The following is a 56955-nucleotide window of genomic DNA, read 5'->3' as shown; positions in this document are numbered from 1 at the left end:
CGCCCATCTAGGTCTTGTCATCTTAGTTCCAGTTTCCTGTCTAAAGATCTGACTCTTCCCCAGGTAGTTCTTCTGAGAAATGACCTTCATTTTCATGTGGCACTTGGCTACCCACAAAGTATGGCCTAATCTTTGCATGTCCTAACGGTGTAAACATGATTTAACACAATGCAAGAATCTTAATCTTCATAAAAGATACATACAGGTAACTAGTGGGTGGAATCCTTAAGAGCATTCTTTCCCATCTTGAATGCCTGTGAGTGAGATAAAGGGAAACTTAAGTAACTCATATACTTGGAAAATTGAATAATCTTGCCCAAAAGCTTGTCATCAAAATGTATCCTGTGAGGAAAGTTTTTCCCTGGATGAAAATTCTTGCTGGCCCTATAACATTCTGTGGTTTTTTGTTAATTAAAAATTATGATGTAATGTTTTATATATATAAATGGATGTGCATATATATTTTGAAGCATAGTACTATAAATGAACACCAATGAACCCTTCACTTGACTTGGGGACAGTGGGCTCCTCCCATATCCCATTCTTCTGCTTCCCCAAAATCATTATTATCCTGAATTGTGTTCATGATGTCCTTGCCTATTAAAAAAATTAGTTTTGCACATATAGATAGATCAACAAACAATTTACTCAGCTTTCCTGGAGAACTATTGAGCTTTATAAAAATAGGATAATACTGTATGTAGTCTTCTGGAACTTTCTTCTCCATTCAAAATTATGTTTTAAAAATTCATCCATATTGAATAGAAGGAAATACAAAACAAAAGAACAAGAATGGTCTTAGCAGCATTCTTCATAATAATTCTAAACTGGAAGCACTCAAATTGTCCTTCAACCTCAGGAAGGATAAATATATACACACAATGGAATCCTATCCAGCAATGAAAATGAATAAAATACTGCTGCCCTCAACAATATGGATGAATCTCATGAATATAATATTTACAAAAGAAGCTATACACAAGAGAGTTTGTATTGTATGATTCCATTAAGTTTTCAAAGCAAGCAAAATTAATGTATGGTGTTAGCAGCTGGGACAGTAGTTACCTTAGAGGAAGTGGGTAAGTGGCTGGGAGAGGGCATGAGGAGTACTTCCTGGATACACGTAATGTTCTATCTTTAGATCTGGGTGGTAGGCATATAAGGGTGGTCATTTTCGAAAAAAATTCGAAAAACCGTCTTAAGTGTCTACAGTAAGTCCCCTACATACAAACCTTCAAGTTGCAAACTTTCAAAGATGCGAACGTGCAGTCACGTGTCCAGTCACGTAAGTTAGTTCACGTCTCTGGCGTACATTGTCACGTGTGTGCATCCTCTACAAGTGGTTGTGCTTTTGTGTACTTTACTGTACGGTACTGCTGCTGTGCAACACAAGGAGCTTACTAATGAAGACCCGATGGAATTGGAGGCTCAGCGAAAGGATGAAGAGAGACAAGAGGAAGAAGAAGTAACTGAAGAACCGAAGAGATTCACGACGCAGGAAATGGCAAGGGGATTTTTTTTATTTGAGGAGGCAATGTTAGTTTTTGAGGCACAGGACCCAAACGTAGAATGGTACACGAAGGTTGCAACAGCCATTCAGAATGCATTCCAGTATTACTGTTATCTATGACGAGAAAAAAAGAGCTACTACCCAGACATCACTGGATCATTTTCCAAGAGGGTAGACAGAATTAAATCCAGCAAGGAACCAGAACCTGTGCCATTAACGTCAGGCCTGAGTGAAACTGCAGCTTGCCCTCCGTCTCCTATTGCTGACGATCCTTCAGCTCTACCATCTCCCACCTCCTCTCCCTCCTCCAGTCAGTAACTTCTTGCCTGTTCACTCGATGCCAGCCCCTGTATGCCAGCTGTTGTACTATACTACTGTACTTTTCAAGGTACTGTAAGATTTTAAATGTTTTCTTTATTTTTTGTGTTTGTTTTTTATGTATTATTTGTGTGAAAAGTATTATAAACCTATTACAGTACAGTACTATATAGCCGATTGTGTTAGTCGGGTACCTAGACTAACTTTGTTGGACTTACAAACAAACTGGACTTACAAACGTGCTCTTGGAACAGAACTTGTTCATATGTAGAGGACCTGCTGTACTTATGATATGTTCACATTTTAATTTTGAAAGCTTTATCCATATTGTTGCATATAAATGTAGTTCATTATTTTTTTTCTTTGCTGTATAATATCCAATTTTGTAAATATAATTCAATTTATCTATCTGTTCCCCTGTCCCTGAACATTTGGGATTGTGTTTGTTTTTTGCATTTACTTATTTTATTCAACAAACAATGCTGCTACAAACATATTTCTTGGTGCACATATGTAAGAGTCTCTTTAGGGGAAGTGTATATAAGGAATTTCTAAGTCTAAGGGTATGTTAATATTCAACTTCAGAAGATTACATCACATTATTTTCAAATTTACATTCCTACATTCCAACAGTGTATGGAGATCTTATTCTGCATCCTTACTAACCCTTAGAATTTTGCCAATACTATGGTATTTCGTTGTGGTCTTATTTAGATTTAATAATTAATGAGGTTGAGTATCTTTTCATAGGCTTATAAGCCATCCTTTTTCTTCCTTCTGCAAAATAACTGTTCATGACCTTAGTGCTTTTTTCTATGACTGACTGTCTTACTCTAATTGATTTGTGAGAGTTCTTTATATAATCTGGAAACTAATCACTTGTGGGTTACTTTTATGAAAATACCTTCTCCCAACTTGTGGCCTGTCTCTTCACTTTATTTTACTTTTGAAAAACAAAAGTTTTTTAAAAGCTTTTTATTATAGAAAAGTTCAAACACACCACAAAAGTGGAGAAGATAGTAAAATACATAAAAGCACAGATAATAATAGGAACCTTCACTCATTTTCAACAATTATCAAAACATGGCCAATTCTGTTACCTCTTTGTCACCACCCTCATCTCCCATGGGATCATTCTAAAGCAAATCCCAGATATGTCATTTCATCCATAAATACTTCTATACGTCTGTGAAATAAGGATCTTATAAGTATTATCTTTAGATGTTATTTTGCCATCTAGAAAATAATTCTTTAGTACAATTAAATATACAGAGTATGCAAATTTCTGACTGTTTCATAAATAGTTTTTATAGTTTATTTAAATCAAGATCCAAATAAAAGCCATACATTTCACCTTTTATGTGAAGAGAACTGGACTATTTAGTACTTGGATGTTTGATGTAAACTGTTTGTCATAGGAGGCTGATTTTACTCACCAACCTTTACTACAATCTCACAGTTGTGGTTGTAAGTAACCAAACAATATGTAAGTATTGAGCACTTCGTTACCAAGTTAGGATATCTAAAAGCATTCCTCTTTGCCAAAACTCATTTTTCAAATAAAATAAGTAAATTACTCTAATAGATCAAACATTAAACACAATACAAAACCTCATTCTTTCATAGTATAACTTCTCGAACCTGGTAAGATGTGAGGTTGAAAAGTGGCAAATCTTCTCTTACTTGATAAAAATCTCCTGACATTCCACCCATGAGCTTCCTCCTCCTCATCTCCCTGAACTTATACAGGAGTCTCCCAGGATTCAGTGTGAGGACTTCTTTCTTTCTACCCTTTCACTCTCTTCCAGATCTGTTCTGGTCTCATGATTTTAAATACCATCTTTTACATACAGATCTCTCCCCAGAACTCCTCCTCTTCACTTCTCAAAGTTAACGTGTCCCAAAACTGACCTCCTCTTATTTTCATCCACAAACTTTCTCCTCCCAGTCTTCCCCTTAAGTTAATGGCAACCCCATCCTCCCAAGTCAGTACAAAGACCCTGCAGCTATGCTTAACTCTCAGACTCCACATCAATCCATATCCACAGCCTATTAGATCTAACTTCAAAGGATCTTCACAGTGCAATCCCATCTCATCACCTCCACTGCCTCTGCCCTGATCCCAGCCGCATCTTCCCTCTCCTGGACCACTGCCATTGCCTCTTAGCTGCTCTCCTTTCTGTCCCTCTGTTCCCTTCAGGCCATTCTCAGCACAGCGCCTGGGTGCGCCCGTTACAAAACACACGGCTTATCAAGCCTAACACTGTCTGACCCGCTTTAACCTCCCGGCCTCGCGTCCCTACCTCTCCTTCCAGCTCCACTGCAGCCAGCTGGTCACCCTCCCGCCTGCCTCAGGCGTTCTGCTTGTAGTCGCGATTCCCTCCCTTACAACGTCCTCCCCCGACCTCCGTGTGGCCGCCCACTCCCATCTCCTTTCTGTCCTACATGTCACCTTCTCCATGAGGCCTCGCGACCTCCGAAAGGGCCTCTCCCGGCACTCCGTCTCCCTGTCCCAGCGCACCTATCACCATCTTCCAGACCGACATTTTGCACACTTATCGTATTAATCTATCCCCCAACCCTCAAGAAAAATGTAAGCTCCAGGAGGACAGGGAATGCTCTTAGTTCAATGCTCCATCAGTGACTCCTAGAAAAGCTCCGGGCACACAGCAGGCGCTTAATAAATACCTAGGAACTAGCCCTTGCGCCGGGCTTCCGCTCCACGCCACGCTGCAGGGCGCCCCACTCAGGAAGTTCCACCGCCAGACATTCAGCGGATCCAAGGGCCGCCCTGCGCATGAGGCCGGACAGCCCGTCAGTGCAGCGAGCGCGGGGCTCGGCACCTGTGGCTCCCCACCGGCCATACCGCGCGGATGCATCCTACCTCTCTCCGGAAGACAGCAAGGGCCTCGAGACGGGCCACTCCGGGGCCAACGCCGGCTCTTCTCTCGGGGAACCACGGGCTCCGGCAGAACAGCGCAGGCCGCCAAAAGCTTTGGCGGGAAAAACTGGGGCGCGCGGGGCATTCTGGGAGCGCTCGGGGGTACGCTTGGGGTCGTGGGGCGCGCGGGGCATTCTGGGGGTTCTCGGGGTAGGCTGGGAGCGCTGGCTGGGGGGTGGTGAGGAAACCGCTGAGATCGCGGGGCATGCTGGGAGCGGTACCTCAGAGCCGCCGGGAGGACGCTGAGAAGCGTGGGCCCGCAGCCCGGGAGACTGAGGTGAGGAGGCCGTGACCCGGGAGACCAACTTTTTGTCTGAGCCAGAGACTGAGAGGGCGAGCGGGGGAGGTTGCTGCAGGACAGGCCGCCTCACCGCGAGGCTCGTGCGTTCGCGTCAGTGGGCGACGGCTTTGAGGGCGTTGCTTTGACAGGACGCGCGTGCTGAAGAGCTAGATCTAGCTTGTGAAAAGGAAAAAGGAAAGGAACAAAGAGTCATTCTTTCACGAAGGCCCACAGGTTCCAATAGTAGGGCACCTTGTTTAATCGGTAACTTATAGAACCGCCATGCTGTGCGTTAAGAAGACGGGGCCCGGCGGTGCGGGGGGTGGGAAACTGGCCTGTTGACCTTGGAAGCCATCGGTGGGGCAGCAGGAATCCGACCTGCAGGCAGGCTGTTTCCCACCGAGGGCCCCAACAGAGGGAGAAACAGCGCAGCTCCAGTGGGGCTGAAAGTTGCTTAGACCTCACAGCCTGGGCGTTCACAGCGAGTTTGGTTCTCCTGGGGTTTTTGAGTCATCACATGGAGAATCTTGTAGGTACCTGTTCCTTACTGGTAACACTTCACCAGGGCAGAAATGTGGTCAAAATTTTATTTTGGAGTCAGCGAGTTTTCCATTTGTCAGCTTGGACGTGAAAGACGCTAGTCTCTGATCAGTATGTTAATTAACAGTTCATCCGTATATGTTATATATAGTATATCCGAGTTCCGAGCCTTAACATTACAGTTCGTATACAATCTAGGGAAAGAAAACAAACTTTTCATTTGTAAGTTTTGCCAATTATGAACTGAAAAAAAAATTGTTTTAATGTACTTCTAAATAGTAAAATTAAATAAATTCTCACCTATTCCTGAACAGGGCAGTGTTGTTTACATACAATTTTCCGGGCACTCTTGGAAGATTGACAGGAGAAGGGGAGGACCACTCACAGAAATTTCTTGGTGACTTTGCTGGAAGATATTTAAAGGAAAAGTGAGGCAGAAAGTAATTTTAGTGGGAAATGTGTTTTAGAAATGAAAGTAACAAATCCCTAACTTTCGCCCATGTCTTTGACCTATTTCCATTAAAATATGCACTGTTGTACCTCTGGGCCCAAGCCATAATCAGTTCTTTGTTTTATATTTTACTTTATTTATTATTGATGCCCTTTACTAAAACGCTTCAGAGGAAGTGAATTTTAGCAGAATTGTGAAGTAGATTGTGTTGGCCTTGGAACTTTGTACTTCATTTTTTAAAAATTTTATTTATTTATATTTTTGGCTGCACTGGGTCTTCGTTGCTGCGCTCGGGCTTTCTCTAGTTGAGGCGAGCGGGGGCTACTCTTCATTGCGGTGCGCGGGCTTCTCATTGCGGTGGCTTCTCTTGTTGCGGAGCATGGGCTCCAGATGCGCGGGCTTCAGTAGTTGTGGCACGCGGGCTTCAGTAGTTGTGGTGCGCGGGCTTCAGTAGTTGTGGCTCGTGGGCTCCAGAGCGCAGGCTTAGTAGTTGTGGCGCACGGGCTTAGTTGCTCCGCAGCATGTGGGATCTTCCCGGACCAGGGCTCAAACCCGTGTCCCCTGCATTGACAGGCGGATTCTTAACCACTGCGCCACCAGGGAAACCCTGTACTTCATTTTTTTAAAAAAATTTCACAACAGCAAGCATTTACATAGGAGAGAGAGTAGAAAAGCAGAGAGAAGGAAGGACTTTCTATTTTTAATATCAGAAATCATCTTGATTAGGTATTTAACACCTTATGTGACTTTGTGTTAATCATTTCCAAGAGTACTTCCACTTTTAAAGGAACCTAAGTGATCTTTAATGATGCAAATTTCAAGCACTGTGGTACTGGAGTGAGAAAGATGTGTGGGGAGCAGAAGGGCATGGCCACGATTCCTCCAGTGGCACCACAGAGGCATTTGGTCACTGAGATCAGACCTAAGGCTGGTCACACTCCAGGTTCCAGGACTGATATGTTACTACTTTTCTTCTTAAAGAGAGAAAATATGTAGGTGTTTAAAGGTTTGAAGTACTAGAATACCAGTTACCTTCCCTGGATGTATTTGTGTGCCCTAGAGAAATTGAGCTTAAATTATATGCTTTACTTTTACATTGCAGTTTTCTTTTCTGTTGTACATAAGATAGACTCCAAAGGTATGCCTTGTGAATTATCAACTGTAAAATGTGTCCCACGTAGAAGTTTGAAAGCCAGATAATTAGTGGAAAAGGAAACTAGATAAAAATTTAGAGATCTCAGTAACCATTTTCTTTCGTGTAAAATAATGAAAATATATTCAACTTTGAAGTGCTTTATAGAGATAACCTGAAACAGCAGAAGACTTGCTATACATTTTGATTTTTTTAAAATTATTCTTGTCATAGGAAAGATTTCATTTTCCTGAAAACAAAATGAAACTTAAGAATAGCCAGAAACTTTAGAAGGAATTTGTTAAATAAAAACAATATAGTAGAAAAGTATCTAGTACCCAGAACAGAGTAGGCATTTAATACACATTGCTGGGAGTTTTTTGTATTATTTGTACTCAAATTATTCTATTTGTTGTATAGAACTGCAGGTTTAAAATTCTAGCTTATATTTTTGGGGTGACAAAAGTGTTCTAAAATGTATCGTGATGGTTGCAACTCTGTGCATATAATAAAAACCATTTAATTGTACACTTTAAATAGGTGAATTGTATGTTATATGAATTACATCCTTATAAAACGTGTATCCCCCCCAAATTCTAGATTATCGTTAGAAAACCTCAAAGGTAAAATGTGAATGATATTTAACTGCTGATGTTTGCTAACTTGTTTTTATCATCTTATACTAACACAATATCAAATATTCTGTAATGGATTGGTATTGAAACCCTATTGGTAAAATAGTTTGCTACCCTTTTATTGTTGTTTATTTCTAAAGGCCTGATTACTGAGACATTCAGTCAACAAGAAAGTATGAATGACTTTAGGCAGCAGTCACTGTTCTTCATCACACTTCCAGATTTACACAAACTCTGTGCTGTCAGGATAATATTGAGTAATGGAGTGGCAGATACTGAGATGAGGAGTACCCAGGTGAAGATATGCAGGTAAAAAAACACATCTTATAACTAAGACTTTATAAACTTTTTGAGACCTTTAAGAGCTGTTTTAGTAGTATCTCCTTTAAAGCAAAATACTCATTTCCTTAATCTGTTTATATAATTTTGAAATAAAGGAATTCAGTTTTGTTCTAATCAGGTATATTGAATTACATTTAGGGGAGGACGTGAAATACTTGAGATAGACTGTCTCAGTGTTGAGTTTTTATACTTGTGGCTTCTTGTGTGATATTTTAATTTAAATATTTTATAGACATTGATGAATTAAATCAGGCTCCCAAAACATAGAGATAGTAATTAATAAATATATATGAAGTACCTGCTGTTTATGAAGCACTTTAGGAGATACTGTAAACATTTTAGTATAATATAATTTTTAAATTTTCAGGTTGATGTAAGAGTATTTCTGAAGAGTATTTCTCCAAGAACTATCTTGAAATATCTGACCCTAGATAGTCTTTGAAAAACAGCTTAGTTGAAGCCTAAAGTATAACACTGTGATTACTGAGGACCCACCATGTATTAGTCCCTTAAATTGTTTGAGACATTCAAAAAAGAACTCTTAGAATACGTAACAATATTATATCTGTAACTGAATTTCTTGGAGAGGAACAAACACGTATAAGATGGCTAGGGGCCGGAAATAAGACACTCTTGGGGTGTCCTCCATTTTGCTCTTATTTATAACACTTTTCTTCTGCCCACTGTATATTTTCCCACTCAAATGCAGCCAGGAGTCTGTACCCTTCCTGCTAACGTACAATTTGATACCCATTGAGTATTCACTTGTGACCCCTTTGGGAAACAAATAAGTAGAAAACCTTAAGAGAGATTTTTTGCTGTTCACCCTCATATGGGTCATGCCTATAGAGAGGGGTGTTTTGACTCATCGTTCCAATCACTGACAAAGAGGCTGGAACCGAGAGAGCAGAGACGTGGTTGTGTCAGACAAAGGCAGGCCTTGCAGAAGCACGTACCTGCTGCACCACAGTTCCAACAAAGATGAGGCCACCAGAAACAGATTGACCCATCTCACTTTTTGATGTAATCCCACACACACGCACTCCTGGTTTTTAAAATTTGTTTCCTTGATGATTAATGATTTTGAAAATGTTTACATTTCCACCTCTATTCCCTTTTATGTTTTTCCCATTTTTTCCAACAAAATTATTGATGGTAATTTGAATTGTAATGATTGTTGTTGTAAGTTCATTTGGCTTTTGAATACTGAACTAAAACCGCTACCCACTTCATTCTGGCTTGGAAAAAAATTCCTTTTTGAAGAAAAAGAATCTAGTCAATAGTTCTCACACTAAAGTAGTTGATAACTTCGCTGGTGGGTGAATCCTTAGACTCTTTCCTCCAGTGCTTCTGACCACTACTTTAAAAATTAAAAAAAAGGAAAATGGGAGAAACAGGAATTAAAAGAGCTGGATTCTTCACAGTGGTTAGACTTTTTCAAGCCTATACTTAAGATAGAATTGGAGTTTTAAAAGAGAAATTTTGGGGACTTCCCTGGTGGTCCAGTGGGTAAGACTTTGCGCTCCCAATGCAGGGAGCCTGGGTTCGATCCCGGGTGGGGGAACTAGATCCTGCATGCATGCCACAACTAAGAGTTTGCATGCTGCAACTAAGAGTCCGCATGCTGCAACGAAGATCCCACGTGCTGCAACTAAGACCTGGCACAGCCAAAATAAATAAATAAAATTAAAGAGAAATTTTGGTTCACAGATGAAAGGAGTTAGGAAACAGATGCATGGACAAGTTTTCATATTAATATATCTAAAACTTTATAATTCTCTTAATTCAAATCTTGCCTGATTGCTTACAATGTTCAAGGTAACATGCTAAGCGTGGGGAGAAATACAGAAATCTATAATACAGTCCTTGGCTAGAAGAAACTTAAACTTTTGACTGGAACTAAGCAATTTTTAAATGTTCTGGTAAAGTAAAAACAGAGAGTGGGCAGTCCACTTTAAAATTAATACATTTCATCTCCACAGGCAATTGCTGTTTTTGCACCAAGATATCCTGACATCACCTGTACCTGAAATATTTACCCAAATTTGGGTGGTGATGGCGGTTAGTATTTTAACATTTTATAAAGTATTATTACTAATTATTGGGAGCAATATTGATAAACATTAATTCAGGTATTAATTATAGCTCAAATTGAACATGGTTTATGAAGACAAATTACGTTGTGTTGTAGGTTGATCAAACCATTAACAGACTTTAACTTTGATATACCTGATGTTTAAGATCCATTTTTGTGGCTCTAAATTAATATTTAGTTTTCCCTGTCATTAATGTTAAGATAAAGATTATCAATGAGTAAAATACATTACAGCATAATTTTTAAGATAGCACAGACTTAATCCTTTTCTTATATTTTATTCTTTAGAATTACATTTAATATAAAAGAAGAAGTTTCTTGTTCCAGGAAATCTCCAATTGTTTTTAAAGAATTTAGGTCAATAGGTTTTTTTTTTCTTTTGAATTTTATTTTATTTATTTTTTTATACAGCAGGTTCTTATTAGTTATCCATTTTATACATATTAGTGTATATATGTCAATCCCAATCTCCCAATTCATCATACCACCACCTGCTCAATAGTTTTTTTTAATTTGGAAATTTCATTAAAATTTTTTCTTAGTAAATTAGAACAAGAAATATATTTTCCAGTGCTGTATATAACTGGGAATGATAAATGAAGTACCAAGAATCTTTATAAAAATTATATTATCCTGAGATTTTTGTCAAAAATCTTTCTGAAAATCCTCTTATTCTGAGATTTTAATTCCCCAGAATCCAGTGAAATCAATATTTAATAACAATGCTGATAGACCATTCAAAATCTTCTTCAGGTCTTTTATTTCTCTTCTAGGTTTTATGGTTGTATGTCCATCTTTTATCTTTTCATCCTTAATATAGCTTTTAAGAAAGACAAGCTGTTGGTGAACAAGTAGACAGTAAAGTCTCTTATTTGTGTTCTTTTCTACCTGAAAAACTTATGAAACAAGGAGGACATTGTTTTAGAGTTCTAGTAAATTCTAGTATCCTAATCTTAGCAAGAATAGTAAGAGGAAAATTGCCATATAAAAATATGTTTTACTTTCTTACAAAGATATTACACGCTGTAAAAATTTTTACAAAAATATTTAAAGTAGAAAATGGGATTATTATACCTATTATTTTGAAACTTATCTTTTATTTCCCCTTTAACAGCCTGGGTATTGTTCTGTCAGTACATATATTTTACTCATTTTTAAGGATGTGAAATATTTCATTGTATGGGTGTATAATAATTTAATTATTACCTTCTAATGCTCATCTGAGTTTCTAGTCTTGTGCTATTATAAACAATGCTTCAGAAAGTGGAAATTATATCATTTTTATTTATCTGGTAGTTTCTGTGGGTTAAATTCTTAGATGTTGGATTGCAGTACATTTTAAACTATAATCTACATGCTGCTAAATTGTGCTCTGAAAAGCTTGTACTAGATTACATTTAATAAATAGTGTATGAGAGAACCTATATTTTGACATCCTCACAAACACTAAGTATTAGCAGTCTTTGCGCATCTGCCAATGTTAGGTTAAAAATATCAATAATATCTTTTAATTTCTGTTTCATTGGTTAGTTGGAACACCTTGGCCTTTTGAACTTTCTCTTGATCTTCCACTTGTGTCCATTTTCCTTATTCATGTCTAAGAAATTATTGTTTATTAAGAAAGGTATTAAATATTTATTATACGAAATTTATTGGCCTTTTCATTTATATGGTTTCTGGATTCAGGTCACTCCCAGAAAGGCTTTCCTCACTTTGGAATGTACCCACAGATTCTATTTCAGGAAGAGAATGATTATTACCTGCTTCTTTCTCCTGGGCATAGAAACTGTTAGGATGATGGCCCTCTGCTTTGCTCTGCTGTATAATGTTTAAATTCTTTATGTAGTGCATTATTTAATAATATATTTATGTTAAGTCCTTCTTATCAATGTGGATTTTTTTAATAGATACCATTTTATAAAGCTGGAAAACTTAATGCCTATATTGAAAAATATGGAGCTAAGGTAAGTTTTAAAAAGGATAATAATTCCAGATGTTGTTTATATTGATTTTGTATTCAACTTCTTTTGTCAGTAAACAAAAATTGGAGTATCTTTCTTGTAAGTTATTGCTATGCATGTGAAAGAACCCAGCATTTTTTTCCCCAGAACTATTATTTTGTGCACATTTAGTAGAGAAAGAGGGGAAGAGTCTTAATCTTGTTGGGTACTTTCTTGCAGGCATTTTATGTGGCATAATTTCACTTATCATCTGTATCTTCCAAGAAATGAATATCCCCATTTTTACAGATGAAGAAAATGAAACCCAGAGAGGTGAAAATATTGTCCACAATCATATAGCTAATAAGTAGGGGAACAAAACAGTATAGATTGTATTTCCCGTGGTGATGAGTGTCTGGATCTTAGCAAGAAAAAAAAAAGAATACGTGGAGTTGAGCACGTGTCATGTCTCAGTTACTCAGGCCGTGGAGACTTTGCTGGAGCTCCCTTCATGTCTTTGCATTGATCTCTGAGGCACTGTATCCTTGGTTATTCTAGCAGCCCATCCAGGCATCACTGCTGGCCTCTGTTCCTAGACCTAGTGAGGTTCAGGTTAATGAGGTTTTTGGTCATCTCCAAGATGAGATGCTTTCTTTACGTTCTAGGAGGATAAGATCTCAACAATACCCGGAGATTCTTTGCAGTTCTCTGAGAAATGTTTGAATAACCTGAAAGCTGGTTTTAGCCATCATTTACAATCTGTGGGAAGGCAGTATTCTTTCCCACCTTTGTGGAGCCTTCGTGATTATGCTCAATTTTTCTTTATATAGATATTTTCTACATGATAATAATCACAGCAGATATTTATTGCACATCTATAATATACTGAGCACTTTACTTGTTTCTGGAGATAAAGCTGTGAACCAGATAAACTTCCTGCCTTCAGGATCTTAAAGTAGGAAATAATTCCCTCCTTTTTACTTATTGGGTGACAGTTATCTTTGGCTCGCTCACTTTTCTACATGCTAGCAAAGGCAATGGCAGTGTTTTCTTCTGGGCTACATGTGTAAGGACGTTTGTATAGCAAACAGCCCTGAGAAGTTTCCTCATATGCATGTGCTATTCCATATGCAACCGAATACTCAAGGAGGGACTCCGCTGATCTCAGAGTTTTCTCTCTATGCAGCTCTCTTCTCTCAATACTTAACCCCCAAACTCTAGCTCCTTTGGCCTCCCTGGACTCTCAATTCTGTCTGCTCAACCCACAGAGCCCACTGCCTCTTCCAGGATTCCTCCTCCCTGCAGTGCAGCCTGGAAACCCTCTTTAATCAATATGCTGGGGGTACTCATGAGTTTCCCATCTGATCATTAAAAATTCTGTACAAGTAGAGATACTCTGCTGGTTGCATGTGTGCCCATGTAAATATTTAATTGTTTTCTGATATTGAACTAGAGTGAACCATAATGAGAAATATTACAATATAGTTCTGGACTTGTTTCCTTTGTGTACAGCAAAATACGAAGTAAAGTTTAAGGTCCTAGCACCGGAGCTCCAAAAATTTAGGCTTATTGAGCCAGGATAAGCAGGTAGAATTTGCCCATTATAGTCATAGTTTCAAAGTGAATATATTTTAACACTTCTTTAACTTTAGAACCAGATAGGATTAGCTATAGTGATGACTATAACTTATATCCAGGATAGCCCAGTTTGTTAGGTGGTGATCTAAACACACAGACATTTTTCTCTGAGTTTATAGGGACATAACAATTGCTGTGAACTTGCCCATATTTTGTGCTTTAATATTTTAGGTGGAGGCTCCACAACGAGTAATTCCTGTAATTCTTCAAAACTGCCTTTCATATTCACTCACAGCTAGACTTGCTCCAGCCTGGAATAAAGCTGGACATCTCTTGGTGCAAGGTGACTTTATCTCTTTCAGTCATTGGGGCTTTCTGAACTAGCTTACTGCTGTTATGTACATGTGTTTTTAATTTTAAGATACGTTATTTTTAAGGAATGGTTCTTAAAGCATAGCCCCAACCAAGCATTCGCAAGCAAGCCCACATCAACATAAGTGTCATGTCCTTACTTTGGGATTATATCCAGAGGGCTCCTAGTGTTTCTTTGAAAAAAAATATTTTTATTATAGAATACTTGACATTTAAAGAGGAATAAATATAAGTTATGGAGCATTATAATAAAATGAACACAAATTACCAGTGTTGTTGGACCCAAAAGTCTGTTCGAATTTTGTGTTGAGATCTAACTGTTTTCTAAATATTTTATACCAGGAATAAATATTTGAGGGAAGAACTGGGTATTTCTGTCCTTTTAATTGAAGAGATACTTTTTGAGTGATTATATTTTTTCTCTGAATTGTCATTAGATATTCATATAAAACCTCATTTTATTTATTTTTAAAATTTTATTTATTTATTCATTTATTTATTTTGGCTGTGTTGGGTCTTCATTGCTCCGCGGGCTTTCTCTAGTTGCGGCGAGCGGGGGCTACTCTTCATTGCAGTGTGCTGGCTTCTCACTGAGGTGGCTTCTCTTGTTGCAGAGCACGGGCTCTAGGCACACGGGCTTCAGTAGTTGTGGCACGCAGGCTCAGTAGTTGTGGCTCACGGGCTCTAGAGCGCAGGCTCAGCAGTTGTGGCACATGGACTTAGTTGCTCCACGGCATGTGGGATCTTCCCAGACCAGGGATCGAACCCGTGTCTCCTGCATTGGCAGGCGGATTCTTAACCACTGCACCACCACGGAAGTCCCTAAAACTGTATTTTAAAGCATTTTCCATAGCTTTGATAATTTTACATAAAAAGGTTATATTAAGCATGATTTATAAGTTTTAATAATACGACATATCCTATGAATTTTTTAAGGAAGAGAATTTCTTTCTCAGATGGGAAAGCAAAGTGCTGTTGGTAAGTAAAAATACGTAAGTTGATAGTTAAAACATTAATATAATAACAGTTGTTTAAAGAATGGTACAGATGGTTAGGTTGTTAAAGTCTTGATGATTAGGTTATATCAGAATTTAATCATATATTGTTATAATCACAGTTTTACTGAGGAAATCACCTCTGGTTCAAAATATACATTCTACTTACATAAGAAAAAAAATTCACTTCTCTTAATTGGAATAAAAGCTATATTTTTAATATCTCTACTTAAAGAAAACTGTGACCCAAAAGGAGTTTAATTCTGCAGGCATTTATAAAGTATAGTTTCCAGAGCTATATCATAAGAATTCTTTAGTACTGTTGTAAGTAAAAACTTTATTTCTTTTGAGTACATGATTCTTTTTCTTCTTTAAAAAAAAGATTGTCTAAAGAGACACAGATGATCTAAAACACACAGTTTACAATATGGTTTAATCTAATTCTTTCATTGATGTGCATGGTTGTGCTGCAGGTAGACATGTTCCTAAATAGTAGTCCAGAGATAGCAGATAGGGGGAAATCCTGAGCCAAGTAGACATTATTGTCAATCATGGTAGCTTTTACCACCGTTTGGCCATAGCCTTAAATCTCGGACTAGCACCTACAATCCGCAGAGTATTTGCTCTGAGTTGACTTTCAAGCTGAAGCCTATTTGCCCTCCTTGCTCTGGTTTTATGTTTATGTTGGACAGTGGCAGTCACTGTGCTTTAGCTCTGGATGAACGGGTTCATTACCTAAATTTAGTTCCATCCCCAAACACTGTCAGGAGACTACAGCTGTCGGAGGTTAAAGATAACAGCTTAGGAGAGGAAAATTCCTCACTCGTGTTAGAATTTTTTCTTCTAGTTTTACTGAATGTAATATTCTATGGCAAAACTGACAAATTGTAGATGTATAACACTACCAGTATACCAGAAGCCCCCTCGTGCTTTATTCCAGGTACCACTATCTGACTTGTATAAGTAATTTTAATCACAAGAAAGCAAGATAGAAGCCTTGGGGCTCTGAAGGATCTGGAATATATCTGCCAGTATATTTGAGGACATTTGTTAGTAAGAGTAGTGAAGTCAAAAGCATGGCCTGATACCTCCTCTAATTTAAGAAGAGCCTTCATCTTTCACATATAATAGATGTCAGACTTCTAAAAAGTATTTGTTGAGTTTTCCTCTCAATTGTGGGATGTCTCATTTTTCTTATTGTAACCCTACCCTACACATACATACCCACATATGCTTCTGTCTTCTTTTAGATGTCTCATCTATAGACCATCAAATATTATATGGTGATTATTTGAATTTTACCATGTGTGAAAAAAATCCGCTCTTAACTGAGTTTCCAACTTGAATAAATTGAGTTAAATTAATTTCTTTTGTTACTAAAATACTTAATTTGATAGGATGGAGTAATAATTCCAGAAAGTTCACAGTTAATAATTTTATTTTCAGTATTAGACATCAATGTAACAGAAACTCAAGTTTGTCTAAGCATAGAAGCTTACACAATCAGACTGCCACCACCTCAGGTACCACATATTTTGATTTCTATAATTAACCTTACTATACTTACTATATAATTAATATATTTATTATTACTGATATGCTAGGAGGTTTTAATTTTTAACAAGAAGAGTGATAAGAAATTTTTTATTATCAAAATCCATATTATTAAATGCTTGCTATATTGATATTGTCCTAAATCTGTTTACCAAAGGAAACACGATTCTGTCAGTTTAACACAGATCGAATTACATTACTCCCTTGCTCAAAAATCTTTTTAGGTGGCATTCAAGACTCCACAACCCTGCCCTGCCTCGGCACCCACTTTGTGCCTCTTCTTTCATCTCCCAATATTAAAAATGCTATTTCAGCTCATACTAAATGTAATAACCCCCCATTGGCATTATTATAGCTTTTTTTTTTCTGTCTATTTTTTACACATAACAGTTTTTTCCTTCTTAGTGGAAGGATATGTCTTTTATTTTGCTAATTCTCGTAGCACCCAGCATAGAATCTTACGCATTAATGGTAACTCAGTAAATGTTATTTTCCTTCTTCTGTGACAGTGGTTCTGAACAGAGAAGGGTGGAGGGCAAAATTAGTGATTTTGTTCACCGTGAGATATTTGTAATGTCTGGAGAAAACTTGTTTATCACAAAGTGGGAGGGGTGTGTTGCTACTGGCATTTAGTGGATAGAGGCCAGGATGCTGCTAAATATTCTACAGTACACAGGACAGCAACCCCACTCCCATCCCCATAAAGAGTTTTCCAGCCCAAACTGTCAGTAGTGTCCAGATTGAGAAACCCCACTCATAGCACAGATGACTCTTCCTTTGCTTAGAGTGCCCCTCTGATTAGCTATACATTATGCTTATTCTTTAAGGGCCAGCTCAAATGCTACTTTATTCATTTCTCTATAATTTTTTGATTACCTGTTATGTTGAGGCAATAGACAAGTCAAAAATGAATAGGATCTGCTTTCTGGCCCTCAAGAGTTATGTAAGCCAGTAGGAAAGCTGACCTGAATATAAATAATTGGAATTGTTACTGAGTCAAAGCTCGTACTGCCCGCTGCACGACAGTCCAGTAAATTGAAAGATGAGGCGTTGGGGCAAGGAGTAGTCACTTGCCAGCAGACCGAGACTGTGGTGGGCTAGTGTCCCAGAGACCCATCTTACCCGAGTTAGAGTTCAGGCTTCTTTTATACTAAAAAGGGAGGGCTGTGGCTAGTTGTTGCAAACTTCTCGGTGCCCGAATCCTTCGTTCTTGCAGCTGTCCATGTAGGTCAGGTCACGATGTTCCTGTAAACCTCCAACAAGACAAATGTTATTCTCTGTTCCACAACTTTTTATCTTTATATGAATGAAAAGTGTTATACCTTTAAAGGTCAAACCTGGGAGGCAGAGCCTTGAGAATGGGCCATCGTGTATATTTCAGGTTTGTTCTTCTCTGTTACAGAATGGGCGGCACAACATGAATATCTGCTACTGATGAGGAACCTTCCCAAGGCTCCAAACCCACTGTGATCTCTCACCCTCTTTTAAACCTTCACACTACTCTTCACCATGCTCACATACTTATTTGTATTTTTATTTATTTATTTACTTTAATATTTATTTATTTATTTGGCTGTGCCAGGTCTTAGTTGCGGCACGTGAGATCTTTGTTGGGGCATGCGGAATGTTTAGTTGCGGCATGCAAACTCTTAGTTGCAGCATGTAGGATCTTGTTCCCTGACCAGGGATTGAACCTGGGCCCCCTGCATTGGGAGCACGGAGTCTTAGCCACTGGACCACCAGGGAGGTCCCCCTCTTTGTATTTTTAGAATTATACTCATTTTGTGTCTCCAACTTGCCTTATAATAAGCTTCTTAGGGACCAATATTGTGTCTTACTGCCCTTCGAATTTTCTACAGATGATACTTCTGTTTTATATATCTGAGATTTGAACCAATTAGAGAATGACAAAGAAGAGTATGACATATAGAGATCAGAACACCACCTTTATTGCTAGGATGAGAATATAATTTATCATCCAAAATGAACATTTTTGAGAGTGAAAGGGACACTAGCTAACCTAGATACTGGCCCAATGTGTATGAACTGGGATATGTTAAAAATTAAAATCAGATCAATCAAAATTGTATTTATTAAGAGTTTATTGTGCATAAAACTATAGTTTGTGAACTGGGAGTCTTCAAACCAACAGTTGAATGAAGCTCAGAGGTGTGTTGTTATAGGACAGCTTATATAGCAAAAATGTGGAAGCTGTTTAATCTTTATAATGATTGGTTATAGCAGTGGGGTTTCCAAATGACGGGATTGGTTAAAAATTATTGTAGCATACCACTTTGGAAAACAGTGTGGTTCATTTATGATTTTTGGAGACATTTACAAGAAATAATCTAAGTTAAATTTTGCTTGTGTTGCAGAATAAGCTAAATTAGGCTTTGCCTTTGTAGCTTAACTGGTATTGTCTGCCTAAGGAATTTTCAAGTTTGGTCTCCATTTTAATTATTTTAACAGATATACGGTCACACTGTTTATTACTGAAAAAGAAAAACAGCTACTGGAGAATGTGACCTTTCTGAACCCTAGAATTAGGTAGATTGACCCACCAACTTATGGCAGTAACAGAAACCCACAGATTCACTTGGGAGATCAGGCACCATTCCCAGTATGACTGAGAGAATACAGAACACCACTCTTGGCCAGCAGGCCAGCTCCCAAGAGCACGACGTAGGAGTTGTCCCAGTTTTACCAACCAGATAAGCCATCCCATCTGCCCTGGGAGGAGTGAATGAAGGAGGAGAGTGACATCATGAATATGTGTTAGTAGATCGTTCTCGACATGGAAGCAAACACCAGAAATGGGAGTGATACGCTCCTCTCTTCTGTTCAACATTTACACTCAACAGATGCTTGTTCAGTTTATTTAAATTGATTCCCTAAATTATAATTGCTCATCAGTTCCTCTAAATCTCACTTTACTTATACTTTTGATATGTCATTTTTCACCTCCAGACTGCTATAAAAATTAGTTTCATACGTGTCTATGTTCCTACTAAGTTGTAATTTCTTTGCGAGTCTGGGTCCTGCCTTATTTACCTTTGTTCCCAATATACTAAAAGATAATTGGATTGAATTTTCATTTTATCAAAATCTAGTATTGGTTATAGGTCCGGAGAGGGGAATAAAGGTGAGGAGGAGGATATTTACCATCTCTCTCCTTTCCAGTTCATCTTCTACACTTTCATTCTCCTTATTAAAAATCTACCATGGCTTCTATTATCAATAAGATGAAATCTCAACTCTTTAGTATAATATACCAGTTGACCCAAATTTACCTTATACATAACCTCATCTCCCCCATCATTGCTCTCCAAGTAGCCAAACTACTAATTGTTTCTCAAAGATAACATGGTCTTTCATACTCACACGTGTTTGTTCATACTGTTCTCCAAGCTTGTCGTGTCCATTCTCTGGCTCATCTTCCCACTTGTCTTTCAAGGCTTATTTCAGATATAACCCCTCTGTGAAGACTTACACAACTCCCAAGACTCATCTCTCTCTCTGCTCCCCTGGCCGTGTGTATCACATATTGTTGTCCACGTAACTATCTCATTAAACTTAGAAGTCTTAGAAGGAAGGGCCTGTGTCTTAATTGATTTTTCTATCATCAGAGCCTACCATAGTACCTGTCACTCCAGTAAATATTTGTGGAATGAGTGGAAGGTTGAGTGGAGTGGAAGACTAATTTATATGTTGAACTAAGTGACATTTGTTTCTATATCCTATTTAACTCCTGTGGGCTACAAATTGTAGTAGTTTTCTAAATTCTGATCTTTGATCCTATCTAGGCAAATTTTAAGACAGTTTATCATAATTCATTATGAGAAATGGGATTTTAGCCTTTATCTTTAGAGTTTAAATGGATTCAAGAAGTATTTGAAACAATAATTTACTCATTTATCGAACTTTAGACTATTTTAAACTTTAAAATAATGCATTCTTGACAGTTCAGTGTTTAAAAAGAAATGTATATGCATAAACTGCCGTTTTACTGGTTGATGCTTTGAGATTATAATTGAATCCACAGTTACATGAGGAATATATTCCAGAATAGCATTATGTAATCTTAAGCTGTTTGCCTTGATCATTTAATTATATGGAAAATTTGGGAAATGGGCACCTGGAAACAAATTTGTATTAATTCCATAGACAGCTATTTATTGGTTGTCATTATGTATATGTGCATGGTGCTGATGGAAGACATCTTTTCCTTCCAGAAGTTTTTATCTTGGTCAGAAGAAAAGGCATGCACACACAACTTACCAGGAGAAAGGAACATTTCCTCAGCACCGGTTAAATTCACACACCAAAAAAATTCAGTGTAGGCTTAGAACTACGTTAAAGTCCCCAGTTCTGCACCTATTAGCAGTGCCTCTTTGGGCATGTTACTTAATTGCCCTGGATCTCTTGTAAATTGAAGGTAATGATATTTACCTCATACAATGTTAGGAGGTTAATGGGATAAAGTACATTAAGTGTACATAGTAGAGGTTCAAAAAGGATGGCTATTGTTATTACTTTATAAGTAAATTGAGACACAGAGTTTAAGTAACTTGCTGTAGGTCATAAAGGTAAATAGATTCAGGATTTAGATTTTGTCCTTCCACTCTCTTCTTTCTACTGTACTACATCATACTTCCTTTACCTAGCCTTGGGTTCCTTGGCTCAAATTTTTATATCCCAAAGAGTCTTACAGAAGTACATACCTAATAAGTATTGAGTAAAAAACACAACAATTGAATAGCAGTTTTTTTGACAATAGAGTATCAAAATAATTGTTATAGGAACTATGTTTCTTTAGGAGTTCAGAGAAAAAGGAGATGTCTGAGGGAATTCATATTTGAAACCTTTGGAACTTTGACAAAATTTTCCTCTCTTCTTGAATCAGCTCCTTTTTTGATTTCTCTGAAACTGTTTTGGTTTTTTTTCCCCCAGAATCTCCTCCATTCATTCATGGCTCATCTTTCTCTTATCACAGTGTAAATGTTGCTTATCACACTGTAAATGGAACCGTTGGGTTCCATTTTCAGCCCTCTTTTCTTCTCCTTCACAGGCTCACCCATTCCAGTGGTGAACCTATACAATGATACCTCCCAGACATCCTTGTATAATTTCAGCTTGTCTGTCCTTTCTCTGATACTTTCACATGAATGTACTAATGGTACTCAGACCCAGTTGTGTCTGAAACTGAATTATTTACTTGTCACCCTCCCCAGCCCCAACTCTGCTCCTCCTTTGAATTTACTCTTTTGGTAACTGGCATCAACAGCCAGTAAGTTACCCAGCCAGAGGCTTCAGGGTCATCTTTAGTTCTTGCTTGCTATATCCAATCGCTCTTTAATAGTCTACCTTTGTCTCTGAAATCTCTTCCTCTCTGTCTTCATTTCCAGTGCTCTAATTTAGACTCCTTTCCTTTGCTTGAACTATTAAAATGGTCTCCATTTTGGCCTTCCTGTTCCCAGCATTTTTCCTTTTTGTTCTCTAATTTTTCCTCACAGTGTCAACAGAGTTCTCTTTCTAAAACAGAGGTCCCCAACGTAAATATTTCTAGTATCTCAATGTTGCCTAGGGAAGATAAAGTCCAAATTCTTTAGGTTGGCATTATAAGGAGGAAGTGATATTTATTGAGTACCTTCTTATGTGGGTTTGCTCACATAAGGACACAAATATTTGTTAAGTAAATAAAGCGTTAATAAATGATAGGTAAATCAGAGTCTGTTGGGGTGTATAGTGAAGAGGTGAGTGGTTTGCTGGTCTTCAGAAAACTCTTAAGTTGAGAAAGACCAATATAAACATAGTGCTCGTATCATGGAGATCCTGCAGCAATTGCCTTGAGTCCCTGAATAGTGTAGAAAATACTCAGAAGGATATAAACTCAAGCTGTGTAAGTAGATGTACGTGAGAACTCATAAACTGCAAACATTAGGAACTGATACCCACCTTCTCTGAATTCAATTTCAGGTTCTGTTTTCCCTTAAATAATTTATTGATCCACCTGCAGCCAGTCTTTTCTAACAGTCGTAGCCATTCCTGCACTGACCATCTTTTTCTTAACACACAGCTTAGGCAACTAATCTCTTAAGCACAGAATATCACAGCACAAGATTTATTTCCAGTGTACAGCACAATAAGTATCTTTTCATTCTTGGTGTCCTTTCAGCATGACCAGCGCTTATCATCTTCCTCTTCCTACATCCATGGTTTTTTGCTCTGTCCTGCTCCCCATTTCCATTAATCTAATAAATGCAATGGAAATTTAGAGAAGGATAAGTCACTGAATGTGGAGGAGAAGGGTCTAGATTTAGGCCCGTAAGGTTTGTATTGGTAGAACTCAGGTAAATCAGAGCGAGGGCAATGCTTTAAGCCAGTGCATTGTTAAAATGCTTATGACTTGTCCAGGCAATAAAAAATTGGCCAGGTTAGCTGGAGTTCATTGAAAAGCAGTAGGCAATAAAGTTAGAATGTTGTTTCCCAAAAGATGGATGATAAGGGCAAACGATTGTGAACCGTTCTCTTAATACAGTGTCCTCTCACCCATTAATACTTATTTTCCACCTCACTTGAGGTCTCTCTAATCTCTGGCTCACTGTAAGAAAATGCCCCACACTTCCCAGGGTGAGAAAACTGTAAGTGGCAAGTTGTTGGCTGCCTACAGGCTTAAATACCCTACAGACAGGGCACCTGAGGACCAGAGAAAAAAGCATTCCAAGACATGGAAAAGGGATACAAAAGGAGAGTGGGAGTATTGGCTCTGTCCTCTCCCCTCCAAAAGACCAGATAGAGGTATAACTCCCTAACACATCCTCCAGTTAAAAAAATTTTTTTTAATTTAGTTAAGATGCTATTCTGACAAAATGTAAATACCTTCCTTTGGACAGAGATTCAACTTCTTATAAATTAACATAATTAAAGAAACTGAAAACCAGTTCAAATAAGTACAAAATAGGAGTTTGGGTTTGGAAGATAAGAGGGAAAGCATGAAATATTTGATATACTGTATAGAGGAGAAACAGGGTGAGCTGAAACACTGATTACATTATGTAAAGTGGTTATGTATGATTCAGTGTAATAGCCTTTGAAACTATATAATGCATAACTGACTCTGTGTGTAATAAATCTGTGTTTAATGTTTCTTTTTGTTTGCCAAATTCTTTTGAGGACTTATGCATTAAAATCTTATTTCTATTAAAAGCTAAGAGAATTTGATATTTCTCAAAGTATTATAAAGGATTTTGAAACTAACAAGAATGCTGTTATTGCGGGACATTCGATTTTGAGCAACTGGTGCTATGTTTTGCCAAGGTGAGATTTCAATTTGTAATATCTAGGGTGGGTTCAAGATAGTAGTTGTCTCTTATTTTGCTTCAACATTGATATGTGCAAAAGTATAAACCATTTTTGTGAATTTTTGAAACTGAATTATCACTTTAAAAAGGTATTGAAACAATATTGTCATACAGAAGCCATCAAATTACTAAAATAATTTTGTTATACATTTACATTTTTTTTTTTTGCTGAACATATATCCAACAAAGCACCTTTACTGAGAATACATAATATATTGAATATATAAAGTACTCTTACAATTCAACAATATACAATTCATTTAAAAAAATAATTAAAGATTTAAACAAGTAATTCACCAAAAAGATATATGGGTGGCAAGTAAGCACATTAAAAGATGCTCAACATCATTAGCAGTCATTAGGAAAATGCAAATCAAAACCACAATAAGATACTGCTACACACCTACTAGTATAGCCAAAACTAAAAAGCCTGATATAATATTGATGAGAATGTGGAGGAACTGGAAAACTTAAACATGATTGGGAGGAATGTAAAATGGTACAACCACTTTGGAAAACAGTTTGGCAGTGTCTTTAAAAAGTTAAACATATACCTACCATTGCAGTTCAGCCATTCTACTCCTAGGGGTTTACCCAAGAGAAAGGAAAGCATATGTCCATACAAAGATTGACATGTATACACTGATGTGTATAAAATTGATGACTAATAAGAACCTGCTGTATAAAAAAATAAATAAAAATTAAATTAAAATTTATCTAAAAAAAAAAAGACACAAATGTTCACAGCAGCTTTATTTGTAATAGCCAAAAACTGGAAACAACCAAATGCCCATTAAAAAGTGAATAGGTAAACAAACTGTGGTATATTCACACAATGGAATATTATTTGGCAATAAAAATGAATGAAATATTGATACCACAACAGCATGACGGAAGAATCCAGACCAAAAAATAGTACGTATTATTCCATTTATATAAAAATCTAGAAAATGCAAACTAAGGAAGAATTAGAGGGAGGGATTACAAGGACAGTTTGGAGGGTGATGAGTATGCCTGCTATTTTGATTGTGGTGATGGTTTCATGGTGCACACATAGGTAAAAATGTACCAGGTCGTACACTTTAAATATACATAGTTTATTGAGAGTCAGTCATACCTCAATAAAACCGTAACCAAAAAACTACCTTATTTCAACTCATTTTTTGTTTTTTTGAGATTATGAAATGTTCTAAAATTGACTGTGGTGGGAGTTCCCTTGTGGCCTAGTGGTTAGGAATCCAGGCTTTCACTGCTTCAGCCCAGATTCAATCCCTGTTCGGGGAGCTGAGATTCTGCAAGCCACGTGGCACGGCCAAAAAATTTTAAAATAAAAATAAAATTGACTGTGGTGATGGTTGCACATATCTGCGAATATACTAAAAACCACTGAATTGTATACTTTAAATGGGTGAATTAATTGTATGGTATGTGAGTTAACATCTCAATTAAACTGCTTAAAAATATCTATCTATTGGGATTTCCCTGGTGGTCCAGTGGTGAGGACTCTGTGCTTCCACTGCAGGGGGCACGGGTTCGATCCCTGGTCCGGGAACTAAGATGCCACTTGCCACTGGGTGTGGCCAAAAAAATAAAATATCTATCTACTTTTTTTTTTTTTTTTTAATTTACGTAAGAGTTTAACAAACTTTTTTTTACCTGGAGGACATACTATAGGCAAGTACATGATTAAAAGTGGGAATGTATATATAGCCTAGAATCTGACAATAAAAAGTAGAAACAAGAACTCAAACAGCTCCCCACTCTGGGTCAGCAAACAGCTTGAAAAACCTCAAACTGCCATGAAGGGAGAGCATCATTTTACTGTGTACACGTAGTACCTGGCACTACACTGATAAGCCAAAAATGCTACTCTATTTGGTAAACTCTGCTAAACAGACCACGTAAACACAGTACACTTTAGAGAGAGAATCAAAGTGCACGACTCTAAAGGCCTCTGATATACATTTACATTTTTATTAGACCTAGTTTTAAAACAGTAAAATTTCTAGGTATCTCATTACGAAATTACAACTATTATAATAATATCAATAGAATCTTATAAACTTGTACATATAATTAATGATTCATTATCATTTGATATGAGCCGTTTTAAGTTTGTACTGTCTTCAGGGGAAAAAATGACTTGTTATTAACATAAATATGACTATTGGCATGAAATTTCAACCTGATTAGACAAAAGAACTTTCAAGCAGCATATGCACAATGCCTTGATCATTGAAGCCAAGGAGAGGTAGGTAGGGAACACAGATTTGACTCTGATTCATTCAGCTCTTAACAGACTTTTCCCTAAAGTCTAACAATTACCAGGCATACCTCTGTGTGGCAACACTGTATTAGTCATTAGTTTGTGTTTATAACTGGCTTATTGTTTGCATCAGTTCAACTTAGTTTTTTCTAACAATTCTAGTTGTTAAGAATTTAGTACAATGTTAATTTAGAACTGGGAGCAAATGAGTAGCTTATTACTTATGTGTTGATAGTTGCTAAAATTTTTGAACACTTTCCAAATCGCATAGTTAAACTGTATCTAAGCATTGGCTGATAATACTTCACCACCTCTATCTTTTATAGTATGAAAATGGGACAAATAATAAGTATTCTTCACACCATACCTCCTGACTGTCCTTTTCACTCATATGAAGATTTCCAGATGCACTGGGATGACCTGGTAAGGAATAGAAACATATATTACATTAGTAGCTATTTGATTTTACTTCTTGTAATTTAACCTTAAGTTTAGCTTTCTCAAGAGAATTTCAGCTTTGTTCTTAATTTTTAGTATAGCTATAAGCTTCCAGAAAATTGTGGAACTACTAAAATATACTGCAACATCTACTTCAAAATGATAGGAAGAAGGATCTTCACATATCCTTTACAGATGCTCTCTGCCCACGTTATGATCCAGGCTTACTCCTGCCCTGATGTCATCATTTTCAACCTTCTCTAAGTTCAAATGAAGCTACTTTCCCTCTACTTCTTTTTATCTGAATAAGTGTTTTTTGTTTTCCTTAGAATTTTGCTATTTTTATTTGAGGATGAGCTTAATAAAAATATTTTTTCCCCTTAAACACTACTGCAACAATTTAGACGGCAGAAGAAACTTTAGAGTAGATAGGAAAAATGTTTACATGATTCCTAGTAGAAAGTAAGAAAATAATTGCAGCCTTCTCCTTAGCCAAGGGCTCCCTCCTGTGGCATGCTGGATATTACTGAAAGGGTAGAATTAAAAGAACTAGTCATTTAATGATATTTTCTTTTCAGAGTAATTTTACGGTCAAAGTTTAGAGGATTTGAGTTGCACTTAATGCACCCCATTGATACAAGAAAATATTTTTCTTAATGTTATTTTTAAAAATCTACATACAAAAAGAGCACAAGCGCTCAGGTGAAACTCTTCCATCTTAATTAGTACTTATTTCACCATCTCTGTCTCTTTGTATTCTGACCAGCTGGAGTTTCCAAATGGAAGAGGGAGGAGCCTAGTGTTCTCTTTCTGTGTTCTACATTTCCTAACCCAAATCTTAATATACAGTTGAGGTTGACAGGTATCAATTTTTCCCCTTCATTAGATGCTAAGACATTATTCCAAGTCTTCAGAATATTTTTCATCTGAAAAAGTAACTGCTTTTCTCAGAGAACTGCTTTCAGAGCTTGAATACAATCTAGACATGTTGTTTCTCTGTACTGAATTTTTACTGCTCTTAGAGATGCAACCTGTTTATTGTTTACTATAAACACTTATTTTTATAATCTATAAAGGTCATAGTATCTTTTTTATAAATCATTTTTTTATAAATCTTAGTTTGCCAGTCTGTGTAGAAAGCCATATAGTAAGGGTACTGTGAGTTGTCTTTATTGTGAGTGTTAAAATTTAAGCAATTAAGATTCCTGTGAGAAAACGTTCTCTATAGCTTTGGATAATAAGGAATAAGCAATATATAAAATAGTTAGGATTTAGTTGTGTGCCTTTTTAGCAGTTATTATTTTAAGACCTTTTTACTTCCATTACAAAATGCTGTCTTCTATATACAAAAAATGTCCCACTGTTCTTTAACAATGTTCAGATACCCTCTCAGTTGCATCAGAAGTCAGCCCATACAGTTCTTTCCAAGGGTAGATATGGAAAGTGTGTTGAAAAGTTTTCTTTCAGATTTAAAATCTAAACTGCCCCATATATGTGGATTTCCCATAAAGATGACAACTAAACCGTGCTACTACACACAAGAACTAACTAAACTGTATCTGCAGGTAAGAGATTTCATATCCTACCAAGTTCTCTAAGACATGCTATGCACCTTTTGCCTTCAGTGATGGACTACCTACCCACTGTGCTATAAGTCTTTTCTTTCAGTTCAGTGTTTCCCTAATACTATTTGTCATTGTTGTACTTAACCATTTGTTATTGTCATTCTTATTATTATTGTATTTAACTTGGTATTATGGTAGTAGTTGTTTACTGTTCTATTTCTTCTAATTTAACATGACTTCCTAGAGGGCAAAGAGCATATTCATCTTCTTATTCCAAGTTCCTGGTACTTAATAGGTGTTCATTAAATGTTTTTTCAAAGAATAAATGAATAAATGATCATATAGGATAGTTTGGAAACATTTGCCTCATACAAATCCAAGTTTTCTTTGAAATTCTGCCACTTCATTTGAGTCTGATTGATTGAAAAAGCCTTTGAATAATTCCATTTATAGAAACTGAATTAACTTGGTAGCATTTTCATTGTAAGATGATATGCTAAGTGAAATCTTATTTATGAAAAAAAAGAATAAGTAGCAATTAAGCAATATTGATGAAGAAAATATGATGGCCTATCTTCACACTCAATAAAATAAGATTTCTTTGTCAAAAGGAAACAAAATTAAAAGGGAAGTTTTTGAAGAACAAGTGGAAATTCAATTTAAATTTTTCAACAATGATCTTTCTTTTAAATGACAAATATGTGTGTTTTCATCAAAAGGAAAGATGGAGGTTTGAATAATTTGAACAGTTCGAAATGTAATATGAATTATTTGAATATTTCTGTGTCTTCTGAGTCTCCTTTCTTGACTTATAATACTAGCGTCTTGTTTTGTTGTAGCTTCCACTGCTCCAGTGATTTAGGCTTTCATGTGGTGTTGACTTGCTATGGCTCAAACACTATGCCTCATGGCATTTTTGCAGCTTTTGCTGCCGTACTACTTGCTTCATTCTCTTTATAATCCTCAAGTAAAATTCACCAGAGCCAGTATTTGATAGACCCCTTTTATCTTTTCTAGCCGGGTCACACATCTGTCACTAGCCACTAGCCTGTGGATCTCGTATCCTTGGGTTAGGGGCTAACACCTCATATAAATGCTATAAAAACATAACAGCCAAGATATCAGGTGCTATAGGCAAGGCCATTTCCTTAGAAGGGAGTGTGGGTGGACAAATACCAATTGACATCTTTATGATCTTTATGAATCTTAAAATTTTTCCCTGACATAACACTTTAAAAAGTTTAGTTGTTGGCCAAGTCCAAATCTGAGGAATTTAGAAGATATGTCATTACATCATGCATTTTTATTGAATATATTTATTGAATACCTTATATTTCCAGCCTACATCTGTTTTGCAAGTGGTGAGTCCAGACAATATATTTGTGAAAATTTTCTTCTTAAATGTAGAATAACACTTATTTGGAAATTCTGGTCTTTATAGTGCTTCTGACAATTGGTACATTGACAATAAGAATTTCTCCTCAGTTTTATTGAGTGCCTTCTCTGTGCCTTCTCACTTAATCATCAGAATAGACTCTTGGGGTAAAAAATTGTTTTCTCAGTTTTGCAGAAGAAGAAACTTGAAGCTCACAGCATTCAAGTAATTTAACCAAAACCACACAGTTAAATACATTGCAGAATTAAAACTGAAACCCAAAGAATGGATTCTTAGTTCTAAAATTGGAAAAAGTTTAGATTTGTGGTTAAGAGCCAGGCTCTAGAGACAGGCTGCCTAGGTTTGAACTCCTTACTACTTGTATAATCTTGGGCAAGTTATTTGATCTCCCTGTGCCTCAGTTTCTCCAGTTGTAAAATGGGGCACAGTAGTAGTGGTAGTAATAGCACTTGTCACAAATTGGGCTCTCTAGGAGGCCTACTCTGAAATGGAGTCCAGTGCGTGTGATGCTTATTGAGAAGTGCCCTTGGAATCAACACCTACAGACAGCAGGGAAGGAAGAAGAATGGGTAAAGGGAGAAGTCAAAAGCAAAGCAGGTGCCATATAGCCATGGCCAACCTTCTGAGGAGCACAGTGGCTAAAACGGCCCATCACAGTGGTTCTGCATTGGCCAAAATAGCCAGGCCTTAATACCTCTTCCATCTGTCGTTGGATTTGGGCCACCTGGAGACAGGCAGGCTCTAGGGTGAGATGGGTCTCCATAACTGGGGCAGTCTCTGCAGGGGCTGACTGCCAAAGGTGGTTTGCTGACAGTACCCCGGCAGCGGGGGAGCAGCCCTTTCTTGAAGGGGATCTGGGCAGCACATCACCATTTCCTTCCCAGTACTTCATAGGGTTTTTTGTGTTTTGTTTTTGGATTAGATAATCCTATTTGGAACAGTTCCTTGTACTTGAGCTCTCAGTAAATGTTAGTTCCTATTATTGCTACAACCTTGTTAGCTCTAAGATTCATGAAGTACTAAAAAGAATAAATTTTAAAAATGAAAAATAAATTGATCAAACTACTTGATAAAACTCAACTGACTTAAAAAAGTAAATTAGCAGGAGTGCTTAGCCAAACTAGCTTTTTTTTTAACTTACAGGAATTCTCCAAGATACATAAAAGAAATTACTATAGTGTAACGAACTCTTGTATGCCTATCATCTGGCTCCTCCTTGACGGATTTTTGGGGTGGGGGTAAACTGTAGTCTTTTAAAACAAATCCAAGATATGCTGTTATTTTAATCTGTAAAGACTTTAGTATGTATCTTTTTCTGATAAGAGCTTTTTAAAAATATTATGTAACAATAATTCATTAATATCATCTAATACCAGTTCATACTGCAATTCCCTGTTTATCTCAAAGATTTATTTTAGAGGTTTCGCTTAAGTCAGAATCCAAGCAAGGTCCACATAATTTGGTTGTTCTGTCTCTTAGATCTCTTTTATTGAATAACATTCCAAATTCCCCTCCCTTTTATTTATGCCAGTTATTTGCTGGGAAAACTGGATCATTTACCTGGAAAATGTCCCATATTTTGCATTTGAATGATGGCTTCCTTATTGTGTCATGTCTTTTAAACTTAACACATTCTTCTAAGCCCCATATTTCCTACAAACCTGTACTTAAATCCTAAGCTTAACTGAATCCTGGTTGGACTTTAATCAAGAAACACTCAGGTGGTGCAAGACACAGAACCAAATTTTAATAGAAAAAAACACATTTGATCCATCATTTTGATCAGTCCTCAAGCTTCATTTAATAATTTCCTTAATTCTAGGCCTCCATTAGATATCCATTCATATCTAAATATAAGTTAAAGCTTTTGGTTTCCCTATAATTTTATGTTAATGTACAAAGTTATATAAATTGTAAAGTTCTAGAAATTAAAAGTCAACTAAGCCACACTGACACCTGGCAGAATAATGGTAATAATGTGGTAAAGTGTATGTTTTTTTGTTAGGTTATGACTTCACAAAGCTTTGGTTTGTTGACAATTTAAGTATTTTAAGTTCTGTGAATTACTTATGAGCTCATCTGCTGTTTACATTGGCCCTTTTTGTAGTCTTTTTAAAATTTTTGAATGTAAACCTAGAAGAGGTTTCCCCCTTTGGGCTGTTTACTATATTTTAGAAATTGAAAGAATGAGTAAATAATACATTGACAAGCTAGGGAGCAAAACAAGCTCCTGGAAATTATTTCCACCAGATATATATTCCTGAGAGACAGATGAAGATGAAACTGGGTGTGAATATAAGCGTTTCAGATACATATTCTAGATAAGTTTTATATCAAAATACAGGTAATCTATTCTTATATGAATCTGCCTAGAATGAGTTTTTCTTTTGCTATCTCAAGTAGTAGGTATATTGTTTACCAGTTATTACGGTTTATGAAAACCAAGGGTCTAAAAATGTTCTTTGATTTTCTATAATTGATTTCAACTTAGTTCTTGACCTGTTTTTTCATCAAATGGAAAAAATTCAATCTAGACATTTTAAGGTGATTCAGCCGCTTCTGACAAAACATCTTTTTGAGGTAGAATTTCATTCAAATTTAAGAATCATTCTCCCCGTGATAGCATCTTCGTACAGGGGAAAGCCTACATAGGGTGAGGGCATTTGGTGTGTTTGCCTCAAATGGTCCACATCAGGAGAATGAATGCCCTAAGCTCTGTTTCCAGACACCTGCAAAGCTGGTGAGTGGACACTTGGCTTCTGCTAACACTGCAACTGAAAAACCAAAGGCATTCATAAGTAAACTTTTCAGCAGAAACTACAGAAGTATGGCTTTACCTCACTCCTTTCTTCCAAATATTGTATGAGTGCATCTGACTGGTTGATCCTAAATCACATCCTGAACCCTAGCTGCAAAGGAGAAAATGTTCATTTTAGATTTCCAGGCTCTAGAAGGAATGCTAGAAGGAGGGTGGAATGGGTATTGAACACCAGTCCACTGTATCCGTCACATCCATCACACAGTCACAGCTGAGTAGTGGAGGGGAGAGGGCAGGCATTAACTTCTTGACTTGCATTAGTCTGATGTTGCTGGTCTCATATGGTATCTTGAGAAAGATGGTATACAAGGTGTTCTTCTAGCTCCTTTGTACAGATGGTCTTCCGAAGAACAGCTGTACCCCCTCTTGAATTTCTCTAGAGCTACATGTCAAACCCTGTTATGGGTAGAATTGTGCACCCCTCCCCCCCCAAAAATTGACATGTTGAAGTCCTAACCAGCAGTACCTCAGGATGTGGCCTTGTTTGAAATAGGGCTGTTACGGAAATGATTAGATACTGGCATATGTGGGCCCCTAATCCAATGTGACTGGTGTTCTTATATAAAGGGGAAATTTGGACACAGACTCATTTGCAGGGAGAATGCCATGTAAATATGAAATGGCCATCTCCAAGTCAAGGGAAGAGGCCTAGAACATATCCTTTTCTCATGGCCCCAATTCTGCCAGCACCTTTATTTTGGACTTCTCACCTCCAGAACTTTGAGGCAATACATTTCTGTTGTTTAAGCCACCCAGTTTGTGGGGGCTTTGTTATAGCAGCCCTATCAAACAATACAAACCCCTTCTTGATGCGTGCTTTTTCACTCAGCCTAGCAATCTACTGGCGTTATAAACCATTCCTCAGTTAGCTTCTGCATCACTTCACTCAGGGTCATGAAAGCTGGCTAGGTCCTCTTCTGTGCCCTCTGCAAATTATGAGGAAGTAAAGAGAGGTGTCTTCTTGCCTTACTGACATGGATAAGACTCAGGCTTGAGAAATCTACAGACAAAAGTGAACCCAGTCACCTACTTTGAGCATCACCCAAACCTTACCCAGGACTTTATTGGGGACTTCCCACTTCTCCCATGAATAGCCATGGTGGGAGAAGGAGCATTGTTCTCTGTGGTGACTTTGTATTATGTCAACTTGAGTACGCTGTAGGTACGTGTCCTTGAATTCCTTCCTACATCGTTCTGGCTTAGGGTGGCACGTGATTGGGAAGGTGGAGGCGAAGCAAGAGCTACGTTCACACAGAGAAAGTCTGTGTGAGGCCAGTATTGCAGCTCAGCCTCATCGGGATAAGCTATGGCAGCTTGTTGATGTGGAGCAGAAGTTGGGCCATAGGTCCATCTGCCCTGACCACATCTCCTCCTTCAGCTCTCTAAATCCTGTGTCGGGTTTGTATGCATCTCCATTGCCAAGTGCACCAGCCCTTTTGTAGGTCACCTGTACTATGATGTCAGAGGCTTGAAGTTGGTAAGAGACCAACTGCTCTCTGACATCTACTCCATTTTTCAAGGTGGCCACAAGGTCACCCAGCCACATGCCCTTCTGACCAGTGACAACTCTTCTATTGCAGTATGGGGTCTATGTTCCCTCCCTTTGGGTCTGGGCAGGCCTGTGATAGAAGTGATGCTACATGACTTCAAGACTAGGTCATTAAAAGAAAAACAGTTTCTACCTGTCTCTTGGGACGGTTGCTTTGCCACGTGTGAGGAATCCCAGTCTACATGAAGAGGCTACCTGTAGGTACTCCAGCTGACAACCAGTGTCGATCATCACACATGTGAGTGAGGAAGTGATTCCAGCCCCAGAGTCATCTAACCACAACTGCCTGAGAGACTCTTAGCTAAACCATGTCAAATCCCAGAATCAAAAAATAAATAAAAATTTTTTTAAAAATCCCAGAATCATTAAAGATAAAACATAATTATTTTTGTTTAAAGCCACTAAGTTTTGGTGTGATTTGCCTAATAAGTAACTGGATCACTCACTTTTCCTCTGCCTGTTCACAACTCTTATCTCCTAAAATTCTGTCCTACTGTCCTCCCAACTATATTTAACAACTGAATCTCCAGTAAGGGAGAGAAAAACCAATTGTTCTGGTTTGAATATTGTTCCAGATTGTTTTTTTAAATTTTACTTCAAGTTGTGAATCTATGTGTTTTTTATGTCAGAGGGTGAGAAAAGAACTCTGTGTTGAGTGTTTCAGATTATTGTCACATGTCTCTCTTTTACAGACACTAAGACTTAATAGGTATGTATTTTAAAAGACTATAAGCACTTCCCAGCAACAGATGAATAGATAAACAAAATGTGGTATATACATACAATGGAATATTATTCAGCCATAAAAATGAATGAAATTCTGACACGTGCTACAACATGGATGAACCTTGAAAAGCTAAATGAAATAAGCCAGACACAAAAAGACAAATATTGTGATTCCACTTACATGGAATACTTAGAGTGGGCAAATTCATGGAGACAGAAAGGAGAATGGTGGTGACCAGAGCTGTGAGGAGAAGGAAACGAGTTATTGCTTAAAGACTATGAAGTTCTTGTTTGGGATAAAGATAAAGTTTTGGAAATAGTGGTGATGATTACACAACAGAAGTACAGTGGGGAATGTACTTAATGCCACTGAATTGTATGCTTAAAAATGGATAAAATGGTATATTTCATGCTTTATATTTTTTTACAATTTTTTAAGAAGACTCTGAACACTTGTTTCTCTTTGATGTATCTGACAAGTCAGTTTGACGAGTACTTGCTGAATTGCTTCCAGGTACCAGGCACTCTAGTAGGCAATGAGACTGCAAAATGATTAAGACACAGTCACTGCCCTATACTCAAAATCCTACTTGTTCTGAAAGGCGTAGTGTAGATGCAACCACCTCCTCCATTAATTTAATTTCTTGAGTAAGTGTTTTGTTAGTAACTGTGTGAAATATTTAAGAATGTGAAGGATGTAAGAATAAGTAACTCATAGTTCCTACCCTCAAAGAATCTAGTATCTACTTAGGGAGACTGAACATGCACACTAAAAGATAAGAGCATTACCTTGTCCTATTTTTTTGGTGACAAATAAATAGTAACTGATAGAAGATCCTTGGGAAGTTGAGAGGGAAAAAATGGAGAGAAGAGGGAAAGACATTCTGAGAGAGACAGCAGAAGGAGCACGTTTGGAGGACGATGGTAGCAGCTAAGGGTATAGTTTTTACAGTTGATTTATATACAATTTAGAATATAACTTCATCTTAAAATATTATCTTGAAAGGATGGTATCTAAAGAAGGATACAAATCATAAGAAATATACACATGTCCTCACTAAGGCTCATTTGTTTTTTGTTTTTCTTTACCTGTTCTGTGTATTGTAGTGTTACTTTTTATCCTTATTTTGATGATATCTTATATCTTATTTCTTTTCCATTAAGGACATTATTACATTTTCTAAATTTCCTAATCTTTATCCTTTCAGGAAAACAAAGTCAAGCCGCCTAATCTAACCACTAAACAAAAGTTCAGGTCCTCTCTGGCTAGGGCCCCTTCCACAAGACCCGCCCAGGCTCAAAGTATTCCACTTCATTCAGTAGCCACGGACCACGAGGTGGAGCTTCCGGTCAGCCAGCCGAAGCCCTATGTGTCCTCAACTCCGCACCTCCAGCCAGAATCCGTTCAGAGCAGAAAGAAGTCCCTTCCTGACAAGGCAGCACAAGTACATCTGGAAGTACCAAAGCTCAACAGAGGAAATAAGCAAGTTCAAGACACAGAGTTTAGCTCCCAACATAATATTGCCCCTAAATTCATACCAGTTTTCAAAAATCGACAATTACAGATAAACAAAAATATCTTTGAACCTGACAACCTGAAAAGAAAACATGTTACAGAATCTAAGTTGCTTTCACTTAGAACTAGTGTGATCCAGGATGATAAACTGAATTTAGATCCAGCTAGTAAAAAAAGATCTAATCGCAGCATTCAGATGAAGACTTCTAGATCTCTGCAAGAAAAAAACACTGAGTCCTTTGAAAATATGACAGAAAATCCCCCTTCTAGTGGAAAATTATCAGTCATGAGTTTAAGTAAAAGTAAACAGCTATCTAATAGTTCAGTATTTCGGATGTCAAATAACAAGTTAGGGGTAATAAAAAGTGCTGTTGACTTCCAAGTGAATGAAAAAGAAAATTTGACAAGCAAATACATAACACAAATTTTCAGGAAAGGCCACGAGTCACTAAAAGTGAAAAGACCACCACACATTTTTGAATCAGACACAGAAACAGAAGATTCCCAACTGCTGCAGCAACAATCAGTTGATCAAACTAAAGAAGCTGATGTAAGTGACCACCGATTAATAGTAAGCAGAACAGCCCACAAGTCTAAAAGGAAATTATGTCAGGACTCTTCAGAAACTTCAAAGAAGCCTCACTCCAATACTATCCATTATGGACAATCCAGTTCTTCTAAGAACCAGGTAAAAAACCTAAAAACAATTTTAATCTGGGGATATTGACCATGTGATAGACCTTTAAAACCCCTAAATAAAGATTTAAATGATTTGCCCAAGATCATCTAGAAACACATTAAGAAACAGAATATCTAACACAACTGCAAGTATATACAGTTAATTTATAACAAAATGTGATTCTTTAATCTGGTTACAGATACATAACTTGGACAAATCAAAACCTAAGAAATCTCTCATCATTCCTAAAGCTTAGGACATGGATGTGAAAGAAGGAAATATCCACCAGGTAACTTAGGTGATATCTTCTGATTGATTGATTGATTGATTGATTATTATTTGGCTGTGTTGGGTCTTTGTTGCTGCGTGCAGGCTTTCTCTAGTTGCGGTGAGCGGGGGCTACTCTTCGTTGCGGTGTGCGGGCTTCTCATTGCGGTGGCTTCTCTTACTGCGGAGCACGGGCTCTAGGCGAGCAGGCTTAAGTAGTTGTTGCGTGCAGGCTCAGTAGTTGTGGCTTGCGGGCTTAGTTGCTCCACCACATGTGGGATCTTCCCAGACAAGGGATCAAACCCTTGTCCCCTGCATTGGCAGGTGTATTCTTAAACACTGCGCCACCAGGGAAGTCCCTGATTTATTTTTTATTACATTAACAAAATAGGAATTACCAAGTTTAGGGATCCCCTATCTCATGTACCAAAGGAGCTACTTTTAATTCCTTGAAGCCTTAAAATCAGCAAGGAAATAGTAAATGGTGGGGACAGTACAATCCTTGACTAAGGACTGTACACAGCAACTGTAACGTGTTGTAAAGGCCCCTAAAGAGGGATGAGGTAGAGAGAGGTCCCATCACTGGCTCCCACCCACTCTGTTCTGGGGTCTTTGCAGGCTAAGAACAAGACGCGGCGCAGACTGCCTAAAGATACAAGATTTCATAGCCATTAGAACACCTACCTTTTGGACTCTTACCCAAGATAATTAACCTTAAATAATGTTTCAGAAGTTAATCATTAAGTTCAAGTTTACTCCAAAAAATTTTGCAGTGCTCGCTAAAGTTAAACTTGAGATTTAGCTGATAAGACTGAGTCCACAGCACTGAAATCACAAAACCATGCATCTGGAAATTGCATTTTATTCCGTTCTGCCATCTGTTTAATCTAACAAACATATTACTAAAATACCCACAAATACTTTTTTGCATAGAACTGTTGGAATATTTTCAATTCGAATTTATTATGAACAAACTACAAAGCATTTTCTTATTTTATTTTCCAAATGCTATTTATTTCTATAATTAATAGAGTTTTCAGCCTGATTTGAATTACCAAAAGATACTTAAATCTATTTTCATACATTTTATAATGTTAAGTTTCATGTAGTTTTTGATGGCTTACTATATGCAGTCAGTAGGTGGTTGAGGAAAAAATGTATGTGCTAGAATGCCTTAAAATATTTTATTTTCATTTTTAAAAATAAATGAAATCTACTCTAGATTTCATATTGTTTTAGAAATATAGCACTTTCCCACTTTGAATTACTTAAGACCTAACACAGTTTTTAACACAATTAAAACATCTGTCCATCAGCTAGAAAGAATAACATAATGAGAAAAATCATAGGATATCATAATAGAAAAGAATTTCCCCCAAATATAAATTAATATATACCCCTCTAAAATTGTTAAATAATACAAAACAATTTCAAGAAAAAAGTAAACAAAAACAAAAAACCACGTGCAATTCCTCTTTGCAGAGATAACCACTCTGAACAGTGGACGGACACACACACACTCCTGTGAACATGGAATCAGGCTCCATACGCTGCTGTGGAAACTCTTTCATCACTCAACAGGTTTTTTCATGGTTGGATAGTGTTCCATTGCAATGTGGATATCCTGTATTTAACTGTCCCTACTGATTGACATTTAAGTTGTTCACAACCTTTCACTATAACAACGTCATATTATTAGTCTAGTACAGATCTTTGCAAAATGCCAGTTATATAGTAGCTGTGTTAGTTGGAAATATCTTTATTTTGCTTTTTTATTATTGAAATGTATTTGAATTCATTATTTTTACTGTTGAAACTTTCAAACCACACAACATGCATAGTATAAAAAACCTCTCAGTACCTATCACCCTGCTTCAACAATTATTAATATTTTGCCACTCTGTTTTATCTATTTCTCACAGATACACTTTTTTTCCTATACTATTTTAAAGCAAATTCAATATGTCGTATAGTTTTATCCATAAATACTTTAGTGTGTATCTCTTACAGATAAGGTATAGCATATTTTTAAAGAAAAAAAAGAATGTGTATATATGCATTTAATTTTGGGGGTTTACCATATCTTCATTGATTCACTAACTTTCATTTTAGTGTAAATATGCAAACTAACAGGAAGCCCTCAATAAAAATAAAATCTATTTCACAGAAGAACTAGAGCCTTCAATCATATAATCAAAATATTGGAGGGAGATTTATTTGTTCAGCCTTATTTATTAAGCCTATGCTATGTGCCAGGTAGTAGGTTATACACTGGGTTACTGAAATAAGACTGCAATCAGCCATGTGGTCTATTCTCCAGCAAACCCATTCTGGGTGCCTGGCAAAGACATAGGAGTATAAATGTATTGAAACAAATGTCAACAATGATATTTGGTCCATATTACAAATAAATTATCTAATATATAAAAAGAGGGAAACAGAAATGGAGCTTCTCTCCTAACTAGTATTATTCTGGCTTTCAAACATTTTAGATATTTGATTTGCAAAATGTGATATAATTGTTGTGGTAAGATATTTAAAGAAACCAAAATCCTCATAAATATTTCACTGAAATAATCCTTCATTAAAAAATAGCCAGCAGAGAGTCAAGTGTAAGTTGAACTTAGATTTTTTTAGTGTGACTTACTGCTTTTGCTACTTCACTAAACCACTGCAATTAAAGGCAAAAATGAATACAAACGTTACTTCAAAATTGTAAATATAATTCTTGTTCTTGAAATTGTGCCCTATTAATTTACTGTATACCTTTACTGAAAAAGTTTCTATTTTCCAGAATTATCTCTATTTTATAATTATTTTACCATTTTCATAAGGAACTACATCTGGTTGAAAGCCTATTTTGAGTGTGCCTTTCTCATTCTGAAACTAGTATGATAGATAACTAGTAGACTGCAGTAAAAAACAGTATGTCACTTTGTTTGTGAGGGCGTGGTGAAAATATTTGTTTATGAAGGTGCTGTTAATAAGGATATATATTTGGTCACTTGGTCAGTCGACCATAGCCTGCACTCATTCTTGAAACCAGTCTTCCTCCTGCTCTGTGTAGCTTTCGGCTGCCTTCCTGCTACTGTCCAGTTATCATGTCTCAGGTAATAAAAACTTATTTTACTGTTAGACTTAGCAAAATAATTTAAAAAGATAAATCCAATGCTTAAGTAGAGTGTAGTATCTTCCAATTCTTTATATAAATAATCTTGATAGCCCCTCCTCCACTCCATTAGTGTCTAAAACTTAGAATTTTTAGGAAAGCACTTCTTGAGATAAATATTAACTTATATGGCAAAGCCTGCTTATGTTAGAATCAGTCTATTTTCTGGTATAAAGTACGTTTATTTTTCATCTTACAATATTTATCCTAATGAAAATTTACCAAAAAATATGTATACACATATAACATATAAAGACATATACATATATATGTGTGTGTGTGTATATATATATATATATATAATTTACTGCAAAGATAAATTGTTTGATTGATTGATTATTTACTACTCCATGTTCAGAGACGAGAGTCCAGACCAAACTGTTGTGCTCAAATTCACTGGAGAAATCAATGAAGATTTTGGTTTATTTTAAAGAAGATTTTGGTTGCTTGTTTTAATTTATATGCATTGTGGAATACCCCTTACCCTGCCCCCAAATCATTCTTCACATTCCAATTGTATGTCAGTTTTAGAACCATTACAATTTTAAAACCATAAACAAATGATTTTCTTTGCCTATGTATAGATCAGCCATTGCATTTAAAAACCGAGTATGCTGAAATTAATGCTAAAAATCACCTTCATAGAAATGTAAAACTTTTTTTGTACCTTTCATATTTTAAATTTCACAGTATTTGTTGTTTACTGTGTTACTATTTATTTTTATTTATATTTTATTAGATATTACTATAATTATTATACATTATTATATATTATTTATATTTTATTTGTTGCTTACATAGCAAATAAGTAAAAAATACGGGTTAGTCAATGATTAGCTTTTATCTGACTAACCAGTTCACTAACCAGTTCTTGTTCTCTTTTTCAAATTGCTCATCATCTGCTGTTATGCTGGAACTGACAATGTATTGGGTATTTATTGATACTTAAGAATGGTCAGTATTGATAAATGCTTAAAGATGTCATGGTCATTATCTATTGATGCTTAAAATATTTATGCTGTATCCTACATAGTGTCATAGTGTCTTATTTTTAATTAAAAAAACTTTCAAATAGGTATATTTTTCTATGTCAGAGTGACTATATAAGAATGGAAAGGCTTAGATAAATTACAAATTCTTTTACCTCTGTGGTTCCATTTCTTCACATGCATTTGCTGCTGGACCCACGTAAACTATTTTAGGTTCTCACCACTTTACAGAACCTTTATTCTCAAAGTCTTTCATTCTTTCATACAACAGACATTTATTTAGTATTTGGCATGTGTCAAGAGCTATTGTAGATGCTTGGGATATATCAGCGAACACTGGCAGGGGGAGACAGACAATAAACATAACAAGTAAATTATATAATGTATTAGAAAGTGACAAGTGTAGGACAAAAGAAAAATAGAGCAAAGTAAAAATAGAGACATGGTTTAGGTAGGCTTCCTTGAGCAAAGACATGCAGGAGGAGAGGGAGTTAGCCACATGGATATCTGAAGGATGAGCTCTCCAGGTGTAAGGAACAGCCTATATGTTCAGGGAGACATCAGGGAGCCCAGAGTGGCTAGAGTTAAATGGGCTGGAGAGAAGAAGCCAGGAGATATGACCTGATCAAGAACACATACTTTTACCCTGAGTGAAATGGAGTTGGGACCAGAGGGGTGACACATCTGACTTAGATTTCAACAGCATCATTCTGACTGCTGTGTTTAGACTAGACTGGGGTAGAGGAGAGTTCAGGAGAAGAAACAGGGAGACCTGCTGAGAGGCTGTTGCAGGAATCCAGGCAAAGATGAAAGTGGCTGGTAGCAGAGGAGGAGATGAGAAGTGGCTGACTCTGGTTATGTTGTGAAGGCTGAGGTCCACAGGATTAGGAATGTGAGGGAAAGAGGTGCTGAGAAGGGCTCCAGGGCTTTTGGCTTGATCACTTGGGAGGATGGAACTGTTATCAACTGAGATGAAAAGGAGCAGGCTTTGGAGTAAGAGGAGGACTGGGGATTGACCATTTCACAGCATGGAGGTCATTGATGACGCTGATAAACAATTTCTGTGTCATGATGGAGGTGAAAGGCTGACTGGGTGAGTGTAAGAGAGAAGGGGGGCACGGGGGCATTGGAAATCATGAGTGTAGACTGCTCACTTGAGAATAGTCACCGGTGGACTTTTCTAACTCATTTTCAATTACTCCTTAACAATATTATCCTGTGATTACCCCTTTCTTGAAACACTGTTCTCCCATGGCCTCTGTAATCTTACATCTCTGGACACAATTTTTCTGTTTCCTTTACTCACTGGCATTGAATACCCCAGAGACCTTGAAGGATAAACAGTGGTTATGCCTGACACATTTGGGACACGGGAGGAACAGTAAGAAGGACATTCCAAAGAGAAGAACTAAAACGAACAAAGGCCCGATGAGGTTACATGTGTTTAAGGAACAGTGAATACTGATTCTGGTGTGGTCAGCATATGCTTCATACAGGGACCAGAATGAGTGTAGACTGGGCCACGGTGGTCAAGGAGAGTTTTAGGCATGTAGAAATCATCTGGAGACTATTCCAGAAACCTAATCCAAGGAGCAGAGAATGGAGAATAAGACAGTACTAACAGACCTAGAAATGGCTGGTCAGGGAAACTGGCTGTGGATGGCACATGCTGGAGAGGTAGGCTCAGAGATGAAGCTGGATTTTCAAACTTGACTAATGCAAGAAGAGCATTCGCCTTTAAAAATACAGAAATGAAGGAGTGGTAGGGAAGACATAACAGGAAGATGACTGATTCCGTCCATCATAAACTGGGTTGGACTGAATCAGTAGACAACTAGATTAAAATTCAGGACATGGTATCGTCTGGGGAGTCCACATAGAAATGTTAGTTGAAGGCATGTGTGAGCGTGTAAGCAGCTAAGAGAAGAACACAAATGACAATTTTGAGGACAGGATATCGACGCATAAGGAATGGGGGAGTGGGAGAAGGTGCAGAGAAAAGCAGTCGGGATAAGGTCAGAAAGCAGAGGTGTGGAGTCCCAGAGCCAAGGAAAAGGAGGGTGTGTGGTGGCAACATTGGTGTCAGTAAAAGCCCAGGAGAAGGAGGCCTGAGAGGCAGAAGGCTTCGGTCTCAGAGGTCCCTAGTGGCTGCTGCGGTTCAAAGGTGAAGCACAGAGGATGGTCAGGTGTGCAGGAAGCAAGTGCTGGAGTTTTCTGTGAGAAGTTCGGCTGTGAAGGGAGGACGGTCATTGGAAGAGATGGCAAGATCAAAGGAACATTTGTGATCTGAAACAAAAGTACAAACACTTCAAAATAACCAGAAAAAAAAAAGAAACGCTGAGAATATAACAAACTAATAGGATTTTTCAATTTTAAGCTTTTCATCTATGATTTGTAAAATTTCTGAAAACTGCTACCACTAAATATTAACAGAAAGCTCATAAACAGTTGATCATCTTAGTTTATCAGCTTGTGTTTTTAAGAATGCTCATGATTGATTTTTTTTAATATTACATGTATCTTTCATATGTTTTCTGCCAGTGAAACTTTTCCTAGTTTCTACAAAAAGTAAAATGCATTAATGTTTTATTGTATTCCACAGAGATCATCCTTGCTACTTTATATTATTAAATTTCTGAATTTAAATATTCAAGGAATGTTTTACTGTTAACATTCAAAGATGAAAGAAATTATGTATAGTATGCAAGTAAAATTTTAATATTTTGTTCCACTAGCTTTTTTCCAGAGGATCAATAGGAATTATTTACACTTGGTAGCCTACATTCCTGTATAAAAAGCAGAAATCTGCAGTCATATTCAAGGAGAAATCTGGCAAAACATAATGCGCTCTGTGGTTTATTATATATGTACTTATCTGATCATTAAAATAGTTTTGGAATAAAATATTTAAATCTCTGAAGAACATGAGTTAAGCTGCTTTAAAATAAAATCCTGGGTCTGCATGTAGAGGGAACATATGTCAGTATAATCATTTAGCTAAGATGTATGACATAATGGAATTTTATAAACATGCTGTTTCAACCATTATAAGGTTTTATTGCTAAGAGTAAAGATTTTATATAAATTGTCTTTTTCAAATTCATTTCTAGCCCTGCTCCTTACCAATACTGCCATACTGAAAAAAAGAAATAAATATGGGACTTTTATGAAGCAAAGACAGCCTCACTACCCTCATTTCCCTTTGGTTCTCAACTTGGTAAATGCTTGTTTTAGTCTGAATCAGAATTTGAAAACTAGCTTCCTTTCTGGAGTTCCTGTTTTTGATAATGGCAAGCTAGGTTATTCAAACTAACCCTCTCATGGAAAGCAACTAATAATGCTGGATGAATTTTTTAAAGTTCATGAAAACATCCAAGAACCAAAATGACATAAGGAATTACAGTCTAAACACTAAGAAAAAACCAGAAAGGTAAACAGAGTATTCAAAAGCACTTTTGCTTATAAGATATATGATAATCCAGAGCTGAAACTAAGCTGTTTTGATGCCGTTGAGGAGTGAGGGGAGCAGAAATGTAAAAGTCCAGAGCCTGCAAAGACGCAAAGCCTAACTGGAAGTGCCCACCACACCCTGCAGCACACACACTTTGCCGGGATCCTGAAGCCTGTGCCCGTGGCAAAGGTAAGCCGCCAGTAACTAGCTCCATTCTCTTCGCCTCCAGCAGGCCACCAGGGTGCACCGCCTTAGTGGGAGAGGAGTAGGCAGGAAAACATCCCTGTAAAGGGGCCCCCAGTGGATTTCTGCCCAAATTTATATCACCAGGGTGAGCCAAGAAACCTCAAACCAAGAATTTAGTTTAATATCAGAAATATAAAATTATCAGAAATACCAAAACCTTTAGGGAGAAAACTAAACTTTATTGAATTATATTAAAGAATATCCAAGTAAATGGAGAACTGTCATGTTCATAGATTGGAACTCAATAATGGAAAGATTGAATGCGATTTTGTTCCAAATTTCAACATGTTTGTTTTAAAACTTGATAAGCTTATTGTAAAATTGATACGGGAATGCAAAGGCAAGAATAAACAAAGGCTCTTAGAGAAAAACAAGAAGGGAGAACTTGCTCTCCAGATAGCAAGATTTATACAGAGCTGTAATAATTAAAACAAAATGGGGGACCTCCCTGGTGGCACAGTGGTTAAGAATCTGCCTGCGAATGCAGGGGAAACGGGTTCGAGCCCTGGTCCGGGAAGATCCCACATGTGGCGGAGCAACTGAGCCCATGCGCCACAACTACTGAGCCTGTGCTCTAGAGCCCGTGCTCTAGAGCGCGCAAGCCACAACTACTGAGCCCTGCGCCCCTAGAGCCCGTGCTCCACAACAAGAGAAGCCACCGCAATGAGTAGCTCGCACACCGCAACGAAAGCAGCCCCCGCTCACTGCAACTAGAGAAAGCCCGCGCGCAGCAACGAAGATCCAACACAGCAAAACATAAATTAATTAATTTTTGAAAAAATAGCCAATATGGTATTGGTATTCAGATTAACAAACCACTGGAACAGAGTCCAGAAATGGGCCGATACATATACGATTTCATACTGTCACTGTTTATAACAGCTCAAACACAATCTAAGTGGCCATTATGAATCTTACAAACATAAAGAAGCAAGACGTGAATGAGCTTCCATTCATGCGTAGTCCAAAAACAGGACAAATTCAACCATCCTGTTTAAGGATGCATATGTAAGTGTTAAAATTATAAACAAAGGCAAGAAATTGTTTAAAAATCCAGTATAGTAGTGCCTCATGAGGGAGGGAAGGAATTATGACTGGGGCAGGTAGATGATAGGGATGGTAGGGAGGTCCTTCTGGAACAGTGGTAGTATTCATTTTACTTCTTGTCCTGGGTGCTAGTTATATAAGCATTGACTTTATAATTATTCATTAAACTGTACCTGTATGTTTATGCACTTTTCAATGTGTGGGTTATATTTCATGCGGTGTGTGTGTGTTTTATTTTGAGAAAAATAATACCAAAAAAAAAAAAAAAACCCTCACACAGTGTAGAAGCCTGAAGGGTCTTACCTTTGGGGCTGTAAGGTAGTAAAATGGGGCTGTAGTTCATAACAATTGCATTCTGACAGTTCTCTGAAGGATGGTGGACGCCCAAGGCTCTCAGAATGTAACAATGGCTTGAAAGCAGAATGAGGGGCTTTATGGGGGGTTGTGGGGATGTGCAGTGAGGGCAAAGGGCAACAGGAATGCAGCATGAATTGTGGGGTCACAAGGTTGTTTAGTCCTATGAGGCTCATGTTTTCCTGCCTAGAACGATGTGGGGTTAGGATACTTCTTCATGCTTTTCCATCCAGCAATTCAATTTCTAGAGGTTTATGCTGACAGAATCACTGGATAAGAAATCAACTATGTATATACATGGTTGCTAACATTGTTTTAGATGGTAAAAAAATTGGAAACACTACAGATACCCATCAAAACAGTATTGTGTCCTTATAATGGATCCCTACACACTATTAAAAACTATGCCCATGATAAGTGGAAATGCAAGTTGCAAAACTGTATGTGATATGAACTGATTTTTACTTTGTTAAGTGTGTGTAGTCATAGAAAATGGAGAAATACATGCTTAACTATTAAAAATAGTTTTCTTTGGAGAAAGGGTGAAATACAGGTGATTTTTGCTTTCTATTTTATACATGTCTGAATTGTTTGAATTTTTAAATAGGTGTTTTATAATGAAAAGATTTTTATTTTGGAATAAAAAATGTTTTATTGTCATTGAAGGCAGTATAAGTGATGCCGCCACCTGTAAAAAGGATTTCGTGGAACTAGTTTTCGTTAGACCTGCTAGGATGCAGCAGTTCACTTAGCATTTTCTTCCTTTGGAGGTGCTTGATGAGTTTGTTTTTGGATGGTAACAGACTGCAGTTAGAAGACTTGTAACATACATTGAACATTCTTTGTGTATCAGGCAACAGTCTAAATGCTTTACAGTAATAATTCATTTTCCTTCACAATAGTCCTTTACGGTACACACTGCTCTTGAGTCTTACAAGCACTTGCACGCTCATTTGCCCGAGGTACAAACCTTTCTTCAACTAGTCATTCTCAGTCTTTTCTCTCCTTCACTGCTCCCATGTAAACTCACCCCCTTTAGGAACATTTCTCATTTCACTCAGTGCATCTCAAGGTGGAGGGTGAGGGTTTAGAGGTGATGCATGGAGCTCATAATTTTGAAAAAGCCCTTCAAGGTCCAAGGTGTGTAGGAGGGGAGCTCCTTCCCCCTTCTCCTCTGTTTCCCTTGAAAATCACTCTTAACTGGTTTGGGCCAGCACCCAGAAGTCTTCCCAGTTTACTGCTCTGAGAACTATTTGAGAAACTAGTGTAAATAGTTATCGGCAGAAAGGCTAGTCTCCTCAGCGGTCACAATCAAGGCTTCCAGAGTCCAGCTGGTGTTAAGAGATTTCCCTGCTGACCTTACCCAGCCCATGCAATTGCTTTGTAGATGCTGAAGCCATAGGACTGCAGAGCCATCGATGCCCACCCGAGCCCATGCGCTCTACCACCTCAGAAGATCCCCACGTTCATAGAGCCTGCTTTGGCACCCCTATAAAAGGTAGTTAATGATTATCACCTAGGCTTTTATGGCATATCTATAAAACAAAGAACTTTTATATGTTATAAAATTGAGCAAGCTCTGTTTCCTAGAGCAATAAATACAGCCTGCCTTTTCTCTCCTAAAAACTAGTTTTAGTACTTTGTAAACTAAAGAAAGGCACGCTATATGTGGGGCTGCTGAGATGAAATGAAGTATTTTTAGTCATATTTTTCTTTAACCAGATTTACCACATTTCATTACCTTGCTGCCTACTATTGCTCTGCGGTTCCTAAGGAAATAACTAGATGAAATTGAGAATAAAAACAACATAAAGTAGCATATTCAATACCCCAGGTTGCATATACCCAATCAGGTTGCACAGTGATTAAATTCAGCTCTAGTTAACCTGATTTCAAATGCATTTCAATTCTGGGGGCTATAAGAAACAGAATGCTTGCTTTACATTATCACAGAATACTTATATTGAAACATACGGTGTTGAGTTTCCCTTCCATATAGGAACATTAACACACAACAGCTGGTTATTCTTTGAGAGATCACTGAGTATTGTATTTGCACTGTCAATGTGATGAAGATTTTATTTGGCCAAGGAGAGCATTAGCCCAACATTTCTAGCTGCTCCCCTCTCTACACATGCATACGACCTGTGGCATCTCCGCCCTGCTCTGTGCTCTAGGAAGGGGTATGGAGATCCATCTGGATGTTGGGGACCATGGCGTTTCTAACAGGCAGCTCTATTTAGACTTAGTCTCCCAAAACTTTTCAACTTCGGATGTATTATCTCGTTTGAAAAGAGGCCCCAAAGCATAGAGCATCTGCGTAACTCAGAAGGAAGAATTTTCAGACATTCAAAGTTGATTATATAACAAGGCTGTGTAATTTCTTCCTGGGAAGAGGAGAGTAGGATCCCTAAATCAAATTGGGTCACTTTTGCCTGGACTGGCTTTAATTAACTGGTAATTCTTCTGGAGAATATGGAGATAGACCAGATGTCCTCTCAAGGTTCCTTCAAATCTGCCTGCTCTTTGCTGAATGACAGAACATAAGATCAGAAAGAGATCTTGGTCCAATTCCTTCACGTGACAGTGGGGGAACCGAGGTACAAGGTGTAAATGTAGTTCACATTATTATTAAAATTATGAGGAAAAAATAATTATGTTGCTTTCTAGTCCCATCTTGCTCTTAAAAAAAAAAACCAAAACAGAACTTCTCATTGTGAAAAATACCATAGATTCAAAAGAGCTTATAAAGTATATATGTGCAATTCAGTACCTCAGAAGCTTCCTAAGTGCCTCTTCCCGATCTCATTCACTTCCTGCTCCCAGAGAAGTAACTATGCTCTTGAATGGTTTGTTAATCATTCTCATGCTTTTCTTTCATTCAACATTGTTTTGAGGTTCAACCACATCAATGCTCTAGTGTTTGCTTATTCATTTTTTTTTTCTATATACTATCTCACTGTTTGAACGTACCATCATTTATCCATTCTACTGTTGATGAACTTTGGACTGTTTTCAGTTGGCATTTTTGTTTGTTTGTTTTGATTTGTTTTGTGTGTGATTTGCATATGTACAAGTTTCTCAACTCTGGAGTTGATATATGAAGGGAGAGCCAATCATTGGAAAAGTGACGTTTGAGCTGAGTCCTGGAAGGAGGCAGTCATGTGAAGATGAGCAGAAGAATGTTCCAAGGAGAAGGAACAACATGCAAAGGTTCTAGGGTGAGAAGTCTTGGAATGCTAGAGGGAGAGCAAGAAGGCCCAAGTGACTAGAGCATTAGGAACCCGTGGGAGAGTGGTAAGAGGTGACATCTAAAAGGTAGCAGAAGCCAGATAATTTAGACATCGTGTCAAGGAAGATGCAATGGGAAGCTGATAATGAGGCCTCTTTGGGTGATGTGTGGAGAACAGGTTATAATAGGGACAAGACATAAGGCCTGGAGAGCAATGAAGAGGCTGCTGAGGTCATCCTGGCAAGGCATGGTGAAGGCTTAGATAAGAAAAGAGGTATTGGAGATGGACAGACTTGACTGAACTCAAATATTTTGGAGAGAGAGAGGTGGGTTGGATATGAAGGGTGAGAAAAAGAGAGCAATCTAGCTGGAATCCAACATTTTTACCTTGAAAAACAAGGTGACTAGTCATAGGAGTTACTGAGACACAGAGGGCTAGGGGAAGGACAGAGGTATTTTGGAGAGATGGAGAAAATAAATGTTTTTGTTTTGGCAATGTTAGGTTTGAGATGCCCAATAGACATCCAGGGGGAGTAGCCGGTAGGCAGTTAGATCTATGAATCTGTAGAAAGGTCTGGCCTGGAAAAGTAAGTTTGGAGTCATCAGCATATCCCTGGGATAGAGTAGGATTGCCCAGATAAGGGGAAGAAGGGAAGAGGGCCAAGATATAGCCCTGAAGTACCCCCAACAGTTTTTGGACAAGCTGAGGGAGGAGAGCCAGCAAAGGATGGGGAAGCAGGAAGAAAGCCATAAAGATGTTATGGAAGCCAAGAGATGAGACTGTTTCTGGAAGGAATGTTGCCAAAGGTCAGATAAGATGAGGACAGAGAAATGGACAGACAGACAAAGACAGACGGTGTCCTTGGAAAAAGCTTTTTTACCTGGGTGGGGGGATGATACCTGACCAGAGTGGGTGTAAGTGAACATGAGGTAAGGAAGTGGAGAGTGTGACCAAGATCGAATAAGGGGAATAGATCAATGAAGGGAAGGAAGAAAGAGGTGGGAGCTGGAGAGTGGTATCAGGTGGGAGGGGGGCTTTTGTTTGTTGAAGATGGAAGATGTGAGAACGTTTGCATGCTAATGGTAAGAATTCTCTAGAGAGAGAGAGATGCTGATGGCAGGGTGGCTATAGCAGGAGGGAGCCCTTAAGAAAGTCACAGAGGATCCAAACACAAGAGGAGGAGCAGACCTGTGATTCGAGCAGAGGTGCTCGCGAAGATTTATATTGAATATGCTCTTTATGGAGTAATTTTTAACAGAAAAAACTGGGAAACAACCTACATGCTCAACAATAGGAGACTCCTTTCTTAAAAGTTACAGCATAGAGGGGAGGAGTCAAGATGACGGTGTGGGAAGAGGCGGAGTTAGCGTCTCCCCACAACTAGGGTGCCTGCCGGCCGCTGGTAGGGGACTCTGACCCCCAAGGAGATGGGAGGAACCCCAAAGTGAACTGGTAGGTTGTAGGGGGACCAAGGGGGGAGGAGAAGTGGAGGCCAGACAAGATCAGCACCCCTGAGGCCAGGGAGATCAGGAGAGGCAGGTGGGAGGGGCTCTCTGGGAAGAGCAGGAGAGAGCCGAGGGCAATTGCCCTGCCAGCTGGGGCCCAGGGAGCATGCTGACCTCCCAGGCCGGACCCCTGCAATCCAAAGCCCCCTCCAGGCCGTCTGTGTCCTGTGGGCATAGGAGGGAGGCTGGGGAGATCAGGAGAGGCAGGCGGGAGGGGCCCTCCCAGACCGGAGGAGCAGGAGAGGAGAGGAGGGCGTTTGCCCTGCCCACTGGAGCCCAGGAAGACTGCTAGGCTCCCTGGTGAGGTCTCCTGCCCTTTGAGACCAGGGGTGGGGGGCACGCCTGGGCCCCTTCTGTTCCTTGAGCCTAAGCCCCACCCCCCACAGTCCCCAGGGCCTTTTCCAGCCCTGTGGGTTCTGAGCATTGGCTCCGCCCACCATCCAAACCCCACCCTTGCTTAGGTCCCACACTCCACAGCCAAGGCCTTCCCACCCCCATTTTCTTTTTCCTTTCCCGCCTCTTTTTTACTATTGTGGTACTGAGGTACCTTCCAGTTGTTGATTCATCTCTATTTTTATTTTTACATTCTTTCTAACATATCTGTTAGTTTCCTGGTCTAATTTTATTTTTTACTTTGTTATTTTGGGGTTTTTTTGCCACCCCACGCGGCTTGTGGGATGTTGATTTGCAAGCCCAGGGTTGGGGAGAAGCTCCTGCAGTGGGAGCTCCAAGTCCGAACCACTGGACTAACAGAGAACCTCAGACCCCAGGGAATATTCCTCAGAGTGAGGTCTCGTAGAGTTCCTCATCTCAACGCCAAGACCCAGCTCTACACAATAGCCTACAAACTCCAGTGTTGGAAGCCTCAGGCCAAACAACCAGTAAAACAAGAACACAATCCCACTCATTAAAAAAAAAAAAAAAAAGCAAAGATATATGTCACAGATGAAGAAGCAAGGTAAAAACCTACAAGACCAAATAAATGAAGAGGAAGTAGGCAATCTACCTGAAAAAGAATTCAGCGTAATGATAGTAAACATGATCCAGAATCTCAGAAATAGAATGGAAGCACAGATTGAGGAAATACAAGAAAAGTTTAACAAAGATCTAGAAGAACCAAAGAACAAACAAACAGAGATGAACAACACAATAACTGAAATGAAAAATACACTAGAAGGAATCAATAACAGAATAATGGAGGCAGAAGAACGAATAAGTGAGCTGGAAGAAAAAATGGTGGAAATAACTGCTGAGGAGCAGAATAAAGAAAAAAGAATGAAAAGAATTGAAAACAATCTCAGAGACCTCTGGGACAACACTAAACGCACCAACATTCAAATTACAGGGGTCTCAGAAGAAGAAGAGAAAAAGAAAGGGTCTGAGAAAATATCTGAAGAGATTATAGTGGAAGACTTCCTTAACATGGGAAAGGAAATAGTCACCCAAGTCCAGGAAGCACAGAGAGTCCCATACAGGATAAACCCTAGGAAAAACACACCAAGACACATATTAATCAAACTAACAAAAATTAAATTCAAAGAAAAAATATTAAAAGCAGCAAGGGAAAAACAAAAAATAACATACAAAGGAATCTCCATAAGGTTATCAGCTGATTTTTCAGTGGAAACTCTGCAGGCCAGAAGAGAGTGGCAGGATATACTTAAAGTGATGAAAGAGAAAAATCTACAACCAAGATTACTCTATCCAGCAAGGATCTCATTCAGATTCGATGGAGAAGTCAAAGCTTTTCAGACAAAAGCTAAGAGAATTCAGCACCACCAAACAAGCTTTACAACAAACCCTAAAGAAACTTCTCTAAGCGTAAACACAAGAGAAGAAAAAGACCCACAAAAACAAACCCAAAACAAGTAAGAAAATGGTAATAGGAACATACATATCGATAATAACCTTGAATGTAAATGGATTAAATGCCCCAACCAAAAGACACAGACTGGCTGAATGGATACAAAAACAAGACCCATCCATATATATGCTGTCTACAAGAGACCCACTTCAGACCTAGGGACACATACAGACTGAAAGTGGAGGGATGGAAAAAGATATTCCATGCAAATGGAAATCAAAAGAAATCTGGAGTAGCAATACTCATACCAGATGAAATAGACTTTAAAATAAAGACTGTTACAAGCAATAAGGAGGGACACTACATAATGATCAAAGGATCAATCCAAGAAGAAGATACAACAATTACGAATGTTTATGCACCCAACATAGGAGCACCTCAATACATAAGGAAATGCTAACAACCATGAAAGGAGAAATCCACAGTAACAGAGTAATAGTAGGGAACTTTTAACACCCCACTTTCACCAACGGACAGATCATCCAAACAGAAAATAAATAAGGAAACACATGCTTTAAATGACACAATAGACCAGATAGCTCTAATAGATATTTATGGAACATTCCATCCAAAAGTGGCAGAATACACTTTCTTCTCAAGTGCACATGGAACATTCTCCAGGATAGATCACATCTTGGGTCACAAATCAAGCCTTGGAAAATTTAAGAAAATTGAAATCATATCAAGCATCTTTTATGACCACAACGCTATGAGATTGGAAATCAATTACAGGAAGAAAACTGTAAAAAACACAAATACATGGAGGCTAAACAGTGTGCTGCTAAATAACCAAGAAATCACTGAAGAAATCAAAAAAGAAATTAAAAAATATAGAAACAAGTGACAACAAAAACACGATGACCCAAAACCTATGGGACACAGCAAAAGCAGTTCTAAGAGGGAAGTTTATAGCAATTCAATCTCACCTCAAGAAAAAAGAAAAATCTCAAATAAATAATCTAACCCTACACTTAAAACAACTAGAGAAAGAAGAACAAAGAAAACCCAAAGTCAGTGGAAGGAAAGAAATCATAAAGATCAGAGCAGAAATAAATGAAATAGAAATGAAGAAAACAATAGCAAAGATCAATAAAACTAAAAGCTAGTTCTTTGAGAAGATAAACAAACTTGACAAACCCTTAACCAGACTCATCAAGAAAAAAAAGGGAGAGGATGCAAATCAATAAAATTAGAAATGAAAAAGGAGAAATCACAACTGACACTGCAGAAATACAAAGGATTATAAGAGACTACTACAAACAACTATATGCCAATAAAATGGACAACTACGAAGAAATGGACAAATTCTTGGAAGGGTACAATTTTCCAAGACTGAACCAGGAAGAATTAGAAAATTTAAACAGACATATCACAAGTAATGAAATTGAAACTGTAATTAAAAATCTTCCAACAAACAAAAGTCCAGGACCAGATGGCTTCATAGGCGAATTCTATCAAACAGTTAGAGAAGAGCTAACACCGATCCTTCTCAAACTCTTCCAAAAAATTGCAGCGGGAGAAACACTCCCAAATTCATTCTACAAAGCCACCACCACCCTGATACCAAAACCAGAAAAAGATATCACAAAAAAAAGAAAATTATAGACCAATATCACTGATGAACATAGATGCAAAAATCCTGAACAAAATACTAGCAAACAGAATCCAACAGCACATTAAAAGGATCATACACCATGATCAAGTGGGATTTATCCCAGGGATGCAAGGATTCTTCAATATGCGCAAATCAATCAATGTGCTACACCACATTAACAACTTAAGGAATAAAAACCATATGATCATCTCAATAGATGCAGAAAAAGCTTTTGACAAAATTCAACACCCATTTATGATAAAAACTCTCCAGAAAATGGGCATAGAGGGAACCTACCTCAACATAATAAAGGCCATATATGACAAACCCACAGCGAGCATCATACTCAATGGTGAAAAACTGAAAGCATTTCCACTAGGGTCAGGAACAAGACAAGGATGTCCACTCTTGCCACTCTTATTCAACATAGTTTTGGAAGTCCTAGCCACAGCAGTCAGAGAAGAAAAAGAAAAGGAATACAAATTGGAAAAGAAGTAAAACTGTCACTATTTGCCAATGACATGATACTATATATAGAAAATCCTAAAGACACCACCAGAAAACTACTAGAACTAATCAATGAATTTGGTAAGGTTGCAGGATACAAAATTAATGCACAGAAATCTCTGGCATTCCTATACACCAACAACGAAAAATCAGAAAGAGATATTAAGGAAACACTCCCATTTACCATTGCAGCAAACAGAATAAAATACCTAGGAATAAACTTGCCTAAGGAGGGCTTAAGACTTGTACTCAGAAAACTATAAAACACTGATGAAAGAAATCAAAGATGACATAAACAGATGGAGAAATATACCATGTTCTTGGATTGGAAGAATCAATATTGTGAAAATGACTATACTACCCAAAGCAACCTACAGATTCAATGCAATCCCTATCAAACTACCAATGGCATTTTTCACAGAATTAGAACAAAAAATCTTACAATTTGTATGGAAACACAAAAGACTGAATAGCCAAAGCAATCTTGAGAAAGAAAAACGGAGTTGGAGGAATCAGGCTCCCCGACTTCAAACTATACCACACAGCTACAGTAATCAAGACAGTATGGTACTGGCACAAAAACAGAAATATAGATCAATGGTACAGGATAGAATGCCCAGAGATAAAACCCACGCACATATGGGCACCTAATTTATGACAAAGGAGGCAAGAACATACAATGGAGAAAAGACAGCCTCTTCAATAAGTGGTGCTGGGAAAACTGGACAGCTACATGTAAAAGAATGAAATTAGAACACTCCCTAACACCATACACAAAAATAAACTCCAAATGGATTAAAGACTTAAATGTAAGGCCAGACACTATAAAACTCTTAGAGGAAAACATAGGCAGAACACTCTATGACATAAATCACAGCAAGACCTTTTTTGACCCACCTCCTAGAGTAACAGAAATAATAACAAAAATAAACAAATGAGACTAAATTAAACTTAAAAGCTTTTGCACAGCAAAGGAAACCATAAACAAGACGAAAAGACAACCCTCAGAGTGGGAGAAAATATTTGCAAATGAAACAACAGACCAAGGATTAATCTCCAAAATATACAAACAGTTCATGGAGCTCAATATCAAAAAAACAAACAATCCAGTTAAAAAATGGGCGGAAGACCTAAATAGACATTTCACCAAGGAAGACATACAGATGGCCAAGAGGCACATGAAAAGATGCTCAACATCACTAATTATTAGAGAAATGCAAATCAAAACTGCAGTGAGGTGTCACCTCACGCCGGTCAGAATGGCCATTATCAAAAAAGCTAGAAACAATAAATGCTGGAAAGGGTGTGGTGAAAAGGGAACCCTCCTACACTGTTGGTGGGAATGTAAATTGATACAACCACTATGGAAAACAGTATGGAGGTTCCTTATAAAACTAAAAATAGAACTACCATATGACCCAGCAATCCCACCGCTGGGTATATACCCTGAGAAAACCATAATTCAAAAAGAAACATGCACCACAATGTTCACTGAAGCACTATTTACAATAGCCAGGACATGGAACCAACCTAGATGTCCATCAACAGATGAATGGATGAAGAAGATGTGGCACATATATACAATGGAATATTACTCAGCCATAAAAAGAAACGAAATTGAGTTATTTGTAGTGAGGTGGATGGATCTAGAGTCTGTCATACAGAGTGAAGTAAGTCTGAAAGAGAAAAACAAATACTGTATGCTAACGCATATATATGGAATCTAAAAAAA

The 56955-nt window shown here is 37.7% G+C and overlaps 1 protein-coding gene across 1 annotated transcript; it reads left to right on the top strand.

Annotated features, from left to right (window-relative positions):
- The first annotated feature begins 7982 nt into the window (after positions 1–7982).
- Positions 7983–37253, top strand: C15H18orf63 (chromosome 15 C18orf63 homolog). Its single transcript, XM_061170470.1, has 12 exons — positions 7983–8116; positions 10132–10210; positions 12152–12208; positions 13994–14105; positions 15071–15112; positions 16576–16652; positions 23891–24000; positions 26637–26733; positions 26845–26930; positions 28130–28313; positions 36011–37006; positions 37197–37253. The coding sequence occupies exons 1-12, from the start codon at positions 7983–7985 to the stop codon at positions 37251–37253; spliced, it is 2031 nt and encodes a 676-aa protein (XP_061026453.1).
- The last annotated feature ends 19702 nt before the right edge of the window (positions 37254–56955 follow it).

The sequence above is a fragment of the Eubalaena glacialis genome, chromosome 15 (assembly GCF_028564815.1).
Source record: "Eubalaena glacialis isolate mEubGla1 chromosome 15, mEubGla1.1.hap2.+ XY, whole genome shotgun sequence".
NCBI lineage: Eukaryota > Metazoa > Chordata > Mammalia > Artiodactyla > Balaenidae > Eubalaena > Eubalaena glacialis.
The sequence above is the reverse complement of the archived record's forward strand: the minus strand, read 5'-3'. Positions and strand labels throughout refer to the sequence as shown.

Coding starts and splice junctions, on each gene's coding strand:
- C15H18orf63 (XM_061170470.1), top strand. CDS start 7,983: ATGAATGACTTTAGGCAGCAGTCACTGTTCTTCATCACACTTCCAGAT. Junction 12,209..13,993: donor TTGAAAAATATGGAGCTAAG/GTAAGTTTTAAA, acceptor TTAATATTTTAG/GTGGAGGCTCCACAACGAGT. Junction 24,001..26,636: donor TGGTGCTATGTTTTGCCAAG/GTGAGATTTCAA, acceptor TATCTTTTATAG/TATGAAAATGGGACAAATAA.